This window comes from Vicia villosa, linkage group LG3 (genome assembly GCF_029867415.1).
Source record: "Vicia villosa cultivar HV-30 ecotype Madison, WI linkage group LG3, Vvil1.0, whole genome shotgun sequence".
Taxonomy (NCBI): Eukaryota; Viridiplantae; Streptophyta; class Magnoliopsida; order Fabales; family Fabaceae; genus Vicia; species Vicia villosa.
Genome location: NC_081182.1, coordinates 78,419,205 through 78,491,293, shown reverse-complemented (window position 1 = coordinate 78,491,293; position 72,089 = coordinate 78,419,205). Strand labels below are relative to the sequence as shown.

Genomic DNA, 72,089 nt, shown 5'->3' with positions numbered 1-72,089 from the left:
CGTTGTTAGAACAAGATTTGTTCTGATCAATATTCTTAGTTTTGATGATAACAAGGATATGAATTTTGTGTGAGATAATGTGGTACTCTAATACATTGCAATTTCCCTTTCAGGAAATATATAAAGAGTATGCACAAATCAGCGCTCAGAAGCTTTGTCTCAGAAGGTTCAGCATGCAACATCAGAACATGGTCTGGCAAGACATCAGAAGATGGTCAAGGCAGAATCAGAACATAGGTCTATGAAAGCATCAAAAGAACTTGAGATCAGAAGCAGAAGCACTGAAGTTCTGATGGTATCACGCTCAGAAGCACTTCAAGGTCAGAAGACAAGAAGATGCTATGCACCAAGCTGTTTGACTCTGATGATATTCAAATATTTTATTCACAAACATCAGATCAGAAGAAAGTACAGGTGGCAGGCTACGCTGACTGACAAAAGGAACGTTGGAAGCTATTAAAGGCAACATCAGTAGACACAGCGTGAACAAGGCTCGAGGTAGTTGACAAAAGCGTGAAACATTAAATGCAAAGCTGTACGGAACACGCAAAGCATTAAATGCGTTCAACGATCATCTTCTCAAACGCCTATAAATATGAAGTTCTGATGAGAAGCAAGGTTAACAACTCTGAACCAAATTCTGTGAATATTAACTTGCTGAAACGCTGTTCAAATTCAAAGCTCAGAAACTTCATCTTCATCAAAGCTCACTACATTGCTGTTGTAATATATTAGTGAGATTAAGCTTAAACGTTAAGAGAAATATCACTGTTGTGATTATAGCTTTTCAGAAGCATTTGTAATACTCTTAGAATTGATTACATTAATTTGTAAGTAACTAGAGTGATCAAGTGTTGATCAGGAAACTCTAGGAAGTCTTAGCTTGTGTCTAAGCAGTTGTAATTAGAGTGATCACGTGGTGGTCAGGATACTCTAAGAAAGTCTTAGCTTGTGTCTAAGCATTTGTTCCTGGAGTGATCAGGTTGTGATCAGGATACTCTAGAAGACTTAGTCGCGGACTAAGTGGAAAACCATTGTAATCTGTTGCGATTAGTGGATTAAATCCTCAGGTGAGGTAAATCACTCCGTGGGGGTGGACTGGAGTAGTTTAGTTAACAACGAACCAGGATAAAAATAACTGTGCAATTTATTTTCATCGTTCAAGTTTTTAAGACTACACTTATTCAAACCCCCCTTTCTAAGTGTTTTTCTATCCTTCAATTGGCATCAGAGCGCCGGTTCTAAGGTGCAAGCACTTAACCGTGTTTAGAAAAGATTCAGGAAGAGAAAAACGCTTCAGTAAAAGATGGCTGGTGAAATTCCAACAAATCCAGCTGCATCTACATCTGGCTCTGCTGAGCAATACAATGGTAACAATGGTTATACTAGACCACCAGTATTTGATGGTGAAAACTTTGAATACTGGAAAGATAAACTGGAAAGTTACTTTCTTGGTCTAGATGCTGATCTATGGGATCTTCTACTGGATGGTTACAAACATCCTGTTAAAGCTACTGGTGTGAGGCTCACGAGAAGCGAAATGAATGATGATCAAAAGAAAGATTTCAAGAATCATCACAAATGCAGGACTGTTTTGCTGAATGCTATCTCTCATGCTGAGTATGAGAAGATATCTAACAGGGAAACGGCCCATGACATATATGAGTCCTTGAAGATGACTCATGAAGGAAATGCTCAAGTCAAGGAGACCAAAGCTCTCGCACTAATCCAGAAGTATGAAGCCTTCAAGATGGAGGATGATGAAGACATTGAAAAGATGTTTTCAAGATTTCAAACTCTGACTGCTGGATTGAGAGTTCTCGACAAAGGCTACACCAAGGCTGATCATGTAAAGAAGATCATCAGAAGTTTGCCCAGAAGATGGGGCCCAATGGTGACTGCATTCAAGATTGCGAAGAATTTGAATGAAGTTTCTTTGGAAGAGCTGATCAGTGCCCTGAGGAGTCATGAGATTGAACTTGACGCTAATGAACCTCAGAAGAAAGGTAAGTCTATTGCATTAAAATCTAATATTAAAAAATGCACTAACGCTTTTCAGGCTAGAGAAGAAGATCCTGAAGAATCAGAATCTGAAGAAGAAGATGAACTGTCCATGATCTCCAGAAGGGTAAACCAACTCTGGAAGAGCAAGCAAAGGAAGTTCAGAGGCTTCAGAAGTTCAAAGAAATTTGAACGAGGAGAATCTTCTGGTGACAGAAGATCTGACAAGAAGAAGGCTGTCTGCTATGAGTGCAATGAGCCTGGACATTACAAGAATGAGTGTCCGAAACTTCAGAAGGAGAATCCCAAGAAGAAGTTTCATAAGAAGAAAGGTCTTATGGCAACATGGGATGATTCTGAATCAGAATCAGGATCAGACTCTGAAGGAGAGCAGGCAAACTTTGCGCTGATGGCGACAGAAGATGATGGATCAGAATCTACATCAGAATCAGATTCTGAAGAGGTATTTTCTGAACTATCTAGAGAAGAGTTAGTTTCCAGTCTAACAGAGCTTCTTGAATTAAAAGCTCATCTTAGTATCAAATACAAAAAGCTAAAAAAGCAATTTGAATTTGAAACTAAGAAGCTTGAGTTGGAAAATTCTGAATTAAAAGAAAAAGTTTTAAAATTATCCAATAATGTTGGATCTCCTTCTGATTCAGAAAAATCCACTCCCAGTCTGAATCATATTCTGAAAGAATATGATTTAAGTTTCAGGAAGTTCTTATCTAGAAGTATTGGCAGAAGTCAGCTAGCTTCTATGATATATGCTGTGTCTGGGAACAAGAGAGTTGGCATTGGTTATGAGGGTGAAATCCCATACAAGCTTGAATCTGTGGATGATATGAAAATATCATACAAGCCTCTGTATAACCAATTTAAATTTGGCCACTCCCATGATATTAAGCACACATCACATGCACAAAGTTTTCACTTAACACACACCAAGAAGCATGTGACACAACCTAAGAAATATCATGGAACTCAGAATAAGGAATATCATGCTGTTCCTCCCGTTAAATATTTTGCTAAACCCAAGTTCAATCAGAACTTGAGGAGAACTAACAAGAAAGGACCCAAGAAATTGTGGGTACCTAAGGAAAAGATTATTCCTATTGCAGATATCCTTGGCGGAAAAGAGGACAAAAAGCAAAATGTCATGGTACCTGGACTCTGGGTGCTCGCGACACATGACGGGAAGAAGGTCTACATTCCAAGACCTGGTGCTTAAACCAGGTGGAGAAGTCAAGTTTGGAGGAGATCAGAAGGGCAAAATCATTGGCTCTGGAACCATAAGTCTTGGTAACTCTCCTTCCATAACTAATGTACTTCTTGTAGAAGGATTAACGCATAACTTATTGTCCATAAGTCAATTAAGTGACAATGGTTATGATATAATTTTCAATTAAAAGTCTTGCAAGGCTGTAAGTCAGAAGGATGGCTCAATCCTATTTACAGGCAAGAGGAAGAACAACATTTATAAGATTGATCTTTCTGATCTTGAGAAGCAGAAGGTGACTTGTCTTATGTCTGTTTCTGAAGAGCAATGGGTCTGGCACAGAAGATTAGGACATGCTAGTTTGAGAAAGATTTCTCAGATTAACAAACTAAATCTGGTCAGAGGACTCCCAAATCTGAAATACAAATCAGATGCTCTTTGTGAAGCATGTCAGAAGGGCAAGTTCTCCAGACCTGCATTCAAGTCTAAGAATGTTGTTTCTACCTCAAGGCCGTTAGAACTCTTGCACATTGATCTGTTTGTCCCAGTCAAAACAGCATCTGTCAGAGGGAAGAAATATGGATTAGTCATCGTTGATGATTATAGCCGCTGGACATGGGTAAAGTTCTTGAAACACAAGGATGAGTCTCATTTAGTGTTCTTTGAATTCTGCACTCAGATTCAATCTGAGAAAGAGTGTAAAATCATAAAGGTCAGAAGTGATCATGGTGGCGAATTTGAGAACAGATTCTTTGAGGAGTTCTTCAAAGAAAATGGTATTGCCCATGATTTCTCTTGTCCTAGAACTCCACAGCAAAATGGAGTTGTAGAGCGAAAGAATAGGACTCTACAAGAAATGGCCAGAACCATGATCAATGAAACCAATATGGCTAAGCATTTCTGGGCAGAAGCAATGAACACTGCGTGCTATATTCAGAATAGAATCTCTATCAGACCTATTCTAAATAAGACTCCTTATGAATTGTGGAAGAACAGAAAGCCCAACATTTCATATTTCCATACTTTTGGATGTGTATGTTTTATTCTGAATACTAAAGATCATCTTGGTAAGTTTGATTTCAAAGCACAAAAATGTTTCCTTCTTGGATATTCTGAACGCTCTAAAGGCTACAGAGTATACAATACTGAAACATTGATTATAGAAGAATCAATCAATATCAGGTTTGATGATAAGCTTGGTCTTGAAAAACCAAAGCAGTTTGAGAATTTTGCAGATTTTGATATTGATATATCATAAGTTGAAGAATCAAGAAGCAAAGCTGCAGAAGCTGGCAGTCTCAGAAGCAATGGATCAGAAGATCAAGTTGCTGCATCCTTAGAGAATCTTAGGATTTCTGAAGAACCAACTATCAGAAGATCACCTAGACTTGCCTCAGCTTATTCAGAAGATTTGAGTCTTGGAAAGAAAGATGATCCCATCAGAACAAGGGCATTCCTTAAGAACAATGCAGAATGTCAATTAGGTCTTGTTTCTTTAATCGAGCCAACTTCCATTGATCAAGCTCTAGAAGATCCAGACTGGATAATTGCCATGCAAGAAGAACTAAATCAGTTTACAAGGAATGATGTATGGGAATTGGTTCCTAGACCAAAAGGATTTAACATCATCGGTACTAAGTGGGTTTTCAGAAACAAGCTAAGTGAGAAAGGTGAAGTGGTAAGAAACAAAGCCAGACTGGTTGCTCAAGGTTATAGTCAGCAAGAAGGAATTGACTACACAGAAACCTTTGCACCAGTGGCCAGGTTAGAATCTATTCGTCTATTAATTTCTTTTGCCACTCAACACAACATCACTCTTTATCAGATGGATGTCAAGAGTGCCTTCTTAAATGGTTATATAGATGAAGAAGTTTATGTTCACCAACCTCCTGGTTTTGAAGACTCCATGTCTCCAAATCATGTTTTCAAATTAAAGAAATCATTATACGGATTGAAACAAGCTCCCAGAGCTTGGTATGAACGTTTGAGTTCTTTCCTTCTGGAAAATGATTTCACTAGAGGAAAAGTGGACACTACTCTCTTTTGTAAAACGTTTAAAAAGGATATTTTAATTTGTCAAATATATGTTGATGATATTATCTTTGGAACATCTAATGCTACACTTGGAAAGGAGTTTGCTGAGTCTATGCAGGCTGAATTTGAAATGAGCATGATGGGAGAACTCAAGTATTTCCTTGGGATTCAAATCAACCAAACTTCCGATGGAACCTATGTTCATCAAACGAAGTATGTGAAAGAACTTCTGAAGAAGTTTAATCTTTCTGAAAGCAAAGAAGCCAAAACTCCTATGCATCCAACATGTGTACTGGGTAAGGATGAGGTAAGTAAGAAGGTAGATCAGAAGTTGTACAGAGGTATGATTGGATCTCTTCTATATCTAATTGCTTCTAGACCTGACATTCTCTTTAGTGTTTGTTTGTGTGCTCGATTCCAATCAGATCCAAGAGAATCTCATTTAACTGCGGTTAAGAGAATTCTAAGGTATCTGAAAGGTACTACTAATGTTGGTTTAGTTTACAGAAGATCAAAAGACTACAACTTAGTAGGATTCTGTGATGCTGACTATGCTGAAGATAGAATAGAAAGAAAGAGCACTTCTGGAAGTTGTCAATTTCTTGGAAGTCATCTGATCTCATGGTACAGCAAGAAGCAAGCTACTATTGCCCTCTCAACAACAGAAGCAGAATATGTTGCTGCTGCTGGTTGTAGCACACAAATGCTCTGGATGAGAAGTCAGCTGGAAGATTATCAGATATATGAGAGTAACATTCCTATTTTCTGTGATAATACTTCTGCTATATGTTTATCTAAGAATCCTATTTTACATTCAAAAGCTAAACATATTGAGATTAAACATCATTTCATAAGGGACTATGTTCAGAAGGGTGTTATATCTTTAAATCTTGTGGATACAGACCATCAATGGGCTGATATCTTTACAAAACCCCTTGCTGAAGATAGGTTTAAGTTCATCCTGAAGAATATCAGTATGGATTTATGCCCAGAATGAGAAGATGAGAAGATCTTATGTATGAGTATCTTCTGAAATGAAATTGGATTTTTTTTTTGAGAAGTTCTGATTGAAATCAATTAGAAATTGTGATTCAGTTATTACTAACGTTTCATTGTCTAAGTTGATTCAGAATCTCTTTAAAAGCAAAACAGCTGTAACTGGCTATCCAGATGGTAAACACGTGTTCACTATTTCTGGACAAGCGTGCGTGCAGTTGAGGGGACGTCTACTTAGGTAACTGTGCAAATCTCGTCGTTTGTCATTATTATCTCTCCTCACGTCACGTAACATTAAATGCCATTCATCATTTCTTTTATTGTTCTTTTCGTTTTTATATCAGTCAAACGTTTCCCTTCCCTAGAACGCTTTTCTTCCCCACATTCCCTCTATTTATTTCTCCATTTCTTTGCATTCTTCAATCAATCTTTGCGCTCCCTCTCTCTTTCTCTCACTTTTCTATGAATATCGTTTGCGAAAACCCTAAGTTCATTCTTCATCGATCTAGCATTCATCATGAATCTTTCGCCCAGTTCCCTTCATCAAAACTTTAAACCAGTTGAAGAAACTAAGTCTCAACAGTGGCTGATCTATTTGAATAGAACGGATGGAAGGGTTAATCGGTTACAGGATGAGAAACATATCTCGGGATGGCATTCCAAGTTTTTCTCAAGTCAGATCTCTTCTTTGATGATGTTATCAACATTTGTCCAAAGGAAGAAGACTTTCTTGAGATATTGGATGAAGTTGGGTTCCATAAGGACTTAACTTCTATGTTAAGGGAAAGCCCATATGAGAATACGCTCTCTCCTGGTGAACTGTTCTCAGTTCCTCCTTTGTATTCATTTACTTCTTTCTCTGGGAGCTGCTCAGGAATGCAGAGTTTCAAGATTTGATGACCAAGCAAGGGCAAGAACAACGCTGGGATTCATGATATGCTGGCTTAGATTAGGACTAGGCTAGGGTGGTAGTCTGTGTGTCCTTGTAGTTTTCTTTGCTTGTTGCACTTGTGTATCAGCATACATCTTTTATAATCCTTCTTGTTGAAATCAATGAAAAGTTATTTATGTTTCTTTCCATTTGTCTCTTGCTTTACATCTGAATCTTTTATGCTTTTTGATGTTATGACAAAAAGGGGGAGAAAATATATGATAAATGATCTGATTAATATTATCAGTTACCGAGTAAAAAGACCCCACATTTACTAACAGAAGCTGCAAGCTTCATATGTTTTTAAGTTGTGTTGTTGCAGGAATCGAAGATTCAAGATCAACATAAGAAGCAACGAGATAAGCAACGAGATGATGAAGCAACTCTTTAGAGAATCAAGCTCTTGGATTCTTGAAGCAAGCTGAGTGCTATGAAGCTTCAGAATCAAAAGCAAGAAGGAAGAATGATCAGAAATAGCTCTTGGATTCTTGAAGCAAGCTGAGTGCTAGGAAGCTTCAGAATCAGAAGCAAGAAGGAAGAATGATCAGAAATTCTGATAATAGAATATGATCCAAATCATTGTCTATTTGCTTTGATACATTGTCTATTGGATCTGACATACTCTATATGGCTTATATGGCTCTGATACATATTTTGTGTTCTGATACACATTTTATGTTCTAACTCATTCATGCTGACTTTTGTCGTTTAGTTTTGTTCTGTAACATTTCAGGATGTAGAGATGCTCTGATGATGCTCTGGTACATTCAACAATGTTCTGATACAATCTAGCATGAAGTGATGTAAGAAGAAATTCAAAGCTCTGAAGCTATCCGAGGGAAGCAGAAATCAGAAGTTGTGAATGTTCTAAAGATCCAGAAAACTCAAGTTCTGAAGCTGTCCTAAATGGAAGCATGAATCAGAAGCTGTGAATGTTCTGAAGATCAAAGAAATTCAAGTTCTGAAGCTGTCCTAAATGGAAGCATGAATCAGAAGCTGTGAATGTTCTGAAGATCAAAGAAATTCAAGTTCTGAAGCTGTATGGAAGCAGGAATCAGAAGCTGTGAGAATTCTAGGAATCTAAAGAAATTCAAGTTCTGAAGCTGTCCAATGGAAGCAGAAGTCAGAAGCTATGAATTATCAGAAGACAGAAGCTTATGTGATCGTCTCTACCGAAATAATCAGGGAAGTCTTTTATTATTAAAGTTCTTCGAGTATTTATTTCAGGGGGAGATTATTCATCTCAGGGGGCGATTGTTAATCTCAGGGGGAGACATATTCACATGCTTATGCTATAGCTGTGTAATTTGTCTTTAGCCGTCTGCTCTTTCTGATCGCAAATTCATATCATTTATATATGTTTTTGTCATCATCAAAAAGGGGGAGATTGTTAGAACAAGATTTGTTCTGATCAATATTCTTAGTTTTGATGATAACAAGGATATGAATTTTGTGTGAGATAATGTGGTACTCTAATACATTGCAATTTCCCTTTCAGGAAATATATAAAGAGTATGCACAAATCAGCGCTCAGAAGCTTTGTCTCAGAAGGTTCAGCATGCAACATCAGAACATGGTCTGGCAAGACATCAGAAGATGGTCAAGGCAGAATCAGAACATGGGTCTATGAAAGCATCAGAAGAACTTGAGATCAGAAGCACTGAAGTTCTGATGGTATCACGCTCAGAAGCACTTCAAGGTCAGAAGACAAGAAGATGCTATGCACCAAGCTGTTTGACTCTGATGATATTCAAATATTTTATTCACAAACATCAGATCAGAAGAAAGTACAGGTGGCAGGCTACGCTGACTGACAAAAGGAACGTTGGAAGCTATTAAAGGCAACGTCAGTAGACACAGCGTGAACAAGGCTCGAGGTAGTTGACAAAAGCGTGAAACATTAAATGCAAAGCTGTACGGAACACGCAAAGCATTAAATGCGTTCAACGGTCATCTTCTCAAACGCCTATAAATATGAAGTTCTAATGAGAAGCAAGGTTAACAACTCTGAACCAAATTCTGTGAATATTAACTTGCTGAAACGCTGTTCAAATTCAAAGCTCAGAAACTTCATCTTCATCAAAGCTCACTACATTGCTGTTGTAATATATTAGTGAGATTAAGCTTAAACGTTAAGAGAAATATCACTGTTGTGATTATAGCTTTTCAGAAGCATTTGTAATACTCTTAGAATTGATTACATTAATTTGTAAGTAACTAGAGTGATCAAGTGTTGATAAGGAAACTCTAGGAAACTCTAGGAAACTCTAGTGGATTAAATCCTCAGGTGAGGTAAATCACTCCGTGGGGGTGGACTGGAGTAGTTTAGTTAACAACGAACCAGGATAAAAATAACTGTGCAATTTATTTTTATCGTTCAAGTTTTTAAGACTACACTTATTCAAACCCCCCTTTCTAAGTGTTTTTCTATCCTTCAACCGTCAGCAGCTCAAACAGTCAACAGACGACCCGTTTGACCAAAAAAGTCAACAGACAGTCAAAAATGAAATTTTTTGTCAACATCCATATTTTGTCAAAGGATTCATCATTTGATCATTGGATGATCATAATTCATCAAGGAAAGATCAAAAATCAACAAAACCCTAAGATTCAAAATTAGGGTTTTCTCCTAAAAAGTCAACTGAACTTTGACTGGTCATAACTCTCTCATCCTTCATCCAAAAAATTCAAACCAAAGCTCATTTTGAAGGAAATTCAATTATCTTTCAAATGCAATTGGTACCATGGTCATTAGGTTCACCATTTGAAAAATATGAACCAAGACATTACAGGTCATTTTCAAAGTCAACAAAAAGACACTTTTTTCAAAAGGATACACAAGGAGCGTCAAAAATCATTTTGACATGAGACCAAAGACATTGGTTAGAGGACTCTTTGAGGTTTCCAAAAAGTACAAGATCTCCTTCATATGACAAAAATTGAGGGATTTAAACCTTGTTGAAGTTGGCTAAATTTTGGGAAAATGCATAAAACCAACACTGCTCAAAAATGTATTTTTTCCAAATGGGGCCAAGTTTTCATAGTTCAAACATGTTTACCATGATACAATGGGCCTCCCACGACCAAGACAAAGCCCACATCATTTTTATTCATTTTTGGTTTAATTTTATCCCATTTAAAATTAAATTGAAAATGGAAAATGGAAGGATAATGATGTAGCTTTAATCTTAAGCTAAAGCCTCCACAATTGACTCAATTCTGCAGCAAGAAACAAGTACAGCAGGCCTAGGGCAAGAGGTGTGGAAAAATTAAGCCATGGTTGCTTAAAATTCAAGCTTGATATATTAAAGAAATCAAGAATTCAACAAAGACATAAATGCTTCTTAGCTTAGTTTATAAGCACTTCAATGCTTATATAAAGGCTATATCACTTCAGCAAAGAAGAGAGGACGAATTTAGAAGCTCCCATAGGCATATATCACTCTTGTAACAACTTGTAAAAATTCAAAGAAACTTGAAATTCGAATTTTAAGTTTAAGTCATTTTCAATACAAACTAAGCATTCAAACATCATCTCTGAACTTCATTGAACTTGTCCAAGTAAATTTAAAGTATCAAAACCTCACAAATCGAGCCCCACAAGCCACGGTTTGTTCAAACATAAATCAACTCGTATTTGATCATACACGCATGCTTAGCAAGATGTAGACATATATTTGAGTTTAGTTTGATGTGTTGATCATTTCTGGAAGTTTAATTAAGTTTTGGATGCTTGTATACGAGGTTACCATTTTTAGGGTTCTTAGATCCTATTTAGGGATTTTCGTTACAAGCAAAATTAGAAGAAACTAAGGCCATATTCGAATTCAGGAGAGAAAACCCAGTCAAAAGAGCATGTCGCGAAAAATTTATGTTATGGTTTAACCCTATTCGCTATTTTGCAGGTTTAGAACACATCTATTATAGCGCTTTTCTCATAAAAACGCTGTTAAATGTGCTGGCTGGAGGTTGAAGATGATGAGGTGTCCTCACCTCATTGGATAGAACGCGCGCGCCAGTATTTTTGAATCCTGGGTTTCCATGTGCGCTTTCCATTATCTTTCCATGTGCCCTCAATATCTGAGCCATCTGATCTCATTAACTCTCAATCCAACGCATCAAAACACTCTCCATAACATGGACCTCATTTAAATACCACACCTGATTATTTTATTTTCTATTTTCTATTTTCATTTTAATTTCTTTGCAAAATTAGTTTAAATAATTCTAAAAATCCAAAAAATACACAAAATATTTTTAGGCTTCTAAAATAATATTTTATTTTCTGATATAAAAATATTTTATTTTTCTTCATAATTTAAATATTTTGCATCATTAATTAGTTTATATTTATATATTTGCTTTTTAATTATTTCAACCAATCAAAAAATCATAAAATTTTTTGTTCTTTATATTAAATATAGTTTATATATTATAGGCTAATTTTGTACATATTTAGAATAATTTTCTCTTTAAGTTTTAATTATTTGTGTAATTATTTATATAATTATGTGTTAATTAACTTAATAAATTTCAAATCAATTTCAAAAATCCCAAAAAAATTAGTTTTGTTTTAAAATTAATTAACAAGCATTTTGAACATATTTTGAACTTAATTTTTAGGTTTGAAATTTATTTTCATCTTTTTTCCTCATTTTAATTTAATTAATCATGCATTAATTATAATTAAAAACAATCATAAAAAATCCAAAAACATTTCTTTTATTTCCTTGCAATTTAAATTCCTAGATAAATGTATAGGTTGTCAAATTCATGTAAATAGTGTAGTTTACATTTCCTGCACAATCGATGTAATAGCGTAGATTTACTTTCCGCATTTTACATTTCCGCATTTTAAATTCCAGCACATATAAACTGCGTGTATGCCAAAGATAAAATTGAATCGTTAGATCACTAACTTCAAAGATAAAATATATGAATCCAAACACAATCACACTTGCACCTCTTAGGGTAATCCCTTTCTCATTCTTTTCAAAATCAAAATCAAATTCTATTATTTCAAACGCAAAATCGAACTTTTGTTTATATCCGGTGAAAGGATAGATTTTTAAAGGAAATAGGATAAAGACCTTATAACTCAGGGTAGACCTCCTAATTTGCTTGCTCAAATCAAAACAAACAAATCTCTCATATATCATTGTTTTTCAAAATAAAACTTTCAAAAAGACAATACTTTGTATATATCCAAACAAGGATCATTACGAAGTTAACGTTCTTTTTTCAAAAACATCTTTTGAAAGATAAAAACACTTTGTATACATCCGCACAAGGATCATTACAAAGTCAATTTACAAAGGTATTTGGAACCACATACGAGCATTTCAAGGCAATCGAAAAGTAATTGAAAACAAGTGAGCTAAGCAAATTAAAGAGCCCATGGATAACCATGGATACAAAGGGTGCTAACACCTTCCCTTTGTATAACCTACCCCCTTACCCAGAATTTCTTAAAGGTCTTTTTTCTGTTTCTTTTATAAACCTTTCCTTAATTGGATAAAATAAAAGGTCGGTGGCGACTCTCTGATTTTCAAAAACACAAAAGCAGAAACAAAAAAGAGTCAGTTCGCGTATCTCTCCACGAGAGGTATGGCAAAAAACCGAGTGGGCGACAGAACTGGCGACTCTGCTGGGGATACTTTCTAAAAACAAAATGTTTTCAAAAGGGGTTACCTTTAGAGAATAGATCATTCCGATGTTTTCAATTGTTTGACTTGATTGCTCTATTTTTCAAAAGGTTGTTTGGGTATTTTGCTTGTGTGAAAGATTCTAACCCGAATCTCGAGATACCTTAAGTATGTGACAATAGACCAAGGAAACTGTACGGCATGTACCGATACGGTTGATCTGGTAGTCACCATTAGTGCAATACTTTGGTTTATACTGATGTCCCTTGAAAACGATCAAGGAGTATATTAGGCTTTCGAAATGTCATTAAACACTAATTTGTCTTAGAACCTTTTAGTTGAACTTGACTTGTGGCCTATTAAGTGGCTAGCTTTGAAGTTGATCGAAGTTAGTTATCCTCGAGGAATATTTTGATCGGCCGTCCGAGCGCCGTATTGAGATGTTACCTCCAAGGATCATAGAACCCGAATACTATTCTAGGACAGGTTTTAACCAACTCAACTTCAGTGGGGAGGATATCACCTATGGACTTCATGCAAGCCTTTAAACCTAAGGCTTTTGTTTGATTTGTTTGTGTGTGCCACATGTTTGACATCATAACATCATAAGCATCATAAACATATCATTTTCTCACTAATCATTTCAAGGATCAAAGAGTTTACCTTTGTTTTGTTATTGCAGGTAATGGCTCCCGCCACAAAAGCAGAAACAAAAAAGAGTCAGTTCGCGTATCTCTCCACAAGAGGTATGGCAAAAAACCGAGTGGGCGACACATGGGTAGATAGAGAATATACAAAAAATACACTCACAAATTATTAGAATCAAAGAGATTTATAATTCTTGCTACTCAATAAATAAAAAGCTTCATGTATTTGAAACAAGGATCACATCTAACATGTTTGGAGACTTGGAATAAATTCTAGAGGTGTAAAATTGAAGCACAAGAAACGGTTAAAACAAAAATAGAAGAAATAACAAAACCATCAAAGCAATGTACGATATATAAGCAGACGAGCAACTAACACTTTTGTCAACGACCACCATCTCAAAATGCTCTTTGTTTGCCGTCGTTACTTTCCATTTATGATGAACCTTCACAGCTATCTTCCACAGCTTCTTGCGATCACTTATGTCAATGATGTTCTCAAATGGTCTTGCCATTTCGTTGGTCGCAGCGTTTGAAAGAGGATGCGGGTGAAAACGATGAGGAGAGGGATGAGAAAGATGATATCAGAAAGAGTGTTGTTCTATGATATGAGAAGTAGGTTTGAGAAAAAGTATGTCATACGCATAACTAAGTCTACACAGAGCCAGCATGGAAAACCGTGATATGGGGAAAAGGTTTGAAAGCTCGGTTCAGATTGGATGGAAAGGTAAGTCTAGTTTTGAATAGTATTAGAAATGAGTACCAAATGTGGGTAAGTTGTGTATTTAGAAAGCAACTATTAGTTGGATAATTATGAGAAGGGTAGAAAAAGACCCAAAAAGTGTGAAATTAGGTGAGGTGGCGCAAAAAGGGCAAAGGGCAAGAAGGGTATTTCCAGATACATAAATCTTCTTATATGGTAGATATAATAAAGATGTTGATGACTAATAATAAAAATATAATGGTACCCCATTTAAAATTATTATTAATCAAGTAATATTTAATTAATATTTTTATCTATTTAAAAAATAGATCTAAAAAATTATTTTATTATTGAAAATTGTTTGAAAACTATTCAATTAAAAAACTTTTTGGATGGTTATAAAATATACTTTCTTTTTTATATTTTATTTTCATTATTTAATACTTGTTTGACTTCATCATGATCCCAAAATGTCACAATTTAGTAAAAACACATTATCACAATATATATCTTCATTTCTATCATACAATTGATGAATCATATATCTTCAAAGGATAAAACAATTTTACACTCAAGCTAATTAAGGTTAATCAAGCAACATCAAGATTAACAATTTCACGAAACTCCAACCTCCTAGTTTCATTATACAATGTAACTCTTTTATTAGGCCAATAAGTTAACCATATCCAACCTCTTATTTCCCATTCCATTGTTTTCCCAATAGCACTTTTATCAACTTTCCACCAAACTCTTTCACCATACTCATCACCAGCAAATATAACACCACCTTGTCTAGTAAAAGGTCTATAAGCACTCGAGTAACGATTTTTGAACCATGATTTTGGATTAATCAATGCACATTTTGAAGGCTTTGATGAAAACACTTCTTTACCATCCATACTATCATGAAGAAACCAATTCATATTTGCACTATATCCATAAACCGATTGCTCAAATTTCCATGGCTTTAAACTCACTGTTGTTGATTCTCCAGATGATACTTTGAGTCCTATGTGAGTTGATGGTTCTATTGAAGCTTCTATACCTTTGTCTGTGCCTATTTCTTTTTTTGGATTATCTGTGGATTTTCCTACGGATAAACTTACTACTTGGTCTTGTAAAGTTGGTGTTAGTTGTAATGATATTCTTGATGGAAAATGTTTTTCAGCTGCACCTGCTCCTCTTTCTTTTACTAGTGAATCATTCACCAATTTGGTAACATCACACCTATATATGTATATATCCACAAAGAGTTAAAGTTAGACTTAAAATAAAATTAATTCCTCTGTATATACGAAACACAGACACCTGAATACGATCTTGACACTGACATGATAATAGATTAAAAAATAAATAAATTAAATGTAATTATAAATGACATTGAAATTTTTTTTTAGAGGTGTTGGCGTTACGTACCTTATGTTATCAACATTGACCATGATTTCAACCCATTCGTCTTTGACATCAACTTTATAGTTGAACTGAAAAACACTTTCAACTTGATGATACTTGAGAGAGAATTGAAGTCTCTCCGGTGGATGACTTTCAGATTTCTCAACATCCATACAAATAGCAGGACAATAAACTTGCACTTTCCACATCCCAAACGTTGAAAAAGCATAAGAAAGCAAAGAACATGGTGTTCTAAACATGTTTTGATATTGTTCTTCAAGTTCACCAACCCAATTAGTTATTCCAAGGTTCATAGACCGCATCCATTGCTCTTGCAAATTCGAACCCAAAAGTTTCATAAGTAGCTTTGAAGCTTGTCTTGATTCAAAGCTTGTTAAATGATCTTTCAAGACGCCGATGAACGCGTCGCGAAGATCTCTAGGAGATTCGTATATACAAACAAGGAACAAAAGAGTGAAGAAAGTGAGGTTGAAAATGTTTGGCATGTTTGGAAGAGAATCAAGATTTGGAATTCTTATAAAAGGGTTGTTTTTGTTTGAGCCATAATGAAGTATGTCTTGAATGAAATTTACAAAGAGATTTGAAATGGCTTCTTGGTCTAATAGATTTATGGTTTTTGAGTTTGGTTTGAATGGTTTTGAAGTCCAAAGATGAATATGAATATTATTGAAGTCAGCAACAATTATAAAAGAGAGTTTTGAGGATTCATGAAGTTTGGATATTGTAAGATTGAGAAATGGTTGTGATGTGGTTGAAGAACATATGTTTAGAGAGGTTGAATTTGTTTCCCATTTTGAGATTGATGGAAGATTTTGAATCCAGCAAAATACATCTGGGAAAGTGAAAGCCATATTGGAACAAGCTAAGTTGATCAAATTTTTGAACTAAGTTTAAATTCACTTGGTTGAGATTTGATACATGATTAATTAGTATGAATATTTATATAAGATTAGTATGATATTTGTTTTGATAAAAATGATTAAGGGGCTATAATGCTAGTATGGTTGATTGTGTTGGACAAGAAAATTATAACTACTACTTCACATGCAATTTTACCCTATTAACTTTGTATATGTAATTAAGAATCTTTTTCTATAATGGTTATATTTTACTAATTTGGGAAAAGGGTCAAGGAAGTGTGTACGTAAGTTGTGCTAAAATTTGTGATATGTATTAATATTTCTTAAGATAAATAAACATGCAAGAATAGTGCAGATTCTTTTTAGTGGATTACATTTTCTTAATTCTTAAAAGAAGTAGAAACTTTTAGTTGAAGAGAAAAATACAAAGAGGTTTAAAATTAATTTAGAATTAAGAATCAAATAATAGAAAACATTTTATGTACTACTACTATCAACTTATTTTGTTGTATTGGTTGCTAGAGATCCTAACTACACGTTTATTTGTTGTTAGTTAGATTTTCAAAGTGTTGTCCCCGAATGTCCCCCGAATGTCAATTAGGTTGGTAGCTGTGTTCGAACACTAGAAGTGAAGGAGTTAAAAGACCAATGAGCCTTAGTTGCAATCGTGTTTGGAGGCTGACGTGATTTTTGTGTGGTATTGCTTTTGAGTTATTTAGATTTTTCTATGTTACTCTGATAGTGTAACATTTAGATGAGTTACCTTTTTGTTTATGTTCTGAAAATTTTAATTTATTTATTTAAATAAAATGATTTATATTTTTGGATAATTAAAGTTGAATTGATGAATTCCGCAAAGATCCCAACATAGGGCGAAGTCTACCTAGTATTCTGAAAAACTTCTCATTGTTTAGCTATGACAAGCTTTAGGAGAAACTATTTCAGATTGTGAGAGACCTAGTCATCAATACAAAGTCATAAGGTGTTGAAGGCTCAATGCACCCACGACCTTGAAACTCATACTAGATCCACATCATGGAAGGTAAGTTCACAGTTGGATAATATCTAACAGTTCCCTGCGTTTCACGTTAAGAAGCACGAGGCATCTCTAACCATCTCTCATATATATATAGGGGACGACTTAAGTGAGAACACTTAATTATTATGAGAAATGAGAAAAATGAATCACGACCATTAAATTTTGATTTGTTGATTTTAATGAACTGAATTTGTTTTTCTTTCTATGATCCTTAATATTTATTTTAAATCAACATAGAAGTATTACATGATATATGAGACAAATCCTTACCATAACTCACTTTACTCTTTTGTTTCTCAGTCACTAATTTAAACGTTACAGTGTTAACGTTACTGATTTACACTCGCCGTACAAAATGTTTGCTCCGCCGCACCAATACCCTATTATATCACTTCACCATACATTTTTGGATCCCTGACATAATACATCTCATCCTGAAAACTTAAGCAAATACACCTTCAACAATATATAGTCATTGAAAAAGAAACCTAAATGTATTGTTTCACCAATAAGATGGTCTGTTACACATGAAGATTCGTGTACCATGAGATGTTATTTAAAATTAGTGATAATTAGTAAGTCGCTTATTGTGTTATCATTTACCATTTTTGACATTTTTATTGGTATTGAGAGTGACGAGACTAATGTGAGAAAGGTATACAAGAAACCTCTTTTGCATATGAAGCCAATTTTGATTAAGAAAAATAACTAGTGAATCATTTAATTAGTATATCTAGATAACGATAATATTAATGATTCAACCCATTGACTTTTTAATGCGGCAAGTCAAATTTACATAAATAGTTTAAAGAAAAAACTACATTTTGTTTTTGTTTTTACTTCAAATTAGTGTTTATTAGTTCTTCAAATAGTTAATATTCCATAAACTATTGTTTTTTATATCAAAAATAGAAAGCTGAAAAAATTAAAGAGAAAACAAATCTAACATACGTTCTAAACTAACCTTCAATATTTTTAAGTTGATAGCTTTACGTTAAGGAAACCCTAATCTCTTTGAAAGAAAATTTTGTCAATATTATTCAGAATTGAAATTTTGTTTGCAAGTGGATCATAGGATGTTGATAAGAATAAAGATAGGGGTAATAAATTAATTAATTTATGATAGAATGATGTATTTATGGAAATTTCTAGGGGTAAGAAAGTTTTAGTATTCTGCATGAAATGGAAAGTATGGTGGATTTTCAAAGTTTGCAATATAAGTTGAAATCTCATCCCATTTCTAGGTATGAAATTGACGAGGATTGGAAGTATGTATAATGTATTGCCATTCCCACCCCTGCTAAAAAACAAAACAAATTAAAATTTATATTGTATATTTTATATAATACAATAAAATTGTATTAAAAAAATAATAAAACAAAATAATAATTATATCATATTTTATATTTTAAAAAGTTAAATTTTATAATATATAAATTGAGGTAACATCTAGGTTGAACCATCATTCAAATGGTTCATGGTGAACCATAAAAAACAACCATCGGATTAAAATGTTTAGGATATGTTACAATGTACCCTCATACACAATAAATCTTTCTTTCTCAATCTCTTACTCTTTGATAAGTATCATTTTTTCACGTTTTTGTATATATAGTTTTATGGCACTTATCGTGTTTTCGTTGTAAATTTCGTTGAATAATCTGAACTCTATGTACAAATACGTTTAGTTTGTTTATACTCGTGTTTTAACTCATTTATGTACCGACTAATAATTTTTCATTCATTTTGTAGGTATTTGAGCATTTATGGAGCATTGAGGAATAAAGCTTCAATGATGCATTTTTGGGTCAACAAAGAAATAAGGCACAAGGAAGAAAGTCAATGGCTTGAAGAAAATAAGAAGTTGCAGACTGGTGTCGTTCGCTGGGCGAATCTGTTGCTTCTAGTGTGAGTCGCTGGGCGAAGCTCTCTTTCGTCGGACGAGTGTGGAGATAATTTTCTCATTTGGCTACTGACTTGGTTCGCCTCTAGGCTCTCCAGGCGAGTGAATAAGGATTCTCCAGGAGAATTTAGATATTTTTGCCAGCTTATGGACGTGGCGCGGACTATATGGCCAGGAATAAAGGATTCGCCGGGCGGAGCAAATGACTCGCTGGGCGAATGTTGCTGAGACCGTTTTTTGTATTTAGTTTCATTTTCATTTCATTTGTTAGTGTGATGGTTTCGGGGGAGTTTTAGGAACCCTAATTCCACTCACCCATTTTTTTTGGGTAGATTAGCTTAGATAACAACACTAGGGTCTTGCATCTTATGGATTCGGGGTGAATTTCTCTTCGATCGGCACTGAAAAATTGGGAGAAGTTTGGTTTATCTCTTTTCTCTTTATGTATTTTTATTTTGTTGGGTTTTGTATATGTATTTACTTTGAACTCATGTATATTTGTCGTCCAGGGCGTTATATAAAATCTGCTTTACAACTGTGTATTGATTGTTTTAGATTTTTACTCTGTGCTCGGGGTTTGGGTTGTTATAGACATATACTGCTCGAATCCTTATCTAGGATGATAATCTGTTAGTTTCTGGATTCTAGAGATAGAATTAGAGCTAACAATCTTTACGGGTGTCGAAACTTAATGCTTTCGTGTTAGTTGTGTTGGTTGAGAGATCGTCGATACAAATAATATGGATGCCTGTTGTGTTGTTAAGGTTGGCTGAGAGATTATCGCCGAGATGATATAGTAGTTCTCTTTAGTTTGAGTTATAAATGACTTAGGGTTTCAGCAATGCTAGATGATACTAACGAGTATTGTAGGTTGAGTATAACTGGTCGATAAGTTTAAGTTTGTGAGAAGTAGATTATATGCAATGCTTGATAAGTTGCTTCTCTCCAAAGAATGAATTCTTTTTATGTTCATATTTACTTTTCTGCTTTTACTTTAACCAATTCAAATCCAACTCAAGAACGCGAGACTGTTGAACAACAGTTCAGTAGCACTGATCCCTGTGGAGACGATAATTTCCCGGATAAATATTTCCAAAAAGTTTGTTGCTTACCGCTTTACCGCTCCAACACTCTCACACTACCAACCACCACCATGACTCACAAATCACAAAATTTTACTGCTACTTTTCTTTTTCTCTCTATTTCCCATAATTTCTTTCTACCACTACCCTTGACTTCTTAAAATTCTTAAAAAACATAAATTAAAAAAGTTGGATCAAGATATGTGAATAGTTGAATGATGTTATACATATAATCACTTTTCTCTTCCAATATACATCTAAAAGGCTATTATTTTTGTAAATTTACTAACAAAAATTGAAAATTTTGTTATTATGTGCTTAATAGAGTGGAGAGATTATGCATTTGATGTGAAATTTTGTTCAGAGGATATAACTGCGTTAGAAAATTCATCCATATGTCCAACTGTGTTAATAAGAATTATTTTCTAAAATTGATTAGTTAAATATACAATAAGTTGTGTTAATAAGAATGATGATTTCACGTATTTCAAGCATTCTCTCGTTGACCAAGCTGTCGTTACAAGCAAGGAGTCGTTACAACCAAGGTAACTCTATTTGCATTTAAATACCTTACTCGTTGTTCCTTCTCTCAAGCTGTGTTTCAAACATGAGCATATCGAGTAAAAATGCTAAGGATAAAAAGGATCTCCTGTTGAAATCCAAGAAGGATGAGAATGTTGATTCAAAGAAGATTGTGCCCAATGTTGGAACATCTATTGGAGCATTAGTAACAGGAAAAAAATCTGTGTCAAAGATGAAATAATTTAAGAAAAATTATGTTTAAGACTCTGACTCAAATGCTGATGAAGATTGGGTCAACTTCAAGGACTCAGGTGGAAGAATTAGGTAGTTTTTTTTGTTTTCTGTGAAATTCAAAAAACAAAAAATGTTGTTTCCTGTTTATTTTCTTCTGTAGGTGTCTTTGTACACTCACTCTGTTTTATCAATTTTGGACTAAAATGGGGGAGTATAGGAGTAATAGTAGTAGTTTTCTTTATGATAGGAGTAGTAGTATGTTCTTTATGTAATAGGAGTAGTAATAGTAGTAAAGTATTTAGAAGGGTCTAGTTTTGATTTCTTGCTGAATGCAACTATTTAGGGGGACATGACAGTCTATCATGCTAGTCTTGATGATGGCGCTGCTAGTGTTTGTGCTATTACTATTGGTGCTATTGTTCTGCTTTTGTTGCTAAGTATATGATATTCTACCAAATAATTCAAACATCCTGAATGTTGAGGCCTATGAAGAACCTTGGCTGTTATGCTCCGAGTTATGTCTGTTGCTTATGATACATGTTCTACAAATGAGGTGAACTTGGATAGTTCAAGTCTGGGTTTAGGTTGATTTTCTTGTGCTTTGTGAAAAGTTTCTTCTTCCATTTGAGGGGGAGAATTATTTCTCCGTGACAAGAAGTGGTTCTGAAAGGCAGGGGGAGTGTTTGTGTTTGAGGATAGATCTAGAACAACATGTAATCCTTGAAAAAGGTTTATAGATAATTGTACAAACTATTAAGCTATATTAAAAATGATGTAATTATATAATTACATAATTTACAAAGTTTACATGTTTTCATAAAAGCTTGTGTTATTTTGATTGTGGTCTTATTCCTATCTCCATGATTAATTGTGCTTTGGTTGTTTTAGCCAAAATTTGCCAAAGGGGGGAGATTGTTAGTTCCATGGTTTTGGAGTTGTCAACAATTTTGCTAAAACATGGTTCTTGATAGATGTTGGACAAGATGTCGTAACATCTTAATTTTACTTACATAGCAAAGTTTGAGATGATATTAAAGACAAATGTTCTAACAAATGTCATGACATTCTAAATCGGAACATCAGTACAGGCTATTTTAAATCTTGACAGATTGATTTTGTGATATTTCTTTCTGATATATCTCAATAATATTTGCAGGTCAAGAAGATTCAATTTGGAACTATAGAATTAAATCAAGTCAGAATCAATGTTTCTAAAATTGGTTGATTGGACAATTTAAGAAACTTAAAGATTTGTTCCAAGATTAGAAGAGATTTCCCTACAGACTTGTCGCAGTTCTCAACATGTGCATCAAGTAATATTTGGGTAAAGGTTTCAAAACCCATGGACTAATGAAGACTATTTAAAGAGAACCCTAACCTAATGCAAAAGAACTCACACATTTGTAAAATTAGGGGAAGTCTTGGGTCTATAGTTTTAAGAGTCTCTTGTGTGTGTGCAAGTCACCCATGTATCCTTTGATACTTATGGTAGACGTTATGTTCTCACTCAGAAGCCTTTAGGTAATGAGTTGAATGTTGTTCTCACTCTTAAAGCTTTTAATCATAGAGTTGAGTTTTGTTCTTGATTGGAGCTTTTAAGCAAGAACAAGTAGTGTTCCTAGTTGAAGCTGTGAAGCAAGACTAAGTGTATTTTACTGGAAATGTGATCTTTTATTATCACAAGTTTGTGATTTGTTTTGTCATTGGAATTGTGACTTGTTTTGAAACATTAACTGTGATTGGGGCTGTTTGTTTATCAATGTGGTGATTGGAGGTGAGATGTCGATTTCTTATATCTAGATGTTAATTTCTAGGTAGAAGTTGCACTTGGTAAGGATTATGCGAGAAGTTGTAAACTGGGCCTGTTTAGACTTTGAATTAACACTACTAATAGTGGATTTCCTTCTTGGCTTGGTAGCCCCCAGATTAGGTGTTGTTGCACTAAAGTGGGTTAATAATTCCTTAGTGTTTATTTACCATTCTGCAAGTGTTTTTAGCATATCTTTTTGTTTGGTAAATATGTGTTCTGTCAGCAGATGATGTCAAGACATCTGTCCTGACATTCTTGTTTGAGTTGAGACATAGATCTTAACTTATGATTTGTGATAGTTGCCATTCTGTTATTTACCTGTTTGCAAAAGTTATAGGTGAATTATATTATTCTGTATCAGGAGCATATAACATAACATCTCTCTTGATGTCATATTCTGATGTTGAGACACTGATGTTGAGACATCAGTATTAACATGTGTTGACCCTGTACTAGAGAATTTCACTTTGTGTTATGGTGAATTGATTGCTTTAGTCACATGAACTAAGAGTCTACAACAACACCCCTGGATTTCTTTGCATTGGACCTTGATTATGTTCGTCGCACCCTAGACTCGTTGTTACTATGCATAATCGCAAAGAAACAAATATTTCAGAACTTGCAGTATTTCGTTCATAATTGAGAATTACTCATGTATACAAGGAGGATGATTATAGAACATATAAATTAATACAAAGAGGAAATAAAACATAACTAGGCGGGCTATCCATCGCTTATTCTCCCTATTTGCTTTCTTATAGCTTAGCCACATCATGGTGAGTGGATGTTTCTGCTTCTAAGCTAACCAATTAGGGAAGTTACGTTGATCTCCATCGCGCCTTCTTCTTGGTCTTGTTAAAGTGCTAGATACATCCTCTTGGCTCCCATGAGACCGGCATCTAGGGTGGCTTGCTCCCCCTGTCGGCTATTATATTTGAGTTTAAGATGCACCAGAAAGGCTACGACATCCAAGGTGTCCGTGAAGGGTCTTCCCAAAATACAATTGTAGACGCTCCTGCAGGGGATAACGAGGAACTGTGAGATGAATGTCTAAACATACATTCCTTCGTTTACTGATACCATCAACTCGACATACCCCTACAAACGGATGGTCATCCTATTGAATGCTTGCAAGTATGAGCCTTCGTATGGCCATAAGCTTCCTCTTTCAAGGTTCGCGTTCTCAAACAACTCTGAATAAATATCACAAAAGCCTTTATCATCGATTAAGATTCAGGAGATGTTGAACTGCCCATTGTGGGTGTAATCACCAAGGGAATTATTTCGTTTTAAATGTCTCCCACCTTCTTACAGTATTAGAATCCTAGCATGGGTAGGTCATAAATCTTCACTGAGGTACCACCATTCTTTAGTTGGACAACCAACATCTCAATGATTTTTCTCTTCATGGTCTGCTGTTAGAATCCAAATTGTACATATTTTGTTCATAAACTTTGTGGTATTCTTTAACTCTTTCCCAAATTTCTATTCTATTATGCATTATACTCTCGTAAATAAATAAAATCGAGTTTTTATTGTAAATATTAAGTTTCTTGACTTTTCTTTGCTTTTTATAGGTTTTTATACTTTTGGCAAGATTGGAATGAAAAGTGTAGAAGGAATTGGCTTGGAAGATGATTGGAATTAAAATCAAGAATTAGAAAATCAGCAAGTTCGCTTCCAAGCGCGCTTCCCTGGCCTATTTCCCGAAGCGAGACATGTTTTGGTGCTCGCTTAGCGAGCCAATCTTGCTAAGCGATGTCTATGCACTTTTCAGATATTTTGGTAGTCCGCTTAGTGAGCCAATCTCGCTAAGCGAGATTACTTTTTGGGCACTTATAAAATTAGGCACTTTGGAGATATTTAGAGGATGATCTTATCCTTTTATGTTACTTTTTACTAACCACACAAGTTGAGGGGAGAGAAGAAGAGAGAAAAACCAAATTTCAAAGAAATTACTCAAGATTTTCCAAGCATCTTCCTTCATCTTCTTTAAGTTTTAATGCTAGTGAATCTTGTTTTGTTACATGTTATTGAAGCTTCCATGGCTATGGAGAGCTAAATCTCTTTTTGTGTCAAGATTAAAGGTAGTTAACTTGTATAGTATGTATTTCTTTTGATCTTAAGTTGTATGAACTTGGTTGATGATTAATATATGGTGAATATCTTGTTATTCATTTTCTATTTGTTGTTTTGAAGCACTATTGAGAGATATGTTTCAAATCTTGACCTAAAAGATATTCATCTATCAATAAACAAACTCTAGAGATAGATTTGTGAGTTGATAATAACTTGTATCAAGCTTTAAAGATTATTATATTGATTGTTGGCATGAGAGATCATCTAATGGTTAATATGATAATATTCATGATATTGCTTTAAAGATAAACGATATCAAGAGGATACGTGGTTATATTAATCATTAATAAGTTCATACACCTGATTAATTGAATATATATGAAACAAGTTAACGAAAACTAATCTTGACACGTATTCTCAAATCTTTTAAAGCCCTATTTTAACATCTTTGTTTACTTTTTATGCAATCTAAATTTCATGTCACCAAACTCTTACAAAGTTTTAACTCAAAGCACACTTAATTGTAGAACAGTGGTATTATCACATTAATCCTTGTGGAAACGATAAAGGAAATACTTACCCATTTAACATCTTCTTGGAGGGAAGGTTAGATCGGGGAGCTCCTCTGGTGATGAAGACGATGTATGGACATTTACCTTTGTCAGCCTCTTTTTTCACCACTAGTTCCTGCCTCAGCATTTTTCAAGGGGGATTTGCCTTTGGGTGACTCCTCCCTTTATCTTTTTCCTCTTTCACGTACTCGACCAACCGGCCTCTCTTGATCAGTCCTTCAATGGAATCCTTTAGTTGGTTGCGTTCGTCAGTGTTGTGGTTATGACCTTTATGAAAATAATAGTACTTCGATTTTTTCGTCTAAGATATCTCTCTGTTAGGTTAAGGTGTTCGGATTCCTACTTTCCGAAACTTTGTGTCGGTATAGTCTTGGTAGATCTTCTCTCGAGATCCATTCAGTGGAGTGTACTTATCGTACTAGCCCTGCATACCTTAGTCACATTTGTCCTTTTGTCGTTGGTAATCCTTCTCTACCAAGATGCTGGAGTTGGTGTCATCAGAGACGGGGTTATCGAAGTATGTGTTTAGCCTCTCTTCTAGGATCATCTAAGACTGAGCCATGCTCAATATCTCTTGGTTGGTTCACACCTTTTTCCTTCCTATATTCAACCTAATGGGATGGTTACATAGAAGTCTGTTCTTGAAGATCCAATACTTAAGCGTTCTTCAGCTTCCTTTACTTTAACAGTAACTTATGTAAATTGGTTGATATAAGACTACATACTCTTCTTCTTCCTTTTAACAATCCTGCTCAAAACAGATACCATCATATACATCCTTTTACCGACATTAAAATGCGAGGAGAACCATTCACAGAAATTCATCATGATTCCATGCTCTCTTCTGGATGGCCATTGAACCATAGTTTGCTCGGCCCGACCATAGGTAGTAAAAACAACTTGCTTTTGGAGGCTCTGTTAACACTGAAGTAATTTATCCGATCATTGAAGAGTTGGATGTGCTTGTCGAGATCTCCCTTTCCATCATAATCTCCTAGCTTGGGAGGCTTCCCCATGGAATTTAGCATTTTACTGTCCAAAATTCGGGCACACAAAGGATGCTTTGATTGACTCTTCGATTATTAATTTTCAACCTAATCTAGGAAGGAGCATGAGTGCCTTGATCTCCCTCGAAAATTTGAGGAGGACTATGTTAATTCTTGCTCCTCAGCGGATTCTTCAACTTAGGAGCTTCATCATTCTTCGCCGCGGTCAGCCCAGGGACAACAGTTTGAGTCCTTCTTGATATAACTTCTTAAAAGGTGTTTCCACATGGAGGAACATTGTGGAGGCTTTCTTCAAGGTGCAACAAACTTTCTTCTATCGCTTACAAATCATGTTGATGAATGATGTTGTACATATTGTTCAGCAACTCGTTAGTGCCTTGCAATCCGAGGTTTGCTCACAGTAGTTGGAAACCAGGTAAGACTTCTGGTTGCGCAACTGCATGTGGAATCTGAGGTCCAATGGGAGGCAATTGGACATATCCAGTTAATTGAGGAGTCTGAACTAGATATAGATGCAGCGAAACCTCTGCTTGTGAATTCGCAACATTTTGAAGAGGAGGTGGAGGTGGTTGATTAATCGCTTCTTGAGCTGCAACAGTGGTGATAGGTTCTCGCGCAGCAGCGAAACAAGTAATTTTGGATCCAACCATTACTTGGAAGCGTATAAATTGGAGATCTCGAAATTCAAGAAATCAGAGTTGAAATGATGCTTGATTGGATCAAACGCGACATATCTTAGTGTTCGCCTTTGAGTGTTCTCTATTCGATGACCTGAGAAAGATTTAAATTGCTGAATTTGAGAGCGATCTTGAAATCATGGAAAATGCATGAATCACAAGTCGATTCTCACAGACGACGCCACTGTTCCATTCTGGAACCATAAATAGAGTGAGGATCGAAGGTAATGGTGGATTTCAACTTCTGGCGTGGTGGAGAGAGGAATGACATGTAAGGTTAGCACTCCAACACTCAAGCCAGTACGTGAAGAAGAAGAATAAATTGAAATTGAATTTGAAACTTAGTACCTGGTTGACGTCTTTTTTATATATATAGTATAGAGGGAATAATGAACTTGTTATTTGTCTAGCGTAGATCGCAGAGAGCCGTTGGATGCACCTGATATTCAAATCTCATGTGATCATACGTAAGAGAGTACTCGTGTGTGTTGAGAAAATTCTATAAAAGTTGTAACTCTTTCAAAGTGGTCGGTCAAAATCGATATAATCGAGCTAGATGAATAATTATTATCATTTTCTATGAAAAAAGAAAGAAAACTATTATATTTTTAAAACTTTTTTTTTCATATGATTCAAATGGGTCCAATCAACTTCAATAATAGTAATAATAATAAGAAGGGTTTTATTTGATACATAAAACAAAGTTTTCTACAGTCTCATGATTACTACAATTACAATATTTACAAGTCCGTCTTCTTTTTCATTCTTATTTTCTTTCAACATAATTTATTTTCATTGTAATAATTACTTTAAGAGAAAATAATAGCATTACTTTAATTTAATTCATAATAATTCACATATTTCTATATTTCACTTCCTATAAGTGGATATTTTCTGGACTTGACGTTGGAGTCTAATATTTTGGTTGCAGAAAATATAGCGCTATTTATTTTTTAAAACTAAAATATTTCACTGAAATAAAACAAACTGCAAAGATGATTCCTGCAAAATAATTGAGAAATAGTATCCCAAAAAATAAAATAATTGAGAAATTGAGATGCATTTTTAGAAAATTAATCACAATATGGGATTTGTTTATCAATATAACTTTGTTTTAGATTGGGTTCAAGTATTAAACAGTACCATTAAACCTATTTTTAATTAAGAAAAAAAGATAAAATTAAAATAAAATATCATAAGTTTTGAACTATAAATTCTCATTTGCTTAACCCTTTCTATTTCACTTCATTCTATTCTCTTGATATTCCACAACAACAACAACACAAACATTAAAGTGTTACATGATGGAGGGCCAAGATCTTTCGCCACCTGAACTAGACACATCTCGACCGTCCCTTGGTTTCCCACTTGGCACTGCTCTTCTCTTGATCGTCATCTTCAGCTTAAGTGGTATCTTCTCATGTTGCTACCACTGGGAAAAGTTTCGTTCACTTCATCGTTCTCTTTCTGATCTTGAAGCTATACATGCACATGGACACGCCCACACCCAATCCCCACCCTCCAAGTCTATACCTCAATCCACGGTAATATTTATTTCATTTTTCATAATTTTGGTAACACATTATTCACAATTTGAATTTCAATTAACATTTTTTTTTTAGGAAATGGAGTTGGAAAAGAAGGGAGAGAGTTTGACGGTGTTGATGCCAGGGGATGAGGTGCCCAAGTTTATAGCTATGCCTTGCCCGTGTCAGCCGTCGCGGATAGAAGAGATTATTGTCAGCGTCGAGAAGCCGCCGTCTAAACCACCGTGACTATACCGTATTGACCACCGTAGCATGTTAAACTTTAGTTATTGATCGTTAATATGCATTCACCACCAATTGTTGTATATTCCCCAGAAGAATTGACAAGTTTGGCAGAACCAAGAATCAATATGATTTTATAAAGTGCTACATTTTTGTTATTTCAACAAAAATATAGTGTCCATGTTATTTATTTTGACAAATATTCCCAGATAAGTAAGGGTAGTTTTGGAATGTGTGCTATTTTCTCTTTTTTTTCTTTCTTCTTTCTAGTTTTTTTTAAAAAAAAATATCTAAAACCAAAACTTTAAAAAAACCTATTTAAGTTTTTTAATTTTTAAAATTCTCAAATAGTAAATAATTTTATAAAATTAGACTATCAAACAAATTTTATAAGTTTTAAATTTTAAAAATTAAATAAAACAAGCCCTATGTAATATTTTTTTTTTTTTTGCATATGTTGTAGGAACATTTTATTAGAGTCAATATTTTTCTTAGCCAATGTATGTGTTTCTTCCTATGAGTTTAATTACTATCGATTGTCAACGGAAGACTTTTTACACTTTCAATGTATCACCACCACTTAATTATATTATTTTAAAAAAAATTAAAATAAAAGTCAAATACTTCTAACAAATTAACGTTCTGATTCACTGACTAGGTGGAGGAGATGGTCCAAATGAACACTTTTTAAACCCAGTTGTCTATTACATCAACTTTGCAACAAGAATCTCTAAAAGAAGGATTGTATATGAGTATAGATGAAATAAATTCGATCTTTTCATCTCATATGTTGAAGGTAAGTTTTCCATAATTAACGTTTATGATGAGCCTAGGAGTGGCGAAGAAATGTCTTTCTAGAAGGATGGGATTTGGGAATCTTTCTCCTTTTTTCCATTATGAAGAAATGTACACATATGAACAGGCGACTTATACTTATTGGTACATCTTCCAAGATTTCTACCGAATATTTTATGGATCGATATGCTCATTGTATGGATATATTCATCGATTTCATCTCAAAGAGGTCAAGTTTTCTACAAAACTAATATGGGCATAAGGCTAATAATTGCCCCCATATCACACAGATCTCTCTCAAAACTCATGGTTCCAATAACACAAGGAATTAAAAAACTCCCCTTGATCTTTTTAGCCTAGTTGGTAATTTGTTTTGAATTATGGTGTTACATTTTCAGTCATTCTCTCGTTGTCTTCTAATTTTTCCGTTTTTTTGATAAAATATCTTAATTTTTTTGGCATATGATGGCATTTAAGATAAATAACCTACGAAGGGGATATTGATATATAGCTTCATTGACAGCTCCACAAATTTGTTAAATTATTCTTAAACTTTTGTTTAGCAAATCTTTACGGAAAAAGGATTGGTGGTTTATATGGAGGAAGGACATACTGTTTCTCTTTTTATTCTTCCATAACCTTACTTGTAGGTTGAAATGGCTCACCCTCCTCATTATCGCTCTTATCATTTTCACTAGAGTCATCTAGCTGTTTTCCATTCCTTAAAGTTTCAACATTCAAATATCCTTTCGGGTTTGGCTCTTTGTCTTGGAAATGCTCTGAGAGTACCAGATAATGATAATTGTTGTTGTTCAACTTGGGATATTTGAGTCTCCAACATTCTATTATGTGTGGCCATTGAATCAACTTTCGACGCTAGTTGTCTAAGGATTTTGTTTGTATGTAGGTTTTGGTTTTTAAATTCCTCATTCTATTTTATCTGAACTCGAACAAAAATTTCCATTAGATTTTTGAGGTTGGATTTTCAAGGAGTGTTAACACCCTTTTTGAAAGCTCAAAGGTCTAAGTGTCTGATGGGGAGGGTTTGTCCCAAACTAGGGAGAGTTCTTCTGATAGAAAAAATTAGGTTGATCTTTCCATCTATGATTATAAGTATTTGAATATGGATTACATCTTTGAGACATGCTAAGATAACTAACATTATGTTGGATAGATTCTCCTAATAAAATCATCTGGAAAACAACACCATTATAGCCAATGACTTCATAAACTTCACACTGCTGAGTGTTAGGGGTGACAACATTAACACTCAGTTTGCTCAATTTTTAAAATAGGGCATAAACTTTAGCATTTATATGATATAAGGCTTCTACTACATACTTGCCCCCTTTTTGAGGTGACCTCTTAGTGGAGTTACGATCTCTTCCCCATTGATGATGGTTATGCGTCATATCCTCTATAAGGGCATAAGATTCTTCTATAATTTTACTCATGACAACCCTGCGTGCAACATTGTTAACTATCATCCTCGTAGAGTATATATTGTTGTTGCAAAATGTATGCACAATCAACCATCTCTGAAGCCCCATAACTAGGACATAATCTTAACATATTTTTAAATCACTCCACAGCTTCATAGAATGATTCTTCATCCTTTTGAGTGAAACTAGTTCTTTAGTTTCTTAATTAAGTTATTTTACTAGGAGGGAAATATATGGCTAGGAAGGAAATTTTGAGTTGATCTCATGTCATGATGGAATCAGAGGGTATAAAATATAACCAGGATCTAGCCCTCTTACTTAGTGAAAAAAAGGAAAACTTTAGTCTAATGAAAACACCAATCACTCCATTAAATTTCAGAGTGTCATAGAATTCAAAGAAAATTGATAGATGAGGGTATGAGTCATTTGTTGGTGAACCATAAAACTGATTATGGTGTAACATAGATATTAGGGACCGTTTAATTTCAAAGTTATTTACGTCCACTATAGGACACACAATACTTAAATAGGGTTCCATATTGGTTGGGAGAGACATAGTCTTTTAGGGTGCGAGTACATATGGAAAAATATTTCAATCTCATAAGTTTGTTGAACAAGGTCCTCAACACTATGAACACTTCGCATTCAAACAAGAATAAGAAAAATTGACCAAAGATAAATAACATAAAAATATATATTTTTTCGTCTAATTGATGAAAACAAAAAATCAATATAAAAATAGTATATGGAAACAACGCCAAAAATTTGATATGTTGCAAATGCACAGTATATATCACGGTAAAATTTGGCCATTCCATTGAAACTATGATTGATTACAGATTCTTTTGTATTATGTGATTAGCTAAAAAGATATAATTTTGAGTGACTTTTTTTATAAGCAATTTTAAGAGATTTGAACATTTTATAGATTTGGCATTGCAAAGAAAATTGAAAATACCGATATTATTATTTCTTAGAATACAAGTAAATTGCATTACAATATTATCGGTGAGTTTTTTTAACAAGATGGGTTCTTTAAACTGAAGCTTTAACATCTTTTTCATACCCTAAAATCCTTAATAATATGTAATTGTTCGTCATAAAGCAATAGTCAGTAAGTCATAATAGACATACTTGAAAACAAAATAGCCTGGAAGCTGAAACACCTTATAATATTTGGAGAATATGCCCGTAATAAAAAAATATGTGTGGTTCGTAATGCAGAATTACAGCTGTAATTTGCAATTACGGATGGAGTGTAATTTTGTCAATTTTTTTATTTATTTTTTTGACTCATTTATATAAAATTACGCCTATTTATTCTATTTTCTCTTCGGTTCTTTAAGAATTTTAAAATTCGGCCTTATTCACTTAAGAATAAACCTTCGTTTCACAGTTTTTTGAAATATACAAGAACAACGAATATTATAATTAAAATAAAAATAAAAAAAATGACGATGATTATGATAATAATTTTTTTTAAAAAAAAACTTATCAATCTTAAAATAAAATAAAAAACATGACCATTCAAATAGAGTAAATATTAAAAAGACAAATGTTATACTCTAAATAGATGTAAAATATAATTTCTTAAAAATGACGCATTGGTTGAAATTGAAATGATTCTCATAAAATGTATAATACTACTACTTGTAATACAAAAAATTGAGCCTTATAATAAAAAAAAAGTACAAAATAATTGAGCCTTGGTGTTGTTCATCCTTTGGGGAACTTATGTGGGGTATATGCACAATTTAAGCAAAACATGTTAGCTAGGACATTATATCCTGATATTTTATGATGATGAGACGAGTACTCATTATATATTAGAAATATTTACAGAAAAGATAGGTGCATTACATATCATACTGCACAGCTATCATGCAATTTAACAATATCTTACCACCATATTCCCTTTTCATTATTTTGTTGTCTAAGCTATATTATCATGTTCCCTTCATAATTCTTGGTTATCATCATCGAATAAAGTAAGAAAAAGTATTCAAAAACGGCTCTTTATTATAAATCACTGCCTTTGAAAATTGATAAAATAATTCATTGCTTCCTTAAGAAAAGTGATTAAAGGTTACAAATTAAAATTAGTGATTAGATATACTTTGACCTATGCGATTTGAATAAATTTTGATTCTATTTTTTTAAAGATGTACAAATAGAGGACAAAAACAATATTCTCTCAAATAATAAGAAGCAATGTTAAGCTCACAAGAGAAAAAAATAAACTAAAAATATTACTACACAATAAGATTAAAATAAATAAAAAAATAGAAAATCTAAACTCGTTCAAATAATTGAGATAATTTAATTATGAAATTTTGGTACAATTTTTTATTCAAAAAGTAGAAATTATTTTTTAGACAAAAAAGAAAGCGAGAGTGATCAAAGTATGTATATATTTTTAATCTATTTGATATTTTGAGGAAAAGTGGGAGGCAGCGATTGAATGGAATTAGGTTATGAGTGTTGTTGATGTGTCACATACATGGGTGGCCAGGCACATTAGACAAATCGCATGAATGGCGTTCTAAATCAACTTTATATATTTATTACTTGTCAATTTTCTCCCTTCATATATATATATATATATATATATATATATATATATATATATATATATATATATATATATATATATATATATATATATATATATATATATATATATATATATATATATATACACACACATTAATGTGACTATTAAAAAACCTAGATACTACCAGATGATTTTGGACATTTAACATATAAATTATCGCATCAAACTCGATTAGTCCCTTTGTTAGCCTACAATGATATGTTCTTTATATAACCTTTAAATCTTCATCACTCTTAAGCTAAATACAATCATATTTCACCCTTCCACTGGTATCAATTCATGATGCAATAAACTTGATCTTACTCACCTTTCTGTTCTCGGTGCCGGACAACATATTACTCAATTTTGATATTAGAAGAGCGAGATATGCGGTGTCCTCCGGGAAATCAACATGAAATTTCACCCTGTTAAAGTATACTACTGCCTTAAGCAAATAGTGAGACATTGGAAGATGTTTTTTAACAACACATGATCTCTATTTATACAAATTTGGATTCATTCTAGACCACACAAAACGCTCGCTGTAATCACAGGAGGTCAAAATTGTCGGCAAAATCTCAACCATTGAAACTTACACAACCGCAATTTTTACACCCCTACTAAAAGCCTGATAAAAATGTAAGAGGTTTTTTAAAATACGTTGATTTAACACTACCATATTTTTCAAGGTTTTGTAAAAAATCTTGTACAACATGGTGTTTTTTAAAAAACCAATAAGTTTTTTCACACATGTTTTTTTTTTTTTTATAAAAAATGGTGTAAATGCATTTCAGAGTTTTAACATAGACTACCAAATTTCTTTATTTATACTGAAAATTTCATTTGTTCTATCGAATTTTTTGTGCGTAATTTTTTGCTAAAATTTTATCAAAGATAATATGAGTATTATCGAAAATGAGGGGGTGTCAGATTAAAGTTGGTGGCATTTTTCAAAATTATTTTGTATTCTAGAACTCTCGTCATAAGTCTCCCGATTCACATTTTTCAAACTGGGACTGATCAAGTATGTGTTCCAGTTTTATTTTATATTCGAAATTCCTGAACCAACTCTTTCGGTATTCGACAACACACCAGAAGACATTTGCAAAGTATTCTGATTTTGCTAAAACACATACCAGAAGTCTTATGCAAAGTCATGCCACACCATATAAGTAAATGCAACACCAAATCTCAACTTGGTTAATGTCATGCTAACAATTTCAAACAGAGGTTGTCTATAATTGTTTGTCTTGTAAGTGTTGTTCATAACTAACACAATATAAAAAAAATTCAACAACTTAATTATATCTGGATGGGCCCAAAAAATATCTCTCACAACTTCCGAGTCATCTTTTTTTCTACTCTAATAAACATAACATGCATACTCTATAAGCTTAAACAAATGTTGTATCTCTCTTCTAAGACCTCTTATCTCTTTTTCTAACATACTCTAATGCTTATATATTTGCATGGTCCGAGTAACATTCTCCGGATGTCTCTCTTGCAAGGAAAGCAATATGTGTCTAGGTGGAACATATTTCTTTGTCAAATCAACAACATGTTGCTTCTCATTTGTGCTCAACGTACCAACAAATGAATGAACTTCTAACCTACCAATTAAACCATGATTATGAAGTCCACGTTTTACATAAACCTTCCATCCAGACCCATCTTTCGTTGGGGTCGATCTAATTTTGAATGGACATCCACATTTCTTGGTCGCGCTTTGTGTTTCACTATCTCTATCCTTGTATTTCCCATGTTTATCACAACCAAATATTACTTTGTTGCTTCTCCCCCTCTTGCCTATTTTGGTATCTAAATGAGTGATGATAACAGTCACTTGATTTCTGATTCCAACCTCTTTAATCTACCTAATAAGCTCTTCTTGCGTATCAAATCTTTGTGTAGTTGAGAATGCATCAAAGATATATATACACATATTTAGTTTTATCGCATATTTGTATAGAAATTTCCATACTTGAAACATAAAAATCAGTTAAAAAAATTAAAAAACAAAATAAGTCCCGGATAACTTGCAAAAAGTGTTATGGAACACAAAACAAGCAACATCGAAAGACTTAACATAAAGAGTTATGTTCTGGACTGGGCCTGTGGGTGACCCACCGTCGAGCACAACACAACCCATTTCTACGTCGAGGAAGGTCAAAAGTGCTGGCCCAACCCGTTGGGACCAGTGGTGAACGTATTCCCCACGTGCTCCTCACCCGAGGACACGTCACCAACTACACCCCACGCTTCACGTGACTGGCGAAACCGTCTTGCCCTTCGTAACGGGCAGGTCCATCCATGATCCGCGAATTGCGGGGTTGCTGACTCAGAAAGATGAGCACGAGCTGCTCATCCCTACTTTCATGTGAGAATCGTGCCAGTCATCTATTATGGGCATGGACACTCAGCCCATAATAGAGACTATTGACCAAGCGCCAGGGGCTCATTATAAATACCCCCCTCCACCAAAGTGTCAGATATTTAATTCCATACCCTTTTTTACTTATCTCTTCACCCGAACTGATTTAAGTATCAGAGTGCTTGCAGATACAACCTCTTTTTTATTGACCGTTCAGAATCATGGACGTTTCAGTGACTATTTATCTATTATGATCGACTGGTAAGATCAAGTTCCAATAGATTATAAAATGCAAAGAGTACAATTCAAAAATTACAAATCAAAATTCATTTTGTAAGATGTTCAGTACACAAACAATATGTACCGTAAGTCTTTTTCTAAGTGTATTTTGAAAATTTTAAGTAAATAGTAAAAAGTAAAATAATAAATTAGTTAAAATCATACAAAAGTAAAGTAAAGTTGACATTTTTGAAAAAATGAAAGGGTGTGGAGATAAATGTAAGAATATGGAGTAAAATCTAAATGGAGCATACCTGAACTCAGCCCAACACAATTCATTTGCTTTGTGTTAATGCAAATTTGAATCAGTCATCCCCATCGCAAGTTTGAATTCACCATCTTCCCTCTCTAAAACAACCAAGCTATACTGTTTCTACCCTTCGAATTGACCCCATCAAGTGTTTGTAAAAATGCCAAACAGAAACCCCACCGTCGCTTACTCACCATCCTCACCTCGAAGATCACCGAGGCTCATTCTCCTCCACAACAACACCAACCCCACCACCCCAAAACCTAAATCCACCAAAAAATCTTCTACCCTGTCAAGAACCCCCGCCGCTAGGGTAAGGAAAACACCCAGATCGAAGGATGAAGTTCCTCTTAGACGATCCGCTAGATTCTCTAATCATAAAGCTCACCTGAATGAGGACGTTCAACTTAGTGAATTTCGTTCTGGTGATTCGACGAAAGTGAAGCAAGGAAAAACGAAGGAAAGTAGTGGCGATGAGAGAATTGGGGCTGAAGTTGATGGAAAAGGAAAGAGAAAGCTCAGTGGCGATGAAATAGTGGAAGAGAGTAGGAAGGAACAAGTTGAAAGTGGAGTGAGAGGGAAAAGAAAGCAAGATGGTGGTGAAGTTGCTGAAGGGTGGACTAAGGAGCAAGAATTGGCACTGCGAACAGCTTACTTTACTGCAAAACCTAGTCCCAATTTCTGGAAGAAAGTATCCAAACTGGTATGCTTTCTCTCTCTTTCTGTATGTAAAGATCACATTTTTAGCAGAAGAATTGTTCTTAAGTAAAAGCAAAGTTAACCATCCATGTATGAATATTTTATTGAATTATGTGTTCTATGATTTGAAATTTCTGGGTGATTCACCATTTTCCCTAACAAAAGCACTCAAAGATGATGACTTTGGTTTATCACTTCCTTATTTTTTGCCTTGGTTTTGATGTTAAAATAAATACATTGCTTGAAATGACCCTTGAAAATAAAGAAGGTATTGCAGCAGGGCTTACGGCCGTAGAGACGCACTGTGTGCGGTCGTTGCAGAACTATTTGATCTAATTACTATGTGCAATTCATTTATTTTATAGATGTTGCACAATGTGCAGAAGTTTAGGTATGACGGTGGTGCAGATAAGGACTGTAATTTTCTTGGCCAAACATGTATATGGCTATTGGCTTGAAGTATTAGCTGCCATATGTTTGGGATGTAAACTGTTTTTAGTTAGGTGTTGTGGTAAAAAAAGTTTTCTTTTTCTGTGCATTTGCTAAAAATGAGGTAAAAAATTACACTTATTTGCTAGAATTGTTTTTAAAAAAAAAAAGCGGCAAAATTGCTAAAAAAATGAGGTAAAAAACTACACTTAATTGTATCTCTTGACTTTCAAAGATGATAATTGTATAGTCAAAATGTCTAAATGAATCAAAATATTTTTAACCTTTTACTTATTTGATTAAAAGAGTATAATAGCCTTTTCATACAAATTTGGAGTGGGAAGTATAGGAAGGGTGTGAGAGGTATATTCAAAATGCTTGAACAGCTTCAGGACTATGTGCTTGTAGCCTATTCTGTAAAGGCCCCAAATGATTCATTTGCTTTATGTTAATGCAAGTTTGAATCATTCAATCATCATCACAAGTTTGAATTCACGATCTTCCCTCTCAAAAACAACCAAGCTATTTGGATCTAATTACAACGTGTAACCCTTTTATTTTATAGAAGCTGGTCAATATGCAGAAGTTCAGGTATGACAGTGGTGCAGATAAGGACTGTAATTTTCTTGGCCAAACATGTATGGCTATTGGCCTGTAGTATTAGCTGCCATATGTTTGGGATGTAAACTGTTTTTAGCGGTGTTGTAAAAAAGTTATCTTTTGCTGTATATTTGCTAAATCTTTCACATCTCTCTAATATCTTCTTTGGAACTGTTTATCTATGATGTGATATCAGAAATTCCATGAACAAGTGATCTTGGTGAGCATTTGCATTATTCAGGCATTAAGTTTGAATATGACCATTCACACATCTTAATTTAATAGCTTTTACTTCTGCCTTTGTGATAACTGGTTCATGATTGTTATTTGCATTCATTACAAGAAGAAAAGTGTAAAATTATAATTTGTTCATGGTTAATTGATTGCCATGTGCTTAATTATTTTGGTAATTGAAATTGCTGTACAAAATCTGTTGCAGGTACCTGGGAAGTCTAAACAAGATTGTTTCGATAGAGTTCACCGTGACTTCCAAACACCACCTCCATGTCAGCCTAGATCACGGGCGAAGACAATTAACTCTTCTCCTCTTCATCAATTCTCAATATCTGCAAGTAAACTTCTCAAACCTACTGAAAAGAAGGTTTCTAAATCAAATGTTCTCAAACCAAAAAGCATTGTTAACCAGAAGTCTATTGAGAATATGTTACAGCGCCATCTTAAAGTGGATCAAGTCCATAAAGGAGACATATTTTCTGCTCTTGAACCAAACATTGATTTTTCTACTAATGATTTTCAGCTTAGTCAAGCAGTTTGTACTCCAAAGCAGCAAAAGGAAAATCAAGGGTTTCTTCAAAATTTCACTGATAGATCATCATCAATTTCAAGTCACAAGAAGTCTCTTTCTAGATTTAGTGGCTCATCAGGTGTTCAAGATCTTGCTAGTCCACCTGTGCTAAAGAAAGTAAAAAACAAGGTACAACATGAAAAATACGTCAATCAATTAAGATTTAGGGAACTTAAGAGAAGAGCAGCGTCTACACGGACAAAAAATTCCGTTGTTGGAGAAGGAAACCACATTCAGAAAAAGGATGTTGTTAAAGCAGCACAAGATGCATTGGTTTCTGAAGCTAGAGATGCTATCAACAAGTTTCAACAATCGCAAGTCAATATCAGGGACAACACTTGTAGTTCTGACGAGGACAATGATGATGACATTGGAGTTGATTGTGATAGTCAATAGGTTTTCTCGAGCTAATTGACTAAAATTAGTTAAACAATTGCATGTATAGTTGTTTCATTTGAAGTTTTAGACAATGTATCTTGGTCATAATCTAGTTTTCCTAGCTCAAAACTTCCTTTGTAATATGGCAACCATAATTCTTCTAGATGTATACATTTAGATTAGGATTTAAAGCAACAAGGATTGTCTTGTATTCGTCTAGGTACTATTTGCTCACTTAGTTGATAAAAAGGAGCAATGCGCTTTTATTTGCTCTGCTAATTTCCCCTTCTAGATTTTAGCCCTTTATTTTTCTCATTGACCATTTTGGTGATGCAAAATTGAGATATGTTAAATACTATGAAATTTTTTTCTGTACTTAATATAACTTTGGTGTTTCGTCATCGTTTATCCCTTTAAATGATGTGAATTGTTAATTGTATTTGTCACAAAGGAGGTGAAGATAGAGGAGAAAGTGATAACTTTGAGGATTTATGATGTGACAGCTATTGGTGATAGGGAAAGTGTGGGAGAAGTTGATGAATGCTAGAGTTGTTTAGTTGGGGGAAGCTGAACAGGTTCCGGGTCGAGATGATAAGGAATTGGAGCTTGAGATTGTCAAGAATTTACATAATCGCTGAGTTGAGATTGATAAGCATTTAATTTTGGCTATTGAAGTGTATCCCTATAATCTTCAGGAACCACTCAATCGGTATATGGATAAAAAGTATGCATTTTAATTTTACTTTTCCGTTTTTTTTCTTCTTTTTCCGAGTTTTTAGTTGGAATCTTAGTTAGTCTCAGAATGTCAATTGAGTTTATAGTTGGAATCATGTCTTGGCGTTTATTATGATTTATGAACATGTTCATTGGAGGTGATTTGCTGCTATTGTTGCCATATCTTCTAGTTATGTGACTCCGACATGAAAATGAATAACAAGTCTGAGAGCTATATCTGTTTTTGGGATAAAAAGCTTAATTAATCACTTATCGAATAAACATTTTAACTTGTTTTTGTTAAGCTGTTGTCGTAATGTTTTCATAATATCTTTCAAACACATTCAAGTACTTATGACAATAGATTAGCTCAAATTAATTGTTCCTAAGCCAATACAATATCTTACATGCGCCTTGAATAAATAACTAAATTGCTGATTTTTGTTATGCTTGATTTTATTTTGCAGAAAGACTTGTTACCAAATAAAAATTCAATTATCAGTTTCTGTTTCTTTTACCTTGGTTGCTACTTATCTTATCTGTTAGATCCTGTCTCTTTTCTCATTGATATTGTTCCTCACAACTCTGTTACTTATAAACAAACTTGACTGACATGACTTGATAGATGGAGAAACCATAAAAACTTATACGGTGCATTGGCCACCTGAACGGTGGCAGGAGTATGAACCTATTCTTAGTTACTGTCGTGAAAATGGAATTCGTTTTGTTGCTTGTGGTACTCTACTGAAGATGTGTTCGGATTTTCATTCAAACTGATGTAGATCGTTAAGAAATAGCTAGTGTGTGAAAGATAAACCCTGATTCCCCGAATTAGAAATGAATTCCATTCATAATACTCAAGGTTTCTGAATCAAACAAAAGGTTTTCTTAAACATTTTTCAAAGGGTAAAAAACATGATTTGGAAACCTGCCTTAGGTGGTATGGTAATATCATGATACGAGAAGAGGATCAGATAATATGTTGAAAGAATGAAGGATGGCATGTTGGAGCATTAAATATACCTTGCATTCGGCGTTTTACTACATTTTGGTTTTTGATAGAGTTATATGTTCTAAGTAGATCATTGTAACCAATTCTATTAAGGAGGAATGGAGGATCAAGCTCAATTTTTCTATCTCTATGTCAAGTCACGCAAAAACAATCTTTAAAAATTGACAATTTTCTCATCAACAGATCTTAAGGACTGGTCTAATTATTGGATATGGAGGAAGTAGTTGAGATTTGGCTTGAAGTCTTGATTCAGTTGAGTGAAACCTTCTGTGTTTAATACTAAATATATATATTTTTTTACTTTATATGGCAGGGATTACAATAGGTAATTTGAAATAAATAGTTCGTCCATATGTCTTCATCATAAAACATAGAATGCATCAACTTTCAGTTCTGTACTTCATCCATCCTTTGGACCAGCATCTCTTTGACTTTATGTAGGGCCTGTTCAAGGTTTTCCAGCTGCATACATTTTGTAATTCATGAGTTGTCTCAAGTTACTTGGTATAAGGCTTCAAGGTTTTTATTTTGAAAATAAGCATTTTGCTGGCAGTTCCTTACCTCTTGTCTGGCAAATCTGTTGTACACGAATAATCCACTATACAGATCAAAACTGCACCACGTGACAGGTTCTTTCTGCAATTGATTTTTTATGTTACATGACAGCATATGCTATAAAATTTATCGTTTTGAGGTTAAAACAGAAAGGAGGGAGCTTTAGAAGATTATGTTAAAAAGTGTTTACCAACTGAACAAGTGCCTGAAAGCCCTTGGTGTCAATAGGTGTAGATTTAATATCCATTTCTGCCAATGTCCTTGTGAAGAAGACATCAAAAATTTACAGTCAGTGAGTGTATAAATAGGTGCTTGTCTGTCTGTCTCTGGTTTGTTAGAAAGATATGTAGGAAGCTTCATACCTGCGTATTGTGTGTGTGATAAATTGGCTCTTTGCAGCTGCTCTATCATGTGCCTCACATGACATTTCTACCATCTTGCAACCCTGAATAACACAATATTGCAAAATAGATTGTAGAGTTACGATTTAACATTTTCCTGATCTAATAGTTCTAGTGACAGCTATTAAGTTACCTCAGTTGCAAAAATTTGGAGAAATTTAGAGCAGGTAGCTTCATCCTTTATTCGAACTCTGTCATACATGAAAGTCAGATTTCGCCAGCCATTTTTCCCACTCACTGGTCCGAACATCGGGTGTGTGCAGAGTATGTCTGACTCCTTTGGAAGCACCTTAGACACCGAAAACAAAAACTAGATCAATCATCTGAATGAAACAAGTAAACAAAACTGCTATGTAATGTAACTTCTTACTCTTAAAAGAAGGTTCCTTGGATGCTCTTTAACCAAAAGAACATCAACAAAAAGCGTCGGACGTTTCAGACAAGCGAGTGGCATTGACCCGACAACCTCGGACAGCGACCAAATAGATGTGCATAACAGTATGACATCCATGTCAGCCTCAAGTAATGCTGCAACATCCCTGAAGAAATGGACACCCATTTGGAGACAAAGTTGAGAGTAATCTGTTCTTGAGGTTGCAGTTAGAGTATGGCCTTGTTTGATCATTGTATTTGCCAGAAATTGACCAAATGTACCAAATCCAACAAAGCCAATTTTCAAACTTTTGGAACATGACATGGTTGGTTGATGCTTCAAGCAATTTAGCACAATTAGGGAATAAGGTTTTTGTGAAATCAATTCAAGTAAACAAAATATCAAATTATGATGCATAAAAGAAACATCAATTTAATGATCAAATTGCATCAAACATATAAATGGTTAAAATATCTCACAATGTAATTTTGATAAATAAAAAGGTTCTTAGATAAGATTCATACCGGCCCCAAAGAAAATAAATGATACTTAGCTGGTGTGTTATGTTAATACCATCTTGTTTTTGTTTAAATGATCATAGGTTTAATATTCATTTTGTGTCACATGTCTAGATTGTTATTCATCCATAAACTTTTAAGTATCACAACTTACTTGGATGTTTTATGTCCCCTAATTAGGATGAATCCTCGAGGTTTTTGAAATAAAAAACAACATAATTTGGCAATGAGGTGTGGTGTAGCCTAACTCGAAACAATAATGACATCTCACATTAGGTGAGTAAGGTTTGCCACTACTATTTTTAGCGTATGGTTATTTATTATTAGGCTTCATAGAAAAACTATATTTTAACATTAGAAGATTATTCTAATAAGATTTTTTTAGTTTTGATCTCTTCATATAAATTTGGACAAACTTCATGGCTTTTATAGTCCATCCAAGTTTCAATTTAAAGAGATTTATATTTGTTCGCTAACAAGGGTTGCATGTTTAATTCTTAAATAAGTTGAAGCATTTTTAAGCTTAGAGATCTTCTTAAATAAAGATATCTCTTCTTTGGAAGGCTAACTTCTGAAATGCTTGCAATGTTTCAATATGAATCTCTTGAAATCCGTTTGCAACTCATCATAAGAAGAAACAAAGTCTAAGTCAGTGTATTTTCTGATGTTTATTATATTCTTAATCTAATTTTGAATCTTGTTTCTATTAGTCAATTGTGTGATTTTGGTTACTCATTTATGTTTTCTTCCACTTGTTGTGTGCAGGATCCTCATTCCGGGAGACTGACTGGGATAAGCCGTAGATAAGGGGGACTTTATTTTTGGATGAGTTGAGAGTCCTAGATACTGCAGCCTCAACCTCTACTTCCACAACTGATTTATTATCCTCTTTTTCGTTTGAATTTTTCGTCTTCTAGTTTTTATTTATGGCATTACCGTCTTGGACACGTACTGCTTCTAGATTAAAGTATTTGGCTTCTGTTACAAACCAGTGATATCTCTGATTGTTGTGGTTGCAAACTTGCTAAATTTTCAGCTTTACCACTTAGTAAAAGTGTTTCCATTTCAAATGCACCTTTTGACCTAGTTCACTCTGATGTATGGGGTCCATCACCGCTTCATACTAAGGGTGGATCTAGATATTATGTTTCGTTTATTGATGACCAGACTCGTTAGTGTTGGGTTTATCTTATGAAAAACCATTTAGATTTTTTTTAAACATTTATTGTATGTTCCGTGCTATGGTTAAGACTCAACATAATGTTGTTATAAAGTGCTTCCATTGTGATTTAGGTGGTGAATATACCTCTAATAAATTTTCTGATTTGCTTGCTTTTGATGGTACCATTCATCAAGCATCTTGTATTGATACACCTCAACAGAATGGAGTTGCTGAAAGGAAACACCGTCACATTATTGAGACTGCTCGCTCCCTTTTGTTGTCTGCTTCGGTTCCTAGTGAATTTTGGGGTGAAGCAGTTCTTACTGCTGTTCATGTCATTAATAGAATTCCATCGTCTGTCACATCAGGTTTGTCTCCTTTTGAAAAATTGTATAACTATATCCCTGATTATTCATCTTTGAAAGTGTTTGGTTCTACTTGTTTTGTTCTTCGCCCCCAAGTAGAACGTAGTAAGTTATCTTCTCGTTCTGCTATATGTGTTTTTCTTGGTTATGGAGATGGTCAAAAGGGTTATCGTTGTTATGATCCTGGTGCAAAGAAATTGTATGTTTCTCGTCATGTTGTTTTCCTTGAACACATTCCTTTTTACTCTCTTTCTTCTGATTCTTATATTACTAACAGTTCAAAACTCACTCATATCGATCCTTTTGATCATAATGATAATATTTCTAGTGATTGTAATTTTGAGAATTGCAGGGCTGATACTACTGATACTCTAGATACTAACATCCCTCTTGTCCTCATGACTATCCAAGAACCTTCTACGTCTGTTGATCCTCCTCCTCCTCCCCGTTATCCCTCTCGTGACCGTAAGTCTACTCAATTGCCTGATTTTGTCTATTCCACCTACTTTTCTTCTTTTGCTTATTTTCTAACCTCTATCCACAGTTTGTATGAGCCCTCTTCCTATAAAGAGGCTATTCTTGACCCTCTTTGGCAGCAGGCTATGGCAGAAGAACTTTCTGCTTTGCATAAAACATATACTTGGGAATTAGTACCTCTTCCTCCTAGAAAACGTGTTATTGAGTCTCGTTGGATATACAAGATCAAAACTAAGTCAGATGAATTAGTTGAGCGTTGCAAAGCACGTCTTGTTGCTAAGAGATTCTCTCAACAATATGGTATGAATTATGAAGAAACTTTTACTCCTGTTGCTAATATGACTACTATTCACACTCTTATTGTAGTTACATCTGTTTGTCAGTGGCATATTTTTCAAATGGATGTTAAAAATGCATTTCTTAGTGGTGACCTTCAAGAGGAAGTTTATATGGTACCCCCACAAGGTGTTTCTCATAATCAAGGGGAACTTTGTAAGTTGAAGAAGGCATTATATGGTTTGAAACAAGCTCCACGAGCTTGGTTTGAGAAGTTCACCAATGTGATTACATCTATTGACCTTCACTCTAGTGATCATGATTCAACTTTGTTTGTCAAGACAACTTATCATGGTCGTATTATACTCTCATTATATGTTGAATGATTATTATAGGTGATAATATAGATGGAATTAATGATTTGAAATTACAGTTAGCCAAACAGTTTGAGATGAAGGACTTAGGCACTCTTCGGTACTTCTTGAGTATTGAAGTTGGTTACTCTCCTAAAGGCTATATTCTCTCTCAATCCAAGTATATTGCAAACATTCTTGAACAAAATCGCCTTTCTGATACTAGAGTAGTGGATAGTCCTCTCGAGTTAAATGTGAAGTATGCTCCATATGATGGTGTTCCTCTATCCGATCTCACCTTATATCGTACTTTGGTTGGCAGCCTGGTGTACCTTACAATTACTATACCAGATATTTCTTATGTCGTTCATGTTGTTAGTCAGTCTGTTGTCTCTCCTACTACAGTGCATTGGGCAACCGTTCTTCGCATATGTCGTTATCTTCGGGGAACCCAGTTTCAGAGCCTTCTTTTTCTCTCATCGTCCTTATTGGAACTACGTGCTTATTCCGATGCTGATTGGGATGACGACCCTACAAATCGTAAGTCTACTATAAGATTTTGTATCTTTCTTAGGGACTCTCTTATTTCTTGGAAAAGTAAGAAACAATATATTGTCTCTCGTTCTTCTATAGAAGTTGAGTATCATGCTATGACGTCCACCACTACTGAAATAGTTTGGTTGCGTTGATTACTTTCTGATATGGATGCCATTCTTTCTAAACCAACTCCCATGTATTGTGATAACAAAAGTGCCATTCAAATTGCCCACATCTCGGTCTTTTATGAACGTACCAAACACATTGAGATTGATTGTCATTTCACTCGTTATCATCTTCAACATGAAACAATTACTCTACCGTTTGTCTCCTCCGCTTTACAGTGATTTGTTTACAAAGACACATTCCATTAAACATTTTCATATTTTGATTGACAAACTCTCGATGCTTCCTACTAATGCATCTTGAGTTTGAGAGGAGATGTTAGTTATTATTATTATATCTTTGTAAAGATAGTTTGATACTTACTAGTATATAATATTTATACTCTGGTGTAACTTTTATTCTCTAATTTTCATTTATTCTATTAAAACCCTAAGCTAAAGGGTCTTTCTCCTTCTCTATGTTTATATATGTTTACTATCGTTATCAACACATTCGCATGACACTTTAATATTTAAGAAATTTTTCTTTGTATCAAATTTTCAAATTTATTTCTTATATAAAATTGTACTTATTTCTTTATTTCATACTTCAAATTCAAATTAAGAGCAAATATCATTATTACTTTTACTTTTCATATGGAATTGATGTTCATCTTTTTGATCTCGTACTTCAAATTATGGATCAGAGCAATATCATCATTATTATCTAAGTGATGAAGATGAAGCTTCAATTAAATATGAAGATGAAGCTTCAATTAATAGTTATATGATCGGTCACTTATCAAAATGAAGATTTTGATTTTACAATCATAAACAAAATGAACCTTGAATTCATTTTCAAGAATTATCAGTCAACTAACTAGCTGCGTAAGTTTTAAGAAGGCCCCACTTTAGAGACACAAGAACATGATGGAATTTTGATTTGCTCATCTCATAATCTTTTTTGGTGAAATGAAACATTTTGCTGTGGAATTTAAGCTACATAAATAAAATACAGTCACAGACCCACTTTTAACCGCCTATTGGTGATAAGAGAAACTTTTCTTTAATAATTACAAAAATATTAATTTTCTAAACATTTTGTTATCTATTTCTTTTATAGAAAATATAAGTGAGAATTATTTTTCTTTTAGTATTTTATTTATCTTTTAATTTCAAAATATTAATTCATTCGAAACAATTATTTGTAAGTTATTATCTTTCCTTATTTTAAATATTTAATTTTATGCTTAAAATCTTACGACATTTCATTAACAAACTATTTCCTACTTATATATAAAATAAGTATCACTTAATATTAAAAAGATTAATAATTATACACAGATAATTAATATAAATATTTTTAAATATGTTTAAAATTATAATATTAATCAATTATTATATATATATATATATATATATATATATATATATATATATATATATATATATATATATATATATATATATATATATATATATATATATATATATATATATATATATATATATATATATATATATATATATATATATATATATATATATATATATATATATATATATAAAATTAATAAGAAACCAATCTAGTCCATTAAACATGTTTTAAATTTGTTGATTTTAATGGATTGGATTGGTTTCTCTTTCTATGTTGATTTAAAATAAATATTAAGGATCATAGAAAGAGAAATCAATCCAGTCCATTAAAATCAACAAAATCAAAATTTAATGGTCGTGATTCATTGTTCTCATTTCTCATAATAACCAAGTGTTCTCACTTGATTCGTCCTATATATATATATATATATATATATATATATATATATATATATATATATATATATATATATATATATATATATATATATATATATATATATATATATTAAATTCATCAGAATTTACAACCTTTTTACATTAAATCATACTTTTAAATGAATGAAACAAGTTGAAATCCAAATTTTATGCAAATATTTTAAAAAAATATAAATCATAATAATAACATTTTTTAAGAACATACAAATAAAATAAAAAAGGAGAAAAAATTGAAAATTAGTTGCATATTTAATTTTTTTGAGAAAATTGAAATGTTAATTTTGTCCAAAAAATTCAACTAACATTACCGATTTTATTAGAATGTATATTTTCATCCGAATATAAATCTAAAACATTGCATTTCGTGTGTGTGTGAATTTTTGACCTGTTTATCATTTTGCTAAAAGAAAAAAAAATTAATTTTCTCCAATATATATATTTTGGTGCATAATTTTTTAAACATTTTTCCCAAACATGTGTAACATACTTGGGATGTAGATTCAATTTCAGTCCTTGTTAAGAACATGAGAAAGTCAGTACCAAACTCTACCAACATTATGCAATGCACTATATTGGTTTCTTGCTGACCTATATAGTCCTTATTTGGTTTCTTTATTAATTCTACTGTCACACTCATCCTAATTTATTCGATATGCTTTCATTTTCACAGTCCTAACGGTTTCCTAACTAAAATAAACAAATCTAGTGGCTTTAGATGGTTGTCGTTATAGACCTAGATGTTTGCTAACTTGCAACTACTTTGTAGGTGCAAAACAAGTCTTGAGATAACTAACTATTAGAGGAACCATTCACATCATCCCTTGCTAAAAATAGTGATTGAAAAAGATACACTACCATATTTGACTCAAATATAAGTAAGAATTATGGAGATTTAATTGGACTTTTCATCACTTTTCCTTATTTAACAAGTTATCATGCATGTTATTAGTTAAGATGTGATTTATATCTAAAAGTATTTTTAATTATTAGCAGTCAAATTTAAGATTAATCTATTTTTTAATAGTCAAGTATATACTCTGTCAAAATAAGGCCAACTAAAAGTGGTTTAGCTAAATCTTTTATGAGGATCATACTGCAGTATAATGGGTCAAATTCAATGTAAACATAATTTATTTTCAAAAGTCAATTTCATATAGCCAAAAAATAACAGATACGGTTAAAATTTAGTTTAAGAAACATAGTGAGAGATATAAGATGAGAATCAATCATAAAATAAATAAATAGAGGAAATATGAAAATAGTCAGAGTATAAACACTCGACAATCTAACCGGCTGACAAAGTTTTTTGCCCAAGATTAGTAAGATCTTCATACTAAATCTAACCGGAGTCAAAAATTTTAACCGCAAGTTACATATGACATAATATATAAATAATCATAAAATGTGCTACATAAGAGAAACCTAACGTACGAATGTTGTGCTAAATAAAATTAGGAGGTAAATGCCCTCTCCGAGACCTCTTTACGGTGAATGTTAGAATAATATATCTATTTTTAAGTGACTTCCTTCACTAAACCGGTGATCCATCTCCACACATATTTTGTTAATAGCAACATAAAAAATCTCTACACGGTAATGGTGAAGATTAGTGACAATCCTCCCTTCTCTTCTTGAACGACCCTGAACCGGTATTTCTTCATCCATATTTGGCACCGGAATACTTTGAGCAACACAAAATTCTTAGACATCAATAAGAAAATTATCCCAACTACTCTCTCTCAATGTAGTCAACCGAGCTTTAACATCATCAACTAATTCCATAGCAAGCACAATATTATGATCTTTTGTTTGCAAGATTTTTGAAAGTTCATTTGTAAAACCATACAACTTTAACAAAAGCTTCAAAATAAAAACAAATTTAAAGCTCTCCATTTTTTCTATCAAACTCGCCATTCGAGATACTCCACGTTCATCTTCATCAACAATACTAAGCACCTCTAACACGGAGGACCACATTTGATCCAAACGAATCAAGGTAGTATAATGTGAAATCCATCTAGTATCCCCGGGTCTAGCGAGACTAGATGATTGGTGCAAGTCATTTCCTTGAGATATCTCACCACTCTCAAGTCTACTCAAAATATCTTGGTGTTGTGCCTCCGTCAAAGCATCCCTTCTCTTGCAAGACGCACTTGTTGTGGTTACAATCAAGGAGATGTACTCAAAGAAATCATGAATAGATGAACAACTACTAGCAACAGACACAACCACAAATTGCAAACGGTGAGCATAGCAATGGACATAGAAAGCATAGGGGTTTTCATCTAGAATCTTTCTTTGTAAACCATTAAATTCACCTCTCATATTTGAAGACCCATCATATCCTTGCCCTCGTATCCTCAAAATAGATAACGTGTGACGATCAACAATACCATGAAGAGCATCCTTTAGTTCCTCAAATGTAGTATATTTGACATGATGTAGAGCAATAAATCGTTCCACAACTTTTCCTTTGTCGTTCAAGAACCTAGAATTATAAATAAAAAGTCAAATTTATTCATCTAATTTTTAACAAAGTTTACATGTATAAGTATAATAACAAACTCATTGTAATGGAGGCCTAGAGAATAATATGTAATAGAAATTGAAAAATACAACTACTAACCTCAACATCACCGCCAAAATATGACCTTCGGTCGGATTTGGTGGAGAGGATACGGCAACAGAGCAACGGTGGTCGGATCCAGCGGAGAGGATGTTGCAACGACTCGTCGAAGAGAGGAGGGAGGAGATAAAAAGAGACGAAGAGTTTTCTTTTTTAAAAAACTTGTACCTGTTTTACGATGATTAGGTTGTTTTGTTTTAAGGGAGCTTTTTTTTTTAATTTTTGTTTTGATTTATAAATAATTAATTAGGCTGGGCCTAAACCATTGGTTATTCATCTATTTTAATTTTCACACCCTGTTTTTACTAATTTTGTCCTTGGTTTTTTTATAAAAATCGGGTATTAAGTTGGGGAAGTACAAAGAAAATAGGGATTGAGCCCAGTTGCGTGCCCGGGCTAGCTGGGACGTGCAACCGCCCATGTCTATGGATATCAGGTGCATGCATGCTTGACTTTAGTGTTAGTGAGAGATGATTGGTGTAAGTCCTAGATGCCAATAATTTTATTAAAACTCAATATTTGTATCAAATTATATATTAATAATAAGAAGCACTATGTGTTACTTAATTTTGAAACATCATCAAACATAAAGACATTATTCTTAAAGTATTCGTAATTAGTTTTATTGTAAAGTGAGATAACATTAAAGCATTGTGAGTTTATATAGTTTTCAACGTCACGAGAATCTATAGGGTCACACACATTAAGACAGATTGATGAGAGATAAAATAAATAATTGAAATCGATTCAATTGTGTGGTCTTGTGAAACACTAGCGTTAATTATAGAAACAAGTTACAACGTAAGGTACAATGTACTTAAAGGAAATATGAAACACTATAAGGTATGACTTACTTAAGTGAATCAAAGAACACTATAAGGTGCAATGTACACAAGTGGAATACGAAACACTGCAAGATACGATGCACTTAAGTGGAATACATTACACTATAAGGTACAATGCACTTAAGTGGACTTGATCAAGTTGCAATTCGCATAACTGGTTCTATAAATAGAATCCTTGTGATGAAGTGCTACACTTGATAAAATCCGGTTTGTGAAACTCTACCAGTATTCTCTCTCTCTCTCTCTCTCTCTCTCTCTCTCTCTCTCTCTCTCTCTCTCTAAGTTTTCATTGATAAAAACTAGCACTAAAATTGAAGACACTCAGTTCAAGTGTGTTAAGTAGAGGTGTTGTTGTTTGTTCAACTCGTGTGAGTGTTCTTTGGATTTCGTATCAAATGTTAATCACCACAAGAGGTAATCTTCCTAAAACTTATCATGTTCATTCATATGGATCTACTTAAGAGATATTTTATATTCCACTGCGTATTTTAATCTCGATTTCCATTCAGTTACAAAGTATGACATAACCAAGAAATTTAATCCTAACTATGAGGATTAGAAAACTCTTGATCATGCCATATTATGATGGCTAGTGATGAGTTCTGTGATAATTGATATTACAGATAACTGTTGTATTATGAAACCTCCAAGCATCTTTAAAATTAAGCTCAGAGCCTTGTGGGTGCTCATACCATACAAAAATAATTTTACCTAAAATTAAAATTTCACACCACACAAAGGAGAGACGAAGATGGAGAAATACCTTGCCAAGATGAAAAATTATGCTGACAAACTAAAACTGACAGGATCATTCATCTCCATCTATAGTCTGATGATTAAGACACTTAATAGGTTGGGTTATGAATACAATTCAGTGATAGTCAAACTTTCTGAGCAAATAAACATAAGTTGAGTTTATTTTTCAAACCGAATTGCTATCTTTTGAAAGTAGATTGAATCAATTCAACAACTTCAGTAGTCTTAAGTTGAATGCATCTTCTAACTTTGCTAGAAGAAAACATAGAGGTAACATATTTAGATTACGAGACAACTGGAGTGGATCTAATTATGGAGGATGAGAGGTGGAAGAGGGATGGGTGGGATGTCAAAACCAACATGTAGGTATACAATATAATCAATCATACAAAAATACAATATTATTATCATTTTGATAAGTCCTATACAGGAATAAATCATTATGTTGAGTGTGAGAAACGGGGAACACATAGTGCATTCAAGCCTCGCCTTACCTTATCATGGTCAAGACTATGGTTGTTGTTAGCTCCTTGTTTTTTGGTTGGCAGAACTTTTCTAAAACATGGTGCTTGAAAGATGTTAAGCAAGATGTGATAACATCTTGATCTCTTGATACAACTGAGTATGTGCTTACAGGAACAACCAGATGTCCTGACTGATGTCATGATATTCTAAACCAGAAGATCAGCATAGGCTGTTTGAAATCTTGACATTGTTGATTTGTTTTAAATTTATTCTGTGATATTTCCTTTGGATACATCTCGGTGATTTACGCAGGTCAAGAAGATTTAATCTGAAACAAAGGAATCGAATCTCTCCTAGAATTAAAGTTTCTATATTTAGATGATTGAGACAATATTTGTTTTCAAGATTCAAAAAAATTTCTCTGTAGATTTGTTGCAACTCTTAGCTTGTGGATCAAGTAAAGTGTTTTGAAGCCCATGGAGTGCTGAAGACTATTTAAAGAGATCCCTAGACCTAATGTAATCAAGTCTTACACAACTGTAAAATTAGGGAAAAGTTAGAAAGCTTAGGTTTTGAGAGTCTCTTGTGTTTCAAGTCTCCCACGTATCTGTTGATACTATGTGGTAGACTGTATATTGCTTGACTGTTTGTCAAGCTATTTGCTCTCACTCAGAAGCCTTTAGGTAATGAGTTGAGTTTTTTGTTCTCACTCTTAAAGCTTTTAAGCAAAAGAGTTGAGTTCTTTTATTGGAAGTTTGGTCTTCTAAATTGGGTCGTTCTTGATATAGTCACTGGAATTGGTACTGTTAGATATCACTGAGGTGATTTAGAGTGTGGGATGACGATTTCCCCAGGTCTAGATGTCAATTTCTAGACAGAAGTTGCATTGGGCAGTGATTAGGCGGGAAGTTATAAACTGGGACAATTTAGCTTTGAATTAATACGGGTGATGGTGAATTTCCTTCCTGGCTTGGTAGCCCCCAAATTAGGTGTTTTTGCACTGAACTAGGCTAACTACTTTATGTGTTATTTATCATTCTGCAATTTTTGTTAAGTATCAATTTTAGTCCGATGAATCAGGTCTGTTTCTAAATGTCGTAACATATGTCTTGATATCATGTGAGATAACTGTCTTACCATGTGTTATGTCTGTACCAGAAATTTCAATTTTTATTTTGATACTGAGCTAGCAATCATGTCACACTAAAATGATAAATTTCATGACCTTAATGTCAAAATATAGGATCCTGCCCCATATTTGTTTTAGGAAGCCTTCTTAAGTGATGTGTATCTAGTATAAATTTCCACCATCAATAAATCCAAATAAAAGGCCATGCTCCTTAGTTTTTAAGAAAAAACCCAACTATAAAGACTTGAAACTATTTGGTTGTGCCTTCTACCCTGGTCTCAAACTATCAATGAACACAAAGCTTCAATTACATATAACTAGGTGTGTATTCTTGGGTTACAGTAATCCACATAGAGGATACAAGTGCATCAACTCTCATGGGAGATTTTTTTTTATCAAGACATGTGCTTTTCAATGAGAATCATTTTCCCTTCCATGATGGCTTTATTGACACAAGAAATCCATTAAAGAGACTGGTTGAAAATACATCGATTTTTCTTTTTACTTGTACTACAATGATATAAATGAAGGCCAACTAGATCTCACTGAGTCCTTTCCTAATGATGATAACAACACATAAAAAAATGAAGTAGATTATTCAACCTCAGCTAAACTAGTGGAGAGCAACAATCAGAGTGCACCTGAAACCAACCAACAAAATTAGCAAGACAACACCAACACTCATTGGATACACACCAGAAGCAAACATGGGATTTATAAGTCTAACCAACCCTACATAGGACTGGGACTAACATAAACACACATAAATGACAAAGAAGCAAGGAATGTCAAAAAGACACTAATAAAGGAAAAATAGAAAGAATCAATTGATGCAAAATTCAAAGCTCTAATATGTAACCAAACTTGGAAGTTCATACCATTTAACGGTAAGAAAATATGGTAGATTCAAAATAGATCTTCAAGACTATCAATTGAAAGAGAAAAGTAAGATTGGTTGCAAGAGGCTTCAACAAACAGCCGACTTCGATAGAATATTTAGAAAATTTTATCCGGTACCCCTAAAAATAAAATCATACCTGACACCACCATATTTTTGTAATACCAAAAAACCTCTCTCATTTTTTTCATTAATCACATGTTGAAATTTTTTCTCTTATAAAATTCGATAGGCCAGACAAAAAATCCTTTATGTTATTTTTACTATATTTTTTAAAAATTTGGTAAAAATAAATAATATTTTTTTTTGAATCAATATAACTTTGATTAATTCAAAAAATACGTTATGTACATGGCGATCGCCCACGATCCAGCCAAGCTCAAAACCAATAGCCAAGACAATCAACAAGCACCTATAACATAAGGCTAGCTATGTAACTCCTATATTTCTTAATGTTCCATAATCTATAGACTAAACTATCTATGATTTCTTTTTCTATAAAACCACTATATCTCTCATGACCAAACACCTTCTCATTACGTATTCTCCAAATGGAATATATAGATTCAGTAAGGGCACACTTGAGTAATGTAGCACGCCAGCTCTTTCCCTTACAGTTCCGAACAATCCATTCCATCTCCCTGTCCCACAGCAACGGGCTATGAGTAACTTGAATCCAGTCCAGTACCTTCACCCATATTCCCTTCAATCCTGCACAACCAAAGAATAAGTGGTTGATTGTTTCTTGCTTAGAACAAAACATACAACAATCATCCGCGATCATTCCAAATCTCTTCAAACGCTCCTTGGTAGCCAAACGACCATTACATACCAGCCAAAGTATAAAGATGGCTTGAGGCCTCGCATAATTACAAAACATAAGATGTCTCCATGCTGGTTTCTCTTCAGTGCCTACAAGGGCAATATAGATTTTCCTTGACTGAAAAGACCCTCCATTGCTAGCCATATGCATCTGCATCTCCTGGTAAAGTTGCCTAGAGTGAAGTAAATATTTCATCATCCAAGACTGGCTTTCCTTAACCTGCAATTGCATAAAATCAGTCTGCCTCAAATAATACTCATGGATCCATTTGATCCACAAAGAGTCTGCCTTCTTATGCACATTCCACACCAGTTTCAACATACAGACTTTGTTCCAACACTCCAAGTCCATTATGCTCATGCCTCCATACGCCTTGGGTCTGCACACACTTTTCCACACTATGGGAGCTTTGCTAGATATATCCTTTTGGCCTGTCCACAAAAAACTGCGACATACAGCATCAATGTGGTGGATGACTGCCTTAGGCAATGGTAGAACCTGCATCCAGAAGTTCACAATAGGGAAAACAACACTTTTAATTAACTGAACCCTACCAGCATATGTTAACAACTTTGAACTCCAGTGAGTGACTTTGTGGACAATCTTATCTATCAAGACCAAATAGTGTTTGATGGCTAGCTTTTTGCTAGTAAGAGGTACCCCAAGGTATCTAAAAGGAAGATCCCCCTCTCTGAATTTGGTAATGTTCCTTAGAATCATTTTATCCCTATCACTCACACCACCAGTGAAAAGGAAGCATTTGGCAGGATTCATGCATAACCATGTTGATTTAGAGAAAGAAGTCATCTGGGCAAGGAGCAGTTCCACAGAATCTTTGTCACCTCTAGAATACAACAGTAGGTCATCAGCAAATGTAAGACTAACAATTTTTAACCCTTTGCACTTTGAGTGATAATGGAAATTAGGGTTCCTATCCAACTGTAGCAGCAATCGAGTAAGATATTCCATCATTAATACAAAGAGCAGGGGAGAGATAGGGCCTCCTTGCCTTATCCCCCTTCTAGCCTTCATATTTCTAGAGTGTATCCCATTAATGTTAAACCTGTAAGTGACAGTAGTAACAATATGCATTATACATTTGATAAACATTACAGGGAAACCAAATTCTTCCAGAATCCTCTCTAAAGATCTCCAGCTAACTATATCATAGGCCTTCTGTAAATCTATCTGCATCATACAATTAGGGGTAACATGTTTCCTTTCATATCCTCTTACAAGCTCATATGCCAGCAGAACATGGTCCTTCAACTGATGCCCTTTCACAAAAGCTGCTTGATTTTTAGAAACCAGGGAAGGGAGCACAGTGCCTAATCTGCAGGTTAATATCTTGGAGATGATCTTGTATAATGTTGTACAACAAGATATCGGCCTATAATCTTTGGCAGCCTGTGCTATGTTGGATTTAGGGATTAGAGAGATCACTGAGGTATTAAATCCATGGTGCAATCTGCCCTGAGAAAAGAATTCCTCCACTGCTCTACAGACATCACCACCCACAATGTGCCAAGTATCCTTAAAAAACTTTGCTCCAAATCCATCTAGTCCTGGAGATTTATTGTCATTGATCCCCTTAAGGGCTGTAAGTATCTCATCCTTAGAAACAGGTCTGGTGAGGAATATTCTTTGGTCAAGAGTAACTTGTGTCCCTTGTCTCATGGCACAACAATTCACCTCCTCCAAGTTCTCATCAGCAGTGCCCATAAGGGAAGTTTAGAATCTCAACACCTCTTCCTCAATGTCCCTCTGCTCATGCATTATACTACCATATGCCCTTGTCATGCTTCCTATATAGTTCTGTTTACTCCTCTGCTTTAAAGATGCATAGAAGTAGCTGTTGTTCCCATCCCCAGCTTTGATCCACTCAAGTTTGGCTCTTTGGGCTAAATCCTCTTGCTCCATCTCTGCTAAGTTCAACACCTGGTCAGTATACTCCTTCACCCTTAAAATAAGCATAGGGTTGTGCATATCAGCAGACAGTGACTTATGGGTCTCTATAAGGTTGCTCCTAGCTTCCATCAGCTGCCTCCTTAGGCCAGACAAAGGCTTGCTAAATTTTCTCAAAACTGGGATCAATCTTTTGAGTTTGTGTTGATAGTATTTGTGGGTAAATATTTTCTGTAATATATCGTATCCACAGGGATTGGTTAATATCACTGCCGTTCTATAGTTGTTTATTTTGAGTTAAGAAATTTGGTTTGGTTTGTTTTATACTAATAATAATATCAAAAGCAAATAATAAAATAAAAGCAAGTAAAGGACTTTGTGTTAACAAATAAAGAAAGATGTTGAGTCTTTAGGGTTCATCAACCTAATCCTATACAATTATCAATTAATTCAAAATAGAACAATCCTTTGAATCATTATCTTCACTTATCCTCAAATAAGATTCCATGTCTGCAAATCAAATTAGATAACTTTTACCGGTATGAGATTCGATCTCTCCAAATCACAATAACGATAATAGTAATTAAGAACGATAATTATGAAAACCCAATTACAATTCCATCTCTGCAAATTGCAATTGAATCAATATAGTAACCTAGGGAAAAAGTTAAATCCTTTCTTTCGATCAAAGATTCAACAATGATGTAAATTAAAAGCAAGGTTTCTTATTGATAATAAATTCAAACAATTGTTCACAGGGATTAATCAATGGTAATGTATATTCATAGGTTAACTACTACCTTAGACTCAACAAGAGGGATTTAGCTCTCCATAGACATGAAGAACACACAAGAATTAATAAAAGGATTCATCTTCATCAATGGAATGTCTTCGATTGGTAAAGAATTGGCCTTCAATTGTTATTCTTGGCTGCAATCTCAGAATGCTCTCCTAATTTCGCTCTTCACAAAGTTCTCTAACCACCACTTTTTCTCTTGGAAGCTAGGGCTTTTAAACAGAATTTTTGGGCTTTTAACGCCGAGGCCGCGGCGCGGCAACGGGCTGGCGCGGCGCGCTTCAAAACAGAGATGTTTCCGCGGCGCGCTCTAGGACTCTCGCGGCGCGCTCTTTGCAATTTCCATCCTTTTCTTCTGCCTTTGAGACTTCCAGCTCTCTTTCCTCCTCATGTTCTTCTCAAGCTTCAATTCAGCTCTAAACCTGCAACAACAACACCCACAAGTGATTCGATTTGCTTTACGCACGAACTAAACTTGTTCAGTTCAATTCTTAATAAAAACCTATGGATTTATCACAATTTACATTAGTTTAGAGAAGAAATCACTTATATTAACACATGAATTTACCATTAATTTACTCCTAACAAACTCTCCCCAACTTAGAGTTTTGTTTGTCCCTAAACAAAATTACTTACCTCCAGCAAAGTTTACCGACAATCAAGCAACAAGTTTTTCAAAAAGTTTTTCTCAAGTGGTTCAATCCAGTAACTAAGTCAAATACTCCTCTTCTACCTGCAAACTCAGAATATACACATGAAACAAACGTTGAAAGCAAATTACCTCCAGAAGTTCAAAACACTACACAATTGTAATTGAATCAGCACTAATCACTCTCATCAAAAAGCATGATGAATAAACGAGGGGTTAAACACTCATCCACACAATTAAATCAACAAAAATCCATATCATACGTTTACCGAATTGCTAGCATCCAGTCCTGTGAAATATGAGAATCAGAAGGTCTTTCTCGGGTTGTAATGCGGTTTAGATTCAAAGAAAAGAAGATAATCAAGGGTTGTTCCTAATCTAGGGAAGCATCCAAATCATAACTCATTCCTTCTTTTCTATAACTCTAATTCTCTCACCCGTTCATCCTTTTCCATTCGTAGCTTGGTTTTTCTCTCTCACTTTTTTTTCAACAACTATTATATTCAAACGTTGTTCTTTTTCCATCAATTTTCTCCTTTTTTTTTCAAGCTACGAATTCTTTAGCCTTTCACCAATTACCACATATACTTACTCTTCTTTTGAGAGTGAATCTCCCCAACTTGGAGATCAACCTGTATTTAGATTATATGAATGCTCCCCTACTTTCTAAAAAAGGTCAAAGAGAAAACACATCACCAAATTTTATGGTTGATGATCCAGAACAAAACTTTTTATTGAGATCAAAACTCACCAGGTATTTTCCTTGGTGCATATTATGATGCTTATCTTGACCTCAGGCTCAAAGAATGGTTAGCAAAGGATCACACTCTCACAGAAGAAATTAAATTGCATGTTTAGAATAGGCTAAAAGAACTCTCAGATTCAAACAATTGCCTAAATCACTTTCACAGATTTCCACAGACGATGCAACAACCGGTTTAGCATGATACAAACACGTCAAAAATAATTGATGGTCTTCCTGCATATAGTAAACAATGGAAAGCTTTCCTCACAATGGTTAAGGCTAAGCTGATCCAATAAACAATGTACCATAAAGAACTTCTGTTAAGAATTTACTAACACCTTAAGTTTCATTGCACACATTAAGAGTTTGAGTTTGAAATTTCATACCTGCTTTGTTACTTATTGAAAAAGAGAGTGAAACTCAAAAATTTTGAACATTCACTTACTACCACTTTCATACATGTTGCTTCATTGTTGATACTTCGCTTGAGATTCTCACTTTGTTATGGGACTACTTACTCTAACTGGGAGTACATAACAGACATAAAAACATAAAATTGAACATAAAAAATGCAAAGAGTAAATCCACCCCCAAACTTAAACTAAACATTGACCTCAATGTTTCGTAACAAGCCCGAGAGGGTTGACTCACAGAGGGTATTACAATATTACTTGCCTCTTCCTAGCTTTCACCAGAAAGGTTCCCTTATTATTTCCTGAAATAAAAATAGACAAAAATAAAACATTAGAAGTGTGGGTTACCTCCCACAAAGTGCTTCGTTTAACGTCGCATGGCTCGACGGTCCATTACCCCTTGTTTTATGGAGGGTATTTCCTTTTCCAACACTCGCTACTTTGTACTTCCATACCCACAAACTCATGAAGATAAAAAGCATGGATAGCTTTTCTCTTCACTTTATCTTCCCCATTCTTATCACTCTCCTTAGCCCTCTTAGGACTTTTGACATCATCATAATTTGGTTTCATTGGAGAAGATATGTTAGAGACTTTTTCTTGGAGGTTTTTGAGATTTTTGTTTTCTTGTGCACCTTCCGGTATACCAGTTGAATTTTTCTCATTTACCCCTGACCTGTGTTTCTTGACTCCCAGCATCTTCAAGGTTACTTCTTCATCAAATGATTTTAGCGTTAGCGTCCCCTTTTCAATGTCAAGATTACAGCGTCCTGTCGACAAAAAGGGTCTCCCAAGAAGGATCGGAGTTTCTTCATCTTCCAGAATGTCCATGATGTGGAAGTCAACAGGGAAAACAAACTTATCAACTTCTACTAGTACATCTTCCGCTACTCCATAAGATTTCTTAATAGTGTGATCGACGAACCGTAATTGCGACTTACTTTCACTAATCTTGTCTAATTCAAGCCTTTTGAAAATGGATAACGGCATTAGACTCACACTAGAGCCAGAATCGAGAAGTACCTTTTTAAATGATATATTCTTGATAGTGCATGGTATCGCCACCGCCCCAGGGTCTCTTCTCTTAATTGGGATTTTTCTTGCTGCAGCGACTATACTACATTTTTCGATTGCCATTTTTGGTTCTCCCTCTAGTGATCTTTTTTTCGCCGATACCTCCTTCATAAATTTCTTATACACAGGTACGTGTTCCAGTGCTTCAAAGAAAGGTAAATTCACTTCTAACTTTTTGAACAAGAACGTAAATTTCCGAACGTCTTTCTCTTTTGAATCCTTCTTTGTTACTCGCAAAGGGAGGGGTGGTTTAATCACCTGTTCAACATCTTTCTTATTTCTTTCTTCAACTGGTTTCATTGGTAGTATTACAACTTCTGGCTCTTTTAGGTCCTCTCTTATTTCCAGATCTACCTCCATCGCCATAGGGTCACCTATCTCTTCTTTCTCTTTTTCCGATTCTGAACCCCTTTGACTCCTTGTTGTAACAGCATTAATTTTCTCCTGGTCTTGCGGTTTTTTTCCGGTTGAGTTTGGTAAGGCTCCTTGTGCCTGTAGAGTAAGTTGATGTGTTATTTGCTCCACTTGAGTTTGCAGGTTTTTAATTGCCGCTTCCTGGTTCTTCTGATTTATTACTGATGTTTGAATGAACTGATTCACTGTCTCCTCCAACTTGGATTGTCCTCCTTGTTGTTGTTGTGGTGGTTGAGTGTATGGTTGGAATGCTTGTTGTTGATACCCTTGATTCGGTGGTCTTTGTTGGTACCCTTGGTTGTTGTATCTTGGTGGATAACCTTGTTGGTATGGCTGATTCTGATATTGATTCTGCCTTTGTCCTTGGTTATTATTCATGTAATTCACTTCTTCTTCTTGCACTGGTGGACAGAATCCTGTTTGATGATCTCCCTTGCACAATTCGCACCTAGCAACTTGATATGAATTAGATACCCCGTTCAGCTCCTTGATTTGTTGTGGTAGTTTAGACATTTGTTGTGTCAAAAGTTCCACTTGTGAAGTTAGCAATTTGTTCTGAGCAAGTAGAGCATCACTGTTGTTCAACTCTAACATTCCGGGTTTCTTATCTCTTACCGTTCGATCATGATTGCCTTGACGATCATTTAGAGCCATTCGCTCTATTATCTGAGTAGCTTCTTCAGGTGTTTTGGACATGAGAGAACCACCAGCTGTGGCGTCTAAAAGTGTCTTGTTTGTAGCTGTGAGACCGTTACGGAACATATGGATTTGGTCAACGTCTGAAAAACCGTGTCCTTTGCACTTTCTCAACATAGCTTTATACCTTTCCCATGCTTCATTCAAAGATTCATTACTACCTTGAGAAAATACTGCTATTGCTGTTTTTGCTTCGAAGAATCGGTTTTGAGAGTAAAACCTTTCCAGAAATTTTTCTTCCAATGTGTTCCAATTTGTCATCACTACCTCGGGTTGATCCAGATACCAATCCTTTGCCTTCGATAGCAAAGAGTGTGGGAACAACCTCTTAAATAATGCTTCCTCATCAGCTTGAGCGACACCCGTAGTACCCGCTAACTCATAGAATCGAGTAAGATGCGTGTACGGGTCTTCATGGTCCAATCCGGCGAAAGGACTTGCACAAATCAATTGTATGATACCGGTCTTCAGTTCTGTCGGTCGCCCGTTGGCGGCAGTTCTCGCGAACTGAGGATTGAGTCTTGGACTATTAGCACATGGACCATTAGCAGCCATGTTGCCAACAGTAGGTTGTATAAAAACTTCCGGTTCTTCCTCCGTGAATAGTTCGTGAAAGAAGAATCCTTCTTGCGACTCGTCAATGGTTTCAAGTTGTTGTGACGATGTCGCGGTTGCGTTGTCTCTTGCTTTTGCTATGTTCGCTCTTTTTCGTGCTTTGCTATTTAACCTCCTAGCGGTCCTTTCGATCTCGGGATCAAAAAGAAGTTGATCGCTAGAAACTTTGCTGCGCATACACAATCTTCTGCAAAACTAGGAAACACGTGAAACAACCAAATAGAGAAAATAAAAATTAAAACTCAAAATAAGAACTATTGCAATGCATGCAATATTGACACCAATCCCCGGCAACGGCGCCAATTTGTTGATAGTATTTGTGGGTAAATATTTTCTGTAATATATCGTATCCACAGGGATTGGTTAATATCACTGTCGTTCTATAGTTGTTTATTTTGAGTTAAGAAATTTGGTTTGGTTTGTTTTATACTAATAATAATATCAAAAGCAAATAATAAAATAAAAGCAAGTAAAGGACTTTGTGTTAACAAATAAAGAAAGATGTTGAGTCTTTAGGGTTCATCAACCTAATCCTATACAATTATCAATTAATTCACAATAGAACAATCCTTTGAATCATTATCTTCACTTATCCTCAAATAAGATTCCATGTCTGCAAATCAAATTAGATAACTTTTACCGGTATGAGATTCGATCTCTCCAAATCACAATAACGATAATAGTAATTAAGAACGATAATTATGAAAACCCAATTACAATTCCATCTCTGCAAATTGCAATTGAATCAATATAGTAACCTAGGGCAAAAGTTAAATCCTTTCTTTCGATCAAAGATTCAACAATGATGTAAATTAAAAGCAAGGTTTCTTATTGATAATAAATTCAAACAATTGTTCACAGGGATTAATCAATGGTAATGTATATTCATAGGTTAACTACTACCTTAGACTCAACAAGAGGGATTTAGCTCTCCATAGACATGAAGAACACACAAGAATTAATAAAAGGATTCATCTTCATCAATGGAATGTCTTCGATTGGTAAAGAATTGGCCTTCAATTGTTATTCTTGGCTGCAATCTCAGAATGCTCTCCTAATTTCGCTCTTCACAAAGTTCTCTAACCACCACTTTTTCTCTTGGAAGCTAGGGCTTTTAAAAAGAATTTTTGGGCTTTTAACGCCGAGGCCGCGACGCGGCAACGGGCTGGCGCGGCGCGCTTCAAAACAGAGATGTTTCCGCGGCGCGCTCTAGGACTCTCGCGGCGCGCTCTTTGCAATTTCCATCCTTTTCTTCTGCCTTTGAGACTTCCAACTCTCTTTCCTCCTCATGTTCTTCTCAAGCTTCAATTCAGCTCTAAACCTGCAACAACAACACCCACAAGTGATTCGATTTGCTTTACGCACGAACTAAACTTGTTCAGTTCAATTCTTAATAAAAACCTATGGATTTATCACAATTTACATTAGTTTAGAGAAGAAATCACTTATATTAACACATGAATTTACCATTAATTTACTCCTAACAGTTTGTACCAAAGGATATACATGGGATTTCCTGAGCTCTGTTGCTGCCAGCTCTGAAGAACAATCTGATGGAACCCCTTCAGATGAATCACATTGTTCCTGAATTTAAATTGCAAGTTTTTCCTCCTCACATGATCCTGTCTACTAAGGCACAAAAGGCCATGGTCTGAAACCTGAGGTTCATGAACAGCAAGGATCCAATCCTGATAAGCTGTGAGCCAGTCAATATTCCCTAGCAAATGGTCAATTCTGGAATATATAATCCCATCCACATGTTTATTGGACCATGTGTAATACTCCCCCACACTATCAAGCTTTGCCAAACCAGTGTTATCCATCATCTCTTTCAGATCTCTGATTTCAGCAACACTCACAAGTCTGCCTCCAACTCTGTCTTGTGCTTTGATCACATTGTTAAAATCTCCAATCAAGCACCAGGGTCCAGTCTGATTAACATGAATCCCAGCAATATCACACCACAGCAGTTTCCTCTTATCAAGATGATTTAAAGCGTATATTGCAGTGAGCCAATATACGAACACCCCGCTGCTATCATACACCCCACAATGTAGTAATTGATCTGTAGTTCTCACCTTCTTAATATCATACTTTCTACTATCCCAGCTAAGCCAAATACGACCATTATAGTGGTTATCATAATTGTCCACATAAGAATCATGAACTCTCAACTTATTCCGGATACCACACGCATTATTCCTTTTTACTCTAGTTTCTACAAGAACTAAAATATCAGGCCTAAGATTATTGAGACGGGAGCTTATCTCAGAGATCTTACCTGATTTATTTAACCCCCTTACGTTCCAAGAAATCAGCATCATCCTCCTTGAATCACTAACCCTTCAGTCACTAGAGTTAGCGGGTCAAATGAGTTATCTTGTCTGATTTGAACAACCTCTTCACTAAGAATTGCTTTCCCCTTCCTTTGTCTTTCAATAGTTGTCCAGGCTTCCTCCACGTTGTCAGTAGACTGAAGCACTACTGGTGGGGTTACCTCAGTGATCTTCCCTTCCACTACTGCAGCTTGTATAGGTTTGGCCTTCCATTGTTTGACAGGTTTCTTGACTATAGGATCGAGACAATTGTGACCAATTCTCTGACACTTATCACAATAATTTGGCCGCCAATCATACTCCACAATCTGCTTCCTCTTGTTTCCTTCCGCATCCCTGATACTGATTTCAGTAATCGGAGGTTTAGTGATATCCATCTCCACGAGAATACGCGCGTATGAGACTCTCAACTTGTTGGCTGTGCACTCATCTGTAACAAGTGGAGTACCTAATGCACTTCCAATCTTACTCAAACTTCGTTGCCCCCACAGGTGGAGAGGTAAATGGGGAAGCGTCACCCAAATCGGAATCGTGCGAAGCATATCCTTCTTCAAATCAAAATTTGGTTTCCAGTCAGTCAATAACATTGGCATATTGTGGATAGTGTATGGACCCTTCGTTAGAACCAGATCTTTGTCATCCATGGAAGGAAACCTCAAGATAAAGTAACCCTCATCATTGAAGAACATGTCTGGCAGCTTTGCAAAGTTCCAATTCCTTATCATGAACTGCTTCACTGTGTTCATACTCAAATCTCCCCCAAGAACATACATAATTAGGGCAGTATCCCAGTATCTAATTTCCGAAGCAATATCATCCTCTTCAATCTCTACCTCAATCTCCCCATTAACCACCTTAGGAGCCACAAATTCCATCTGCAATCCGTTAGTGGGATTCCTATTTCCACTTATCACATCAACCCAGAGCTTCTTCGGGCTCAAAGGTTCCCCTGACCCTTTCGCCTCTGCAGCAGTGGGTGTATTGTTCTGAATCTGACTCGAGCTAGCCTGAGTTACCTTCTTCTCCGTGTCGCTCTGCGCCTTAGTCCCTGAATTGTTGCTTCTTGTCCCTGGTTCCGCCGGAGATGATGTTTTGCCATGGTTCGTCGGAGGTAGCGAGGCCTTCTTCGGCCGTCCCCGCCCCTTTCCACTCATGAGAGAAACCCTAGCTAAAAAAAATAAAATAAATTTATATAACCTAAAATGGCAGAAAAATATGCATGTAATGTATTTCTGCAACAAATTCCACAATAAATTTTGTATATAAAAATTAAGCACTAAAAATATTATAAGAATAAGTTTTTATTGAATTTTTTAAAAAACTATTCAAAATGTATACAATTTAAAATATTATAAGAATAAGTTTTTATTCAATTGATTATTTTGAGATAGTGTAACGTCTTGAGACAATATAAAATAATTTAGACAAAATTTATTATTTGAATAAAAAAATTATTAAAATAATAAAATTTTAGTTAAATTTAATAATTTTGAATTGACAAACAATTTGAAATTTCTCTCATATTTTATAGAATATAAATGTCAAATTGGATATTATTATTATTTCAAAATTTACAAATTGGTCTTCATATTTTTCAAAATTTACATATTAACCTTTAAAATTTTCAAATTGATCCTTAATAATTTTTAAAAATTTTAGATTGATATTTAATAATTTTTAAAATTTTTAAATTGATCCATTAAAAATTTTAAAATTGTAATTTGGTCTCTATTTTTCAAATTCTAAATTTTGAGTTTTATAAAAATGACTCAAAATTTTAATAATGAATAATTTTAATATTTCATAAAAAAAAAGAGTTTAAAAATAAAATAAAATAAAATAAATTAAATTATTTAAAATTTTGAATTTCATAAAATATTTCAATTACCACATCCAACAATGTCGTTTCAAAATTTTGAAAACTTTATATAGATTAAGTTGTACTTTAATCATGATAGAATAAATAGAGATCTTATTTAAGATCTTACGCAAATTGTCTTATATGCCCTAAACCACGACAAATACACTTAAGAGTTGTGTATCAATCTGAGCTATACATATACTCAACCAAGCCCAATCGTACATATCCATATTAGATTACCCAAAGCGACAATTTAAAAAGAAACAACATAAGAGAATCAAACATTTTCACACAAGTATTTATTTGGAAGCCACATCCTTCTATTTCAAACATATGAAAAATTAAAATCAGTTATGACAATATTATTTTAATAATAAGTGGCATAAAGGTTGTATATATCACCCCATTTAAAGTTGTTCACCAAAAAACAATTCACCTAATTAACGATATTTGTCAAACGATGCGTGTCGTATACATCCAATTCGAAGTACGTAAGTATGAATATGAACTCAAAATCTAATAATTCCAAGTACGTATTCAAAACATGAAATGCTTCTGCGTGTAATTCTCATCCATGCATAAAATTCAACAATAAAATAAATAAAAAAGGCCACCTAATTCAATTACGTAAGCTATGTTTTTCATAAGTGTCTCTAACTAAATTCTTGTTACATTAAATCAAATCATTTTAAGAAGTTTGTTAATATAATAGAATTTGTTACACCTTTTTAAAGTCAACTTTTTCACACTCAAATGTTCTTTACTTTCAGCAAACTTAACCGATCAAACTTACTAGCCCAACTGCACCCACAATAAAGAATACTAGTATAGCAAATAAGTATATAAGTAAGTGGTCGGTTAAATATGAAATTTTAAAAATTGTTTGGAAGTGAATATTATTTTTGATAAAAAAATAAAATAAATATAAGACTTTATTATCATATATTATAATAATATATTATAATAAGTTCTCCCTCTAGACCACAACTATATTAGATGTCACAGTGTTAATGGAGATCGACTCAACAAATAATAAGTTACTTATGTTCAAGGGTTGAGGTTCAATTTTTGTTGTTGATGTGAGAACTTTTCAGTTATTTAATTCAATTAGTACGTACCAGTTGAACTAGCTATTCACCCTTAAGAATAGTTTTAAAATCATTTATTTAATTAATCAAGGGTTAAATATATTAAGCCCCCTTGTCATTATAGAGAGTTTTGATTTAGGCCCCTTGAAGTTTTTTCATTTATTAAAGGCCCTTATAATTTATAAATCCTGGATTTACCTAACCCTTTTACCATATTTGCTGACTGGGCTTTGGAGTATTGGCCACGGTGGCAATTGTTTGCTGACTGGGCTTATATAAAGTCTGGAAATGTGTATGTTGGTTGTTTACCCCCCCCCCCAAAACAAGTGAACACAGAATTAGGGTTTTCAAAATTTGGAAAGTGCGAAGCTCTGAAGTGGAAAACGGAGAAGACGAAGCTGCGATGGCTGGAAACGATGATGAACCGGTCGAATCGGCTGAGGTAACTAGTCATCTCTTTCTTTCGTACTTGGAGATAACATTGATGTTTGTTATTTTGCTTACATTTCGTTTTTGTTTCAGTTGAATGTCAGGTTTAACACTGTGTTTCACCATGGAGGAGAGTTCGTAAAGCTTCAAGATGGTGAGACGATTTACAGAGGCGGCGTATCCACACTTATTACTGGGGAACACATTGAAACATGGACTCAGCAACACATTCAAAACATAGTAAGTGAGTGGGGTTACGTAGCTGGGTCGTTTAGGTTATGGACGAAAATCGTAGAAATAGATTCTAACTATTTCCAGATTAAGAATGATGGTTTCCTTATGATTTTGTTGCGTATGCGTGTTCGATGGAAGAAGACGAGGTTTTGTTTGTTGAACACAATGCAGTTAGTCATAGTAACAGTCGTAGGTGTGTGAATGATAGTGGTAACTTAGAGGTTGGTTATGAAGAGCATGTTGAAGGGTTGAACGACAATAAGGATGAAAGGACCACAACTCTTGCTGATGGTTTTGAAGAGATTGATGTGACTTTATCAGTCAATGAGGGGCCTGATATAGCAGGTTATTTGACTTTTCCTAGTAAGACTAAAGGTGATAATGATGAGTATGTTAGTGAAGATTTATTGAGCTCTGATCCTGATATCTCAGAGGATGAAAAAGGCCCTAGGTTTGAGAAGTTTAAGAAGGAGTAGCTTAATAAGGATTTTAAGTTTAAGTGGGGTATGGAGTTCAACACCCTAGATGACTTTAGAGAGGCCATCAGTGAGTGGACAGTATTAAATGGGAGGGAAATTACTTTTGTAAAAAATGAGGGGTATAAAGTGAGGGTTGAATGTAAGGCCAAATGTGGGTTTTTAATGCTTTGTTCTAAGGTGGGCCATAAGCAAACTTTTGCCATCAAGACTATAAAAGACACCCACACATGTGCTAGGGTTTTGGACAATAAAAGTGCAAGTTCAAAGTGGATGGCTAAGGCTGTGGTTAAAAAGATGCAAACCTCTGATAAGGTAAGGATATATGACATAATCCAAGACATGAGGCAAAATTATTCTGTTGGCATAATTGTGTGTAGGGCATGGAAAGCTAAGTTGATTGCAAAGAAAATCATTGAAGGAGATACAGACAAGGAATATGCAAACTTGTGGAGGTATGCAGCTGAGTTGCATAGGGTTAATCCTGGAAATACTGTTAAGATCAACATAGACAGGCCTTTACCTTCAATCCAACCAATGTTTGGATCATTTTATTTCTGTTTTGATGGGTGTAAAAAAGGGTTTATAAATGGTTGTAGACCCTTCATTGGGGTAGATGGTTGCCATTTGAAAACCAAGTATGGAGGTTAACTTTTGATTGTTGTTGGAAGAGACCCAAATGACCAATACTTCCCCTTGGCATTTGGAGTGGTGGAAACAAAAACAAAGGAATCATGGAGGTGGTTCATACAATTGTTAATGGAAGATATTGGACAAGATAAAAGATATGTGTTTATTTCAGATCAATAAAAGGTAGTAGGTTATTTTAATCAGCTATGTATGCAATTTTATTTCTATGCCTATTTCTAATGTCAAATTTTATTATTTGTTTTAGGGTCTGGTTGCAGTGTTTGAAGAAATGTTTGAAACAATTGAACATAGGTTATGCTTGAGGCACTTGTATGCAAATTTTAAGAAAAAGTTTGCTGGTGTGGCATTGATAAGAGACTTGATGATGGGAGCAGCCAAGGCAACTTACCAACAAGCATGGACATTGAAGATGAATGAGTTGAAGGCTATATATCCAACGGCTTGGACTTGGCTAATGGCAGTTCCTACTAAATCTTGGTGTAAGCATGCCTTTAGTTTCTATCCTAAGTGTGATGTACTTATGAATAACATAGTTGGGTCTTTCAATGCCACTATTTTAATTTCTAGAGATAAACCTATTTTTAATATATGTGAATGGATTAGAAAATATCTGATGAATAGGTGTAGTTCTTCTACATTGAAATTAGACAAGTGGCCACACAAAGTGATGCCTATTCCTAGGAAAAGGCTAGATAATGAGGTAGCTATGAGTGGTCATTGGATGCCAACTTGGGCTATGGAATAAAAGTTTCAGGTCACCCATGCTTATAACAGACAAGAATTCATTGTTGACATTGCTAAAAAGTCATGTACTTGTAATTTTTGGGAATTAGTAGGTATTCCATGTAGACATGTTGTTGCTGCATTAGGGTTTAGACAGCAGAACCCAGAGGATTTTGTTCAAGAATATTACACAAGAGAAAAGTATGCTATGTGCTATGGATTTGCTGTTAGTCCCATAAATGGCAATGACATGTGGCCTGAGGTTGAAGGTGAAGAGCTACTACCTCCTAATTACAAAAAGGGACCTGGTAGGCCAAGGAAGTTAAGAATTAGGGAAAATGGTGAAGAAGGAGCCATAAGAAGGTTACCTGGTGTATCTTATAGATGCACTAAGTGTGACAAGGTGGGACATAATATGAAGTCATGCAAGAGCAAAAGACAAAATCCAAATGCATTAAAAAGAAAGGTAATGACACTAGTATGTATATGTAACTGGTTTTTATATAATGTTGAAGTTTGATGGATATTTAACTGGTTTAATTTTTTGCAGAAGAGAATAAGACCAAATGGAGGTGAAGAAGGTGATGCAAGTCAAGAAGCTGGTACAAACAATGCTGAAATTCAAACTGGGACAAATAATGCTGAAACTCAGACTGAGACAATCAATGCACAAAGTCAGACTGGGACAAACAATGTAGAAAGCCAGCCTACCAGACATTGTTTGTAATCAACACTTTTGGTGCATGTTGTTTTGTGCACACTTTTGTTATGACTGAATTATGTAACACTTTTGGTGCAGTGTTGTTATGCACACTTTTTGTAATGACTGAATTATGCACTTTGTATGTGCTATTAAGAACTTAATATAATCAGTGATATTGAACCAACTTAATGTATTGCTATTGAACACAGTCATTCATTAACATGTTTCATAATTTTGTATTGATATTGAACCAACTTAATGCTAACTTAAGCTGAATTTTATTTCACATTATG

At 34.4% G+C, this 72,089-nt stretch overlaps 6 protein-coding genes across 7 annotated transcripts; 2 read left to right on the top strand and 4 right to left on the bottom strand.

Annotated features, from left to right (window-relative positions):
- Window positions 1-14,655: 14,655 nt before the first annotated feature.
- Window positions 14,656-16,525, bottom strand: LOC131656155 (uncharacterized). Its single transcript, XM_058925914.1, has 2 exons — window positions 15,593-16,525; window positions 14,656-15,403 (listed from the first exon to the last, which is right to left on the bottom strand). The coding sequence occupies exons 1-2, from the start codon at window positions 16,438-16,440 to the stop codon at window positions 14,767-14,769; spliced, it is 1,485 nt and encodes a 494-aa protein (XP_058781897.1). The 5' UTR covers window positions 16,441-16,525; the 3' UTR covers window positions 14,656-14,766.
- A 12,107-nt stretch (window positions 16,526-28,632) lies between these two features.
- LOC131656154 (uncharacterized protein At5g65660-like) lies at window positions 28,633-29,392 on the top strand. Of its 2 annotated transcripts, none has more exons than XM_058925913.1 (2): window positions 28,633-28,918; window positions 29,006-29,392. In XM_058925913.1, the coding sequence occupies exons 1-2, from the start codon at window positions 28,676-28,678 to the stop codon at window positions 29,147-29,149; spliced, it is 387 nt and encodes a 128-aa protein (XP_058781896.1). In that variant the 5' UTR covers window positions 28,633-28,675; the 3' UTR covers window positions 29,150-29,392. The 2 variants fall into 2 exon arrangements, with proteins under 2 accessions (XP_058781896.1, XP_058781895.1); XM_058925912.1 differs by having other exon boundaries at window positions 28,997-29,382.
- A 7,436-nt stretch (window positions 29,393-36,828) lies between these two features.
- Window positions 36,829-40,543, top strand: LOC131656153 (uncharacterized). Its single transcript, XM_058925911.1, has 2 exons — window positions 36,829-37,576; window positions 39,041-40,543. The coding sequence occupies exons 1-2, from the start codon at window positions 37,034-37,036 to the stop codon at window positions 39,800-39,802; spliced, it is 1,305 nt and encodes a 434-aa protein (XP_058781894.1). The 5' UTR covers window positions 36,829-37,033; the 3' UTR covers window positions 39,803-40,543.
- Window positions 40,544-41,477: 934 nt separating this feature from the next.
- LOC131656152 (arogenate dehydrogenase 1, chloroplastic-like) lies at window positions 41,478-43,510 on the bottom strand. The gene is made up of 6 exons (XM_058925909.1): window positions 42,837-43,510; window positions 42,600-42,755; window positions 42,428-42,510; window positions 42,256-42,325; window positions 42,072-42,146; window positions 41,478-41,972 (listed from the first exon to the last, which is right to left on the bottom strand). Exons 1-6 carry the CDS (start codon window positions 43,254-43,256, stop codon window positions 41,898-41,900), a joined length of 879 nt encoding a protein of 292 aa, XP_058781892.1. The 5' UTR covers window positions 43,257-43,510; the 3' UTR covers window positions 41,478-41,897.
- A 6,637-nt stretch (window positions 43,511-50,147) lies between these two features.
- LOC131658382 (uncharacterized) lies at window positions 50,148-51,080 on the bottom strand. The gene is made up of 2 exons (XM_058927682.1): window positions 51,073-51,080; window positions 50,148-50,934 (listed from the first exon to the last, which is right to left on the bottom strand). The coding sequence occupies exons 1-2, from the start codon at window positions 51,078-51,080 to the stop codon at window positions 50,148-50,150; spliced, it is 795 nt and encodes a 264-aa protein (XP_058783665.1).
- Window positions 51,081-64,764: 13,684 nt separating this feature from the next.
- On the bottom strand, window positions 64,765-66,785 carry LOC131658381 (uncharacterized). The gene is made up of 2 exons (XM_058927681.1): window positions 65,638-66,785; window positions 64,765-65,536 (listed from the first exon to the last, which is right to left on the bottom strand). Exons 1-2 carry the CDS (start codon window positions 66,783-66,785, stop codon window positions 64,765-64,767), a joined length of 1,920 nt encoding a protein of 639 aa, XP_058783664.1.
- Window positions 66,786-72,089: the final 5,304 nt, after the last annotated feature.

Excerpts from the sequence above, each read along its gene's own strand:
- LOC131656155 (XM_058925914.1), bottom strand. The coding sequence starts at position 16,440 with ATGGCTTTCACTTTCCCAGATGTATTTTGCTGGATTCAAAATCTTCCA. Across the intron at positions 15,404-15,592 it reads GTCAATGTTGATAACATAAG|GTGTGATGTTACCAAATTGG; the intron begins GTACGTAACGCC and ends ATACATATATAG.
- LOC131658381 (XM_058927681.1), bottom strand. The coding sequence starts at position 66,785 with ATGAGTGGAAAGGGGCGGGGACGGCCGAAGAAGGCCTCGCTACCTCCG. Across the intron at positions 65,537-65,637 it reads CTAACTCTAGTGACTGAAGG|GCCTGATATTTTAGTTCTTG; the intron begins GTTAGTGATTCA and ends CAATAATCTTAG.
- LOC131656154 (XM_058925912.1), top strand. The coding sequence starts at position 28,676 with ATGATGGAGGGCCAAGATCTTTCGCCACCTGAACTAGACACATCTCGA. Across the intron at positions 28,919-28,996 it reads AGTCTATACCTCAATCCACG|GAAATGGAGTTGGAAAAGAA; the intron begins GTAATATTTATT and ends TTTTTTTTTTAG.
- LOC131656152 (XM_058925909.1), bottom strand. The coding sequence starts at position 43,256 with ATGCATCATAATTTGATATTTTGTTTACTTGAATTGATTTCACAAAAA. Across the intron at positions 42,756-42,836 it reads CAAGGAACCTTCTTTTAAGA|GTGCTTCCAAAGGAGTCAGA; the intron begins GTAAGAAGTTAC and ends TCGGTGTCTAAG. Across the intron at positions 42,147-42,255 it reads TTCAGGCACTTGTTCAGTTG|AAAGAACCTGTCACGTGGTG; the intron begins GTAAACACTTTT and ends AATCAATTGCAG.
- LOC131656153 (XM_058925911.1), top strand. The coding sequence starts at position 37,034 with ATGCCAAACAGAAACCCCACCGTCGCTTACTCACCATCCTCACCTCGA. Across the intron at positions 37,577-39,040 it reads GGAAGAAAGTATCCAAACTG|GTACCTGGGAAGTCTAAACA; the intron begins GTATGCTTTCTC and ends AATCTGTTGCAG.